The sequence below is a fragment of the Triticum aestivum genome, chromosome 7B (genome assembly GCF_018294505.1).
Source record: "Triticum aestivum cultivar Chinese Spring chromosome 7B, IWGSC CS RefSeq v2.1, whole genome shotgun sequence".
Lineage (NCBI taxonomy): Eukaryota > Viridiplantae > Streptophyta > Magnoliopsida > Poales > Poaceae > Triticum > Triticum aestivum.
In genome coordinates this window covers 557,866,272-557,938,360 of record NC_057813.1, presented here as the reverse complement: position 1 = coordinate 557,938,360, position 72,089 = coordinate 557,866,272, and the positions used below count along the sequence as shown (strand labels likewise).

Below are 72,089 nucleotides of genomic sequence, written 5' to 3'. Positions count from 1 at the left end.
GAAAGATGTGAGACCAGGAAAGCTGGCAAAGAAAATAAAGTGTGAGGAAGGTCAATGTTGGGACCGGAGGTTTTGTTTGTGGGACCTGCCATACTGGGCTGATCTGAAATTAAGGCATAATCTCGATGTAATGCACATTGAGAAAAACATATGCGAGAATCTGCTAGGGACGTTTCTGAACATTGAAGGGAAGACAAAGGACACGGTTAGTTCTAGGCTTGATTTGGAGGACATGGGCATAAGAGAAGATTTGCATCTACAGCACAATGAAGATGAAGATTCATTTGAAATTCCACGAGCATGGTATACAATGAATAAAGAACAAAAGCTTGCATTCTGTGAATTCCTAAGAGTGGTGAAATTTCTAGATGGTTATGCTGCTAACCTAGCAAAGTGTGTTACTTCTGATGGATTCAAGCTTTCAGTACTGAAAACCCATGATTGTCACATCCTCCTCCAAAGGATTTTACTGGCGGGCCTCCGAGGAATCATGCACAAGGATATATATGAAGCGGTTGCTGAGCTGGGAAATTTCTTTAGAGAACTGTGCTGCAAAACCCTCAAGTTAACTGTCTTGGAAAGACTTGAAAAAGAAATCCCAATTATTCTTTGCAAGCTCGAGAAGATTTTCCCTCCAGCTTTCTTCACCGTGATGGTCCATTTGGCGGTGCACTTACCCAAAGAGGCAATGCTTAGAGGCCCTGTGCAATACGGTTGGATGTACCCAATCGAAAGAAGGCTGCTTACTTGTAAGCGTTATGTGCGAAACACAGCAAGACCTGAAGGTTCTATTGCTGAAGCATATGTCGTTGACGAGTGCTTGACTTTTTGCTCTAGATACTTTGGTGATGTGGAAACAAGATGGAACCGGCCGGGCAGAAATAGAGAGCCTTCTGATTCGCAAAGTGGTGATGTCTCTGTTTTCAACCATGGTGTGAACTTTCTTGGAGCCTCACAATACTTGGAGGCTGGTGATGAGTATGACAAGATGGTTTGGTTTGTGCTCAGCAATTGCGCCGAGGTTCTACCATATATCGAGTACATTATATCTTGTGCACTCATTATATATATATATATTTTTTTTTTGCTTGGGTTGGCACCAGCCTAATGTTTTAATTCACATGTTTTGTTGGCATTGTAGGAAATGCAAGGAAGAGTTAAATTAGGAAGAAAGCAATATCAATGTTGATAAAAGGGTTGCCAAGGTGTTTGCTAATTGGTTTAAGAATCATGTGAGATCTTTAGCCACATGTTTTATGTTTTCTGTGTTATTCACCCATTGTTAAATACCATTGTTTGCTAAATGGTTTATTTGTGCAGATTGGAAAGTTGCATGAGGAGAAGAAGGTCAGTAATGATCTATTTGCTTTGGCATGCTTACCGGATAAGCGAGTGAGAGTGTATTCAGCATGCATTGCTGACGGTGTCCGGTACCACACCGTTGACCACGAGGAAAAAAGGAAGACACGGAATAGTGGAATCGTCACTGAGGGGTCACATGATGGTGAGATCATTGACTTCTATGGTCAGTTGAGAAGCATCGTAGAGTTGCAGTACAACTCTAGTGGAGGCATCCATCGCTCGGTTGTCTTATTTCGCTGTGACTGGTTTGAGCTTGGTAGCAAGAAGAGGAGAGACTCTTTTGTCAAATATGATGGCCACTTCAAAAGCATCAACACTGCAAGGTGCTGGTATAAGAGTGATCCCTTTATTCTAACAACACAAGCAACAATGGTGTTTTATCTGCCAGACACTCTTTTGCATGGAAAATGGCGAGTTGTGCAAAACTTTCAGCACAGACACTTGTGGAGTGTGACTGAAACTGAAGTGGAAAAGGGCCCCGGTGATGGTGGACTAACATACCAAGATGATAACTCTATGGAAGTTCCGTTGCAAGCTGATTATGACTCTATGGAAGTTCCGGTGCAAAGCAGAGTGCGAAGGGACCGGGAACGTGTGATCGTTGGTGCTACAACAGTTGAAGGCATCAAGAAAAGAAGAAAGGTGGTAGAGGATGGACATGAAAGCGAGGATGAGGAAAACCGGACTGATCATACTATGCTGCAATATTGTAGTGATGATGAGGAAAACAGGAGTGGGGCATAGAGTTCCTTGTTTTCGTATCGACGACGATGAGTAGCGAATGGACATGAAGGTAAATTTGGTCTCCTTGGTGATCCTTTTAACTCTCTGTAGTTTTCCTTCTTGTGCATATGCATGGTGATCCTGATGTACTGTAGTGGTGTGGTCTTATAAATTTGGTCTTTTATCTCCACGTAGCAAAATGCTTGAAGATCCTGATGGCTGCAGTGGTGTGATCCTGATGGCTGTAGTGGTGTGGTCTTATAGCATGGAGCTAATGGCAAAATGGGTCAAAATGTTGTCCGGTTTTTGTGATCATGTAGTTTTTGTGATGGCAAAGCTGATGGCTGTAGTTTTGAACTAAAGTGGATGATGTCTGGTTTTGCTTCAACTGAATTTTAACTGAATTTTGCGCTATTTTAACCCATTTCATTGTGAGCAAAAAGATATGCACTAGCGGAGAATCGAACCCACGACCATACGCTTGTTTCACTATGTTTCTACCACTGGGCTAGGAAGAGGTTGCTGGTTTTGTACGCTATGCCCAGCCTTTTCAATGTATCAAACAACTCGCTGACAATTGGGCCCGCTCCTCCTCCTATCCACTCTTTTCCCCACTCCCCCTCTCCACTCCTCCTATCCACTCGACCCGCTCCTCCTCTCCGCCACCACCGGCTTCTTCCTCTCCCACCGCCGCCGCATACTTCCTCTCTGTCGCCGACTCTCCGTCACCGTGGGTATGAATCCGCTTCCTCTTCCTCTTCCTATCTACTGTTATGATAGATTAGGGTTCTTGCTGCCGGATTAGGGTTTGATTAGGATGTTTTTTAGGGTGACGGCGACGCCTCCCCGGTGCCTCTGCTAGTCCGACGCCTCCCGCGCAGCTTGCCCTACGCCGCCGGCGACCACTTCTTCTCGGACTCCGCCGCGGTAAGCCATCCGCTTCATATCCTCTCTCCTTTCTCTTCTGCTCTAGGGTTTGAGAATCTAGTATTTGTTATGCATACTAGGCATCTATTGGTGGATTTAGGCATATTGTTCTTGGTGGATTTAGTATGCTCTGTTGGTGGATCTAGTATGAACTGCATTTGTACAGTAGTTAATTCTCTTAAGATAAGTTGTAATGCATGTTTGTTCTTGGGTGTATCTGGCATATTCTGAATATTAAGTGGAAAATAAGCTTGTCTTTGTACACATTGTTGTTTCTTTTGCCTAGAATCATGGGTTGTGGTCTCTGAATTTTTTTTGTGGAATTCTGTACGGTTTATTTTGACGATCAAGAGATGAATGCCAAAGCATGTTGGATGCTGCTAGTTTTATCTTGAGAAACTGGAGGCATCATAAAAATTCTGTATGGTTCTATTGATGATGCATGAAGTATTTCCTGCTATAATTTTCTTCAGTCACACTGTGGTTTTGCTGTGCTTGATAAACCTGAGACTTCTTTCTTGTGTAATATTGAAACTGTTGTTTTGCTGTACACTATTGGTCCATTGATAATAGATATGGTTCTGGTCAATTTATAGTAGATATGGTTCTGGTCAATTTATAGTAGATTTTAGTGTTGTTGCTGTTGGTGGTCACCTGATGATGTTGCTATTGCTGTTGATGTTGATGTGCTTGTTTTAGTGTTAGTTTACTATGCTATTGATGTTGATGTGCTTGTTTAATTTACAATGCTGCTTTTCAGATAAGTGAGATGGCTGGCTTGGAAGGTTTCGAGTTCTTCGAGATCATAATTGAGAAATCTTGCAGTAGGCAGGTATGTTTATCATCACTCATTTCTTTATCATCACTCTTCTGTCTAGTGCTTGATTGCCACAATTAACCACTGCTTGACCCTCGCTGCAGAGGCTGCCTGACAAGTTTGCGAAGATGCTTGCCGGCCGTGAGCCCCACAAAGTGAAGCTGCGGGAGGCCGGCAGCGGGCTTCACAGGCTGTGGGAAGTGTTGGTGGTGTTTGATGGTGAAGGCCACATGTACCTAGGGCCCGGCTGGGAGCATTTCGCCCGCGCCCATGAGCTACAGCTCGGGTACTTCCTTGTCTTCCGCTACAACGGCGACGCCATGTTCACGGTGAAGATGTTCGACAACACCATGTGCTGCATGTACTACCAGCACGACGACGATGCCAGTAAGCTCTCTGCCTCTCTTCTTCCTGTCCTTTTGGCTTCCTCTACCTGCACGACGACAACACCATGTTCACACTTTGTTGCATTTGGCCAGGCAATGGGAGCAGCAGCGGGGATGACGAGGAGCAGAGCGGGGATGACGACAAGGAGCAGAGCGGGGATGACGAGCAGAGCGGGGATGACGAGGAGCAGCCTATTCTGGCTGACGACGAACATGCTATGGTGGTGGCTGACGACGACCCTGCTATGGTGGTGGCGGATGACGACCTTGCTATGGTGGTGGCGGACGACGACCTTGCTATGGTGGTGGCGGACGACGAACTTGCTATGGTGGTGGCGGACGACGACCTCGCGATGGTGGCGGCGCCTGCAATCCCATAGCTTGGCGACAGGACCATGCCAATTGTGGTAGAGGAGTACATCCGCGTTGGGATTCGCCACTCTGAGCGCATCAGGTTGATGAAGGAGAAGGAGGAGTGAAGATGTTAAGAAGGTGTTCAGCATGTTAGGTTTAAGCTTGTTAGTGTAATATGAACATGTCAATGTTAAGTATGTCAGGTTTAATTTTGTGCATGCTCATGGATGTTGTATGACAGTGTCATCTAAACAAGTCATGTTTTTAACAATGAATATTCAGTTTGGTAATTGATGGGAATTGAAATTTTTTATGCATGCTCATGGATGAAAGATAAAATTATGGGTTTTGTGCATGCTCCTGTATGAAACAATATAAGTTTCATTTTTTGAATGCTAAAAGCATGACTTAAACCCTAGCCACGGACGACCGCCGTGACTAAATCCGCCGGTTTTTGAAAACACCGTAAAAATTCAAAAACCGTTTTTCATTTTTTGAATGCAAAAGACATGCGTTTTTCGTGAAGCGGCTACAAGGAGGGGCACCCCAAACGGCGCCATTCCATGTCTATCTCAAAGTAGACCCTATTTTACGGACGGTCGCCAAAAAGCATGCATTTCCGACCCTCGTAGCTACTCCCGGCAATTCGGACCACCTTCGGCCGATTCAGCTGGAACCGGCTGGAATTTGAACTGCGGGTCCTCCATAGCTTGCCCGTTATTTTCACTAAAAATGCTTTTTATCTTCACAGGTAGGCATTTCATCACAGAATCGACAACAGATTTGCACGGCTCAAACCCTAGCCACGGACGGCCGCCGCGACGAAATCGGCCGGTTTTTGAAAACACCGTAAAAAATTCAAAAGAATTCAAACAAATGGGAGACCTCCGCGTCACATCATCAAATGTGGCCTACCAACTAGCAAAAATACTAAACTTGCAATACCGGCGTTTTCTTGAAAAAGTGTTCTCAAAAACGACCTACCATGAACGAAGATTCATGCCTTTCAAGCCAAACTAGCAATGATATGGCCGCATCCGTTGAATAGTTTCTGATAATATGCCCAAATTGGGCGCATGCCTCCGTCTTGTGATGGCAAACAATGCTGCCAAAGCGAGGTTCCAACTTGTTTAACAAAAAAACCGTTTTTCATTTTTTGAATGCAAAAGACATGCGTTTTTCGTGAAGCGGCTACAAGGAGGGGCACCCCAAACGGCGCCATTCCATGTCTATCTCAAAGTAGACCCTATTTTATGGACGGTCGCCAAAAAGCATGCATTTCCGACCCTCGTAGCTACTCCCGGCAATTCGGACCACCTTCGGCCGATTCAGCTGGAACCGGCTGGAATTTGAACTGCGGGTCCTCCATAGCTTGCCCGTTATTTTCACTAAAAATGCTTTTTATCTTCACAGGTAGGCATTTCATCACAGAATCGACAACAGATTTGCACGGCTCAAACCCTAGCCACGGACGGCCGCCGCGACGAAATCGGCCGGTTTTTGAAAACACCGTAAAAAATTCAAAAAAATTCAAAAAAAAAATGGGAGACCTCCGTGTCACATCATCAAATGTGGCCTACCAACTAGCAAAAATACTAAACTTGCAATACCGGCATTTTCTTGAAAAAGTGTTCTCAAAAACGACCTACCATGAACGAAGATTCATGCCTTTCAAGCCAAACTAGCAATGATAGGGCCGTATCCGTTGAATAGTTTCTGATAATATGCCCAAATTGGGCGCATGCCTCCGTCTTGTGATGGCAAACAATGCTGCCAAAGCGAGGTTCCAACTTGTTTAACAAAAAAAACGTTTTTCATTTTTTGAATGCAAAAGACATGCGTTTTTCGTGAAGCGGCTACAAGGAGGGGCACCCCAAACGCCTCCATTCCATGTCTATCTCAAAGTAGACCCTATTTTACGGACGGTCGCCAAAAAGCATGCATTTCCGACCCTTGTAGCTACTCCCGGCAATTCGGACCACCTTCGGCTGATTCAGCTGGAACCGGCTGGAATTTGAACTGCGGCTCCTCCATAGCTTGCCCGTTATTTTCACTAAAAGTGCTTTTTATCTTCACAGGTAGGCATTTCATAACAGAATCGACAACAGATTTGCACGGCTCAAACCCTAGCCACGGACGGCCGCCGCGACGAAATCGGCCGGTTTTTGAAAACACCGTAAAAATCAAAAATTCAAAAAATGGGAGACCTCCGCGTCACATCATCAAATGTGGCCTACCAACTAGCAAAAATACTAAACTTGCAATACCGGCGTTTTCTTGAAAAAGTGTTCTAAAAAACGACCTACCATGAACGAAGATTCATGCCTTTCAAGCCAAACTAGCAATGATATGGCTGCATCCATTGAATAGTTTCTGATAATATGCCCAAATTGGGCGCATGCCTCCGTCTTGTGATGGCAAACAATGCTGCCAAAGCGAGGTTCCAACTTGTTTAACAAAAAAACCGTTTTTCATTTTCTGAATGCAAAAGACATGCGTTTTTCATGAAGCGGCTACAAGGAGGGGCACCCCAAACGGCGCCATTCCATGTCTATCTCAAAGTAGACCCTATTTTACGGACGGTCGCCAAAAAGCATGCATTTCCGACCCTCGTAGCTACTCCCGGCAATTCGGACCACCTTCAGCCGATTCAGCTGGAACCGGCTGGAATTTGAACTGCGGGTCCTCCATAGCTTGCCTGTTATTTTCACTAAAAATGCTTTTTATCTTCACAGGTAGGCATTTCATCATAGAATCGACAACAGATTTGCACGGCTCAAACCCTAGCCATGGACGGCCGTCGCGACGAAATCGGCCGGTTTTTGAAAACACCGTAAAAAATTCAAAAAAATTCAAAAAAATGGGAGACCTCCGCGTCACATCATCAAATGTGGCCTACCAACTAGCAAAAATACTAAACTTGCAATATCGGTGTTTTCTTGAGCTACTCAGTATGATTTTAACCATGATTTCTACAAAGTTTACAAAAAAACCCTATTTTTTTTCTACACCCAAACCCAAAAGGATTTCCCTCCACCAAAATTTCCCTCTCCCAAAATTCCCCTCCACTCCCTCCACTCCCACTCCCACTACCAGGCGGGACCCACCACTCCCTCTCCCACTAACACGCGGGATCCCCTCCCCTCCCCTCCCAAAATTTCCCCATTCCCCTCCCCTCTCCCCGAGCCGTCCCGCCGACGACCACTCCCTCCCCTGCTCCGTGCCGCCCCGCCACGCCGCACCGCGGTGCGCCGCCCACCCCGACGACGAATCCACCCTTCTCTCTCCCCTCGACGACGGTTGCTACATTGACGGCTACATCAACGACAGTGAGTACATCGGCGACGGTGGCTACATCATCCACATCATCAACGATCGACGACGGCGACAGGTACCCCTCTCCTCTCCCCTCTCCCCCTAGGGTTCGGTAGATCCCCCTCCTGGTCGACCTAGGGTTAGGATTCGGTCGATCTAGGGTTAGGATTCGGTCAATCTAGGGTTAGGATTCGGTTGATCTACGAGCTCCTGGTGGTTCTTGTTCATGTTCATTGGACAAGTTGTTCATGTTCATCGAGCTCCTGGTTCTTGTTCTTGTTCATGTCGATCTAGGGCTAGGATTCGTTTTCTTGTCGATCTAGGGTTAGGATTCGCGCGTCGGCTCCTCCCTCCCTGCTCGAACCCTACTGATCCAGAACGTGCTCGCCAGATTCACTCATGGTGCTTGGCTTGGGTCACAGTTGGTTATGTTGCATGCGTGTCCTTGTGCACTTGTAGTGTTTGATCCCCCTCATGGTTTAGGGTTCATGTTGATGGAGAGGAAGTGCATGATTTTAGGGGATGGGGATGGATGAGGAGGTGGATGAGGTTTGAGGAAGACCTCCCTCTGGTTCATGGTTCATGTTGCACTGATGTTCATGGTTCATGGATGAGGAGGTGGATGAGGTTTAGGGGATGAGGTGTATGATTTAATTACTTGGCTTGTATCAGTAGCACTTGGAGAAGGTGCCCCTCAGGGCCTCTCATGCTACCCATTCCTGTTGTTTTGAGGTTATGGGTGGGTTTGCTTGTATTGGTTTGGTTATATTGTGCTTGTGCGTTGGTTTGGTTCGTGGCGTGTTTACCGCTCTTGTGAGCGGGGCGCTGTGTCACTCATGTTTCTGAACCTGGTGTTTATGTCGTATCTCTCTGATGAGATGTATGGCCAAGTGAATGTTGTCATCATCACGATTCACCCCTATGAAACCAGTAGTTTATTTCCCTTTGATTTCATCGAAAATGATGCCTTGTGCTGGCCCAAGATGTTGTAATATCGTTCTATGGCTGCCCATGATCTATCCTTTTTTTGCGGGTATGGCATTCTTTCTGTACTCAAACACAAAAGCAATTTGTGTTAAGTAGAAGGTGTTGTGTTCAGTCACCAAGCTATAGTGGAATTACATGATTCAGATGAGCATTTCTTTATCAGCATAGAGGCCGTCCCGTGTGGCCCTCTCGCCTTTTTTTTGTTGTTGTTGTTGCAAAGACCGGGAACTTTATTGAGCAGTTGAGAGTATTTTTTTCATCTGCTTTTGTACTTCTGCAAGTACTGTTGTTTCATGCTTTACTAGTGGAAACATCTAGTTGTTTTGAACGTCCTCATGATATACTCGTCTAGCTTGCTGTCAGACTGTCTAAGCATGTGTACATGACACTAATTCACTAGTTCATGTTGCTTGCTTGCTAACATACATGTTGCTTGCAAGCATACATGCTTAATTAGGGTTTCCATTAGCAGTACTTGCTTGTATCAGTAGCACATGGAGAAGAAGCTACTTGCTTTCTTATTAATTAGGGTTTGTATCAATAGTATTTGCTTGCTTCTTTTCAATTTCCTTCAATGCTTGCTTGTTTCTATTAGTAGCACTTTGCTTGCTTGCTTGTTTAGTGTACATATATTTCCACTGTACATGCATGCTTGTTTAGTGCACTTACATGTTTGCTTAATTAATAACAGTACATCACTGTATGTGCATGATGGTCCAAATGCTTTCCTTTATTGATACAAGTGCATCATTTTACTTTATCCCTGTTGTATCTGATTGTTGTTTATTCTATTTTGCAACCACCACCTCAAGATCATCCATGGCAAGGAGGACAAGGTCAAGCATGAGGCCAACCGTTGGTATGCAACTTGCTCCTTGTGGTTATACTGTCAGTTTCATAAAATCTGTGTCTTAATATGCTAAGTGAAATGTATTGTTGCAATCTGAATAAGCTGGCTTAATTGTGCCTGTGTGATGTTAGTCTTCCTTACCTGAATAACTAGGATTAAATGATAATAAAATTTCATAAGATATGTTTGGCTGCCTGTCCATGCATTCCAAACATTCACCTAATAGTTATGTTTCCTTTATCATGCAAAGAAGAGCCTCTCACCGAGTACGAGAAGGTTAGGGCTAAAAATATCATGAGGAACAATCGGATGTTCCAGTCCCTTGGCATCGGTGCAATAGCGTCGATGATTAGGAAAACAAATGGTGTACAAGAAGGTAGAAGTGATGAGGTTCAAGAGGGTAGTGGAGTTATCAATGATGACCCAGAGTACAATCCTAAGGAGGATGAAGTTATTGATGGAGAGGAAGTGGATGATGTTGTAGTCAACAAGATTGTTAAGGTGGAAACTCTGTCTTGCTTGGAGGGTTGGGGTTCTGTTATTCTATGTTATTCCTTGTGCTCACATATTTCTCTTGTGATCTGATGCTTTTTTCCGTGCTGTTCATACGAGGCACTGAAGGAATCTAGGACGAAGAGGCCTGGTGTTAAGAAGACAGTCAGCAAGAAGAACAAGAGCTCAGAAACATCTGCTGCAATGCCTCCAGGAAGGGTGATGGCCCCAGCTCCAGGACAAAAAAAGAGGATCCTGGAACCTGATGAACCTGCCCTTGATAGAGTCACAAGGCAGAAAGCAAGGATGGCGACTGCGACGGACCATCAGGAAAGTATGCTGCGCATGGACTCTCAGACCTCGGTGCAAACGGGTGATGAGTTGCCGCCCATGGATGAAGGAACCACTCTCAGCATGGATGGAAGTGGCACTGTCTGCCTACATGAAGCAGGAACCATCTGCATTGATGAAGCAGGCACTGTCCACACAGACCTCAGCCCTGTTGCACCTTCTATTGACAGGAACGCTGTCATCAATGAAGAAGAACAGCAGCTTGTGCTTCAATCAGGCAAGTTGACCTTTGCAATGCTATCTTTTACTAGTGCATTTTCCAAATGGAATGATCATGTATGCTTTTGTCGATTCCTGCATTTGTCGATTTCTATTCTAATTTATGAGTTCAGATTCATTTTCAGATGCAATGAATCCCAAGACTAGACTTAGAAAGGGCAAAGGGCTAGAGAGGATCACCAAGTCGCTTGGTAGCAAGGTGCCTATCCAAATTGCCGAAGGGATGATTCGTCCAGAGAAGCCTCTGCAGGCAGCAAAGCTTGCTTCTGAGTGTGGACTCATTGCAAAAAGCCATCTTCCGGTTCTTCCTCACTTCAAGCTATACAAAAAAATGCTAGTCTATTGGAGAACTACGTTGGGAAAGTTGTTGTAAGCTACTTGTTTCATAGTTAATGTGCTATCTATTTTCTGTTACACCTATGCATGATCACTAATATTGTTCCTACCTTGTTTGCTATCTTGGTAGGCAAATTTTGAGATGAACACGGACTCGGAGACCATCAAGACCTCGTGCAAAGATATTCTGCAGAAATATTCAAAGAACAGACGCCATCAGATCAAGAAGAAGTATTTTGATACCTTAGCCGCAAATAAAGTCAGCATTAAGTCTCCGGTGCCTGATCTAACGGATGGTGAATGGCAAGCTCTGGTGGAGATGTGGTCTACCCCAAGACACAAGGTTTGTCTCAGCTTTGTTTGATGCTTCATGTTCTGCACATGATATGCTAGTGCTAGATCATGCTGACAGTGTGCTTTTTTGTAGGAAACCTGTGTGTCGAACAAGATGAATCGAGAAAAAGTCGTGTACAATCACAGAACTGGTTCCAGGCACTACACAGCACACATTTTTGCCACTGTGAGAACTCTTCTCTAGAGACCTTACCGTTTGATCCTCATTGAATACATTTCTGATTCTTGCTGAATAACATTTTGATTTTTGTTGAAAAACATTTCAGAAAGAAGAGTGTAAGGGTGAGGAGCTGTCTGCGATTGACTTGTTTAAGGACACCCACAACAGCAAGAAGCACGGGTTTTCGGAGCCAGTCAAGACTGCTATAGTAAGTCACTCCATGCTTTGCCCTGTTTGATTCACAGCCAGCTTTGATGCTTTGATGATTTGATGTTGTTTGATTCGGAGCCAGTCAAGAACACACACTATGTTCCATGCTTTGATGTTGTTTGATAGTTCAACAAATATATCAGAACTTGCTGTAGCTATTTGATGCATTTTTTATGATATGATGAAATTTGATCTGAATGTTAGTTTGATGATCGGCTCACTCGGGAAGCCATCTTATATAGAACCACCATTCTAGGCTTAATGAAGTGATCATATTGTTCCAATTGCATGTCTCCAGGTCACTAGTCATCATCTTCTTGTATAGATTTTGTGTGCTGGTTTGGTTATTTCAAATAATCCATTTGTGTGCTGGTTTGGTTTCTCTTGCTTGGTTTGGTTTGCAAAATGTGAAATAGATCTCCCACTAATGCCAATCATTTTCCTCCATATGCTAGCTTGAGATGGAAAAAATGAAGGACGCGCCGGTACCAGAAGGTGAAGAGCCAAAGTCTGCTGTTGAAATTGTCAAACTAGTCCTCAAGACCGAAGTCAAGCAAAGCACATTCCTCAGGAATGTTGGGCTCCAGTCATCTAGGAACAACTCCGGCAAAGTTGCTGCTCATGTTCGTGACCTTGAGCAGAAGCTAGAGAGGTCCGAGCTTCAAACTGAACTGGTGCAAGAAGAATTGGCAACAATCAAGATGAAGGCGGAAGAATCTGAAGCTGCACACGACAAGGAACTTGAGCTGCTACGCAAGAAGTCTCAAGAACAGGAAGAGAAGTTAGCCCACTTGATGGCTCTCTTTGGAGCTAAGGTAGTTTGATGGCTGTGCTATGAACCTCTTTGTCTTTGAGCTAAGGTAGTTGTTGCATTTTGAACCTGGGAGCTGAGAGCTGTTGCATTTTGTTGCATTTTGCTATTTAAACGGGTTATGTGATCACTTGTGAACCTGGGCCTTTCTGTGAAGTTATGTGATCTTGTGAACCTGGATCACTTGTGGATCATTTTGTTTATTTTCTGTGAAGTTATGTGGATCACTTGTGCACCTGGGCTTGTGGATCACTTGTGGATCACTTGTGCACCTGGGCCTTTCTGTCTATAGTTATGCAAAATGAGAACCTGGGCTCTAAAAAGGCCAAGGCCCAAACAAGAATTAGACCAAAAAGGCTTGGGCCTAAAAAAAGAAATGACTGTAAGAAAAAAATTATAAAAAGGCTGCATAACAGAAAATAAAAAGGCCAAGGCCCAAATTCGAACTAGACTAAAAAGGCTGTGGCCCAAAACAATAGTGGAATATAAAAGAAAATTCATCAGAAAAAGGCTCCATTCCCAGAAATTAAAAGGCCAAATTATTGGGCCAGGCCCATGCAGATAAGCAAAATAAAGGGGAAAAAAATTAATATTAAATGGGCTGAACTATTGGGCTTGGCCCATCAAGACGGCTGAAATGGACCGGGCTGATTCTATTTTACGACCTTTTCATTTGGTCGTAAGTCTGCCAAGTCAGCTTGCCGCGGTGGATCTGACGTGGTGTGGTCGGATTGCTAGTGACCAAAACAGTTGGTCGTTAAATCTATGACCTTTTTTTGGTCGTAAACGTTTGCGACCATTCTAGAAGAAAGGTCGCTATAGTCAGTTTATGACGGCCAGCTTTTGACCTTATGTTTTTGGTCACAAAAAGGTCACAAATGGAAATTTGTGACCATTCATTGACCAATAGTGGTGGTCACAAGTTGACATATTTCTTGTAGTGATGGATCCTGCCAGTTGTCGATAACTCTGTTAGAAAACATGATCATCTCATACAACAAAATTTAGCATCATGTCTTGACCATATCACATCACAGCATGCCCTGCAAAAACAAGTTAGACGTCCTCTACTTTGTTGTTGCAAGTTTTACGTGGCTACTACGGGCTGAGCAAGAACTGTTCTTACCTACGCATCAAAACCACAATGATATTTCGTCAAGTATGTGATGTTTTAACCTTCAGAAGGACCGGGCGTAGCCACACTCGATTCAACTAAAGTTGGAGAAACAGACACCTGACAGCCACCTGTGTGTGAAGAACGTCGGTAGAACCAGTCTCACGTCAGCGTACGCATAATGTCGGTCCGGGCCGCTTCATCCAACAATACCGCCGAATCAAAGTATGACATGCTGGTAAGCAGTATGACTTGTATCGCCCACAACTTACTTGTGTTCTACTCATGCATATAACATCTACGCATAAACCTGGCTCGGATGCCACTGTTGGGGAACGTAGTAATTTCAAAAAAATTCCTACGCACAAGCAAGATCATGGTGATGCATAGCAACGAGCGGGGAGAGTGTGTCCACGTACCATCGTAGACTGAAAGCGGAAGCGTTATATCAACGCGGTTGATGTAGTCATACGTCTTCACGATCCGACCGATCCTAGCACCGAACATACGGCACCTCCGTGTTCAGCACACGTTTAGCTCGATGACGTCCCTCGTACTCTTCATCCAGTTGAGGTCGAGGGAGAGTTTCATTAGCACGATGGTGTGATGACGGTGATGATGATGCTACTGATGTAGGGCTTCTCCTAAGCACCGCTACGATATGATCGAGGTGGATTATGGTGGAGGGGGGCACCGCACACGGCTAAAAGATCAATGATCAACCTTTGTGTTTCATGGGGTGCCCCCCTCCCCCGTATATAAAGGGGGGAGGAGGACAGGGCTGGCCAAGGAGGAGGCGCGCCCAAGGGGGGGCAATCCTACTCCAAGTAGGTTTGCCCCCCCCCCCTGTCGGGGGGATGGACCGTGGGAAGGCAACGGAACCTGGATCATCTGCAAAAACAACGGGGCTGGTACCGCCCCTCAAAACCGGCACGCGCTTGGCCGGGTCGCTCGACCCGGCCAAGCCCCGCAAGCCTGCCAGACTCGCCGACCCGACAAGACACGTCGACTCGGCCCCAACGACTAGCGCAAGACAGCCGAACCCGGCACGACCAAAGCTTCCTCGACAAGCCAGCGCCACCTGCGGCATGCTGCGCAATCCAGCTGCGAGTCAGCTCCCGTCCCATCCAGGTTGTACGATGGGGGTGAGTCTTCAATCAACAATGACCGAGGCAACAGTGCCCCGCCCATGCCCCTGGTCAGCAGGAATGTGGCAACAGTGCCCCTCACCTGCCCGCTGACCAGGGTCGGCGTGGCTACAATGCCCCCACCCTCACCGCTGACGACAGCAAGCGGCAACCTGACGGAGAGCACTGTACGCGACTTGACTCGGCCATGCCCTGACGCTCGACAAGATGGCACACAGTTCCCTAGGCCCGCAGGGCCCGCACCTAGGGGAACCCGGCGAACCACAAGCCCTCAGCGGGACCCAGCCCGGGTCCTCGGACACTGACAATACGGACCCACCGACTTGTAACATTACCATTGTACCCCTGGGGTGTTGGTCTATAAAACCCCCCAGGAGCCCACGATCAAAGAGGGAGGCAGGCAAGAATAAAATATGAGAGAAAAGCAAGTAACCATAGGACTAGCCACCAAACAGCAACACCGGAGAGAAGGAGCAGCCCAAGCCTTGGCCAGCTTCCTTCCTCCTCCATACAGCTCCAGGAGCAACATTGTACTATCGATCATCCAACTACACTCGGCAGGACTAGGGGTATTATCTCTCCGGAGAGCCCCAAACCTGGGTATGTCCAGCGTCCCGCGCCCGCTCATGCCAACCTCGCCTCTGGAGTCCACCTGGGCCCTCAAGCCTCCTCCTCTCTTTAGCCATCCCTCGGCATCTGTTGTGCGCCCACCATGATAGTTGGCGCCCACTGTGGGGCAGCTCGAGGAGCTGGTCGGGAGCATGCTTCAGATGGGGCCCTTCTCCTACACCGACGAGTCCATCGCGCTGGCGGACGATGTTGTCGGCGCGCTTGCCGCCTCCTTCGCCGCGCTGCGCATCTCCGATGCATTCGCGGCCGACGAGTACCCCAGCGAGGTGCTCAGCTACTCCGAACCCTCCCTCTCCCTTGGCGGCGGCGTTGCCACCGGGGCAATGTACGTCCATGTGGAGGTCTTCATCACCGGCGATGGTGCCTCCTCCTCGTCGAGCAAGACGAGGAAGGCTGCCGAAGCCAGGGCCGCAGCGGAACGGACCGAGCCGTTCGATCCGTTGCGCGCCGTGATGCAGAGCCTCCGCATCCCCATCGGCACCAACGTCGACGCCACCAACTTCGCTGAGGCCCGAACCCAGCTCGAGGAAAGGCGCCAGCAGATGCTGGACCTGTCTGAGACGCTCGCCGCCACTCAGCGTCGCCTGGACGCCGCTCAGTTGGAGCGCAATGCCGCCTACGGATTCACGCCCGCCGCGGCCGAGCCAAGCCGGGTCGCCAACGTGCGTGCCCGAGGAGGAGCGATTGGCCGGGCCCTCGGTGTCGTCCCAACCGTCTGCAAGACCCCAGCGAAGAACATGCACGCTACCCAGGCAGCCGCAGCCGGCCTGGACCAGCTCATGGGTGAGGAGCTGAAAGAGCGCATCGGGCGGATGCGCGAACTCCTCCACGCCGCCAACACCCAGCAAGACCGCCTCAACCAGCTCGCCAAGCCGGCGGGATCCGGCTCCGCTCGCCTTGGCGAGCTTGGCGAACTTGTGCACACCGCTTCCTCGCCACCCGGCGAGGCGCACTCCGGCCGAACCCGGACTCGGTGCGACCCGGCTGCTATAGCCGCCAGAGGATTGGGTGATGAGCCCATCCCAAAGATCCAGCGTGGACCCGGCTAGCATGGCCGGTGTCCGGCTCCAACCGACCCGGCCCCCCGTGGCCTGGCCGCAAGTCGACTCGGCCCCCGCGCCATCGACGACGCTGACGCTCGCCACCACCTCGATCAGCTCGCTCGCTCCCTGGAGGTGGAGAAGAGCGGTGCTATTGGGCCAGCGTGCTTCGGCCCGCGCATCCGGGAGGAGCCCTTCCCCAAAGGGTTCATGCTCCCCCGCGACACCCCCAAGTACAACGGGACGGTGAAGCAAGAAGAATGGCTCACCGACTACACCACGACCATTGGCATCCCCGGTGCCAATCGTCGTCTCACCGTGCGCTACGTGTCGCTCATGCTCCAAGGGTCGGCCCGCACATGGTTGAACAGCCTGCCGATGGGCAGCATCAACACGTGGGTGGACTTTGAGGAAGCCTTCATCCGCAACTTCACGGGGACCTACAAGCGACCTGGTCGCCCTAGCAAGCTCGCCATGTGCGTGCAAGGGCCTACGGAGACCGGTCGCGAGTACCTCGCACGCTGGACCGAGCTCCGGAACAGCTGCGAGGGCGTCCATGAAGTCCAGGCGATCCAGTACTTCGCCAGCGGGTGCCGAGACGGCACCCTCCTCAAGCACAAGCTCTTACGCTACCAGCTGGCCACCATGGCCGCGCTCATGGTGACGGCAGACAAGTACGCCAACGCCGACTCCGCCATGAAGATCCAGGTGGCGCTGGATGAAGCCGGCAAGGCGAAGCCGGTTCCCTCTCTGAAGCCGGCCGACGAAAGCAGCTGGCAGCAACATCACCAGAACAACAAGCAGAAGGCCGACCAGCCGGCGCGGCGTCACGACAACCGGCTCATCGCGGCTGTCGAGCCCGCGGCGGACCCGGCGGCTAAGCGCCGGCAAACCGGCAAGACGGCATGGCAACCCGCCATGAGCTTCGAGAAGATGCTCAATGCCCCCTGCAAGCACCACAGCGGCGCAAGACCCTCCACGCACACACTTTGATAGTGCGCCATCACCAAGCGCATCATGAGGGGCGATGTCCCACCTCCTCTGGCTCCGGCTCCAGGCGCGGGACAGCCGCCTCCGCCTCCGATGCCGCCTCCAGCTGGCGACGCGATGCGCGATGATGCCTACCCGGACCAGAATGCAGCCTACGTCGTCTTCACCAGCCTCGCCGATGACAAGCGCAGCGAGCGCCTCCTTCGGCAGGAGGTGAACACCGTCGTCCCGGCCAAGCCGGAGTTCATGCATTGGTCGGATCGCCCGATCACCTGGACTTGGGAGGATCACCCGGCAGTCATGGCGAGTCCGGGTGGTTACGTCCTCGTCCTCAACCCCACCATCGTCGCGTGGCACACGTGCAAGTTCTCTCGAGTCCTCATCGACGGCGGCAGCAGCATCAACATCCTCTAACGCGACACGATGACCAAGATCAGCCTCAAGGCCGACGACCTGGAGCCGACCCCGACGATCTTCCACGGCATCGTGCCCGGCCTCTCCTGCTCCCCTATTGGCCGGGTCCCGCTCGATGTCCTGTTCGGTGACAGCAGCCACTTCCGACGCGAACCGATCTGGTTCAAGGTGGTGGACCTGTCCAGCGCGTATCACGCGTTGCTGGGCCGGCCCGCGCTCACCAAGTTCATGGCGGTTCCCCACTACGCATATCTGAAGATGAAGATGCCAGGTCCCAAGGGCCTCATCACCATCACCGGCGACTACCGCAAGTCCGTGGAGTGCGCCCGAGACGGCGCCAAGTTGGCCGAGTCGCTGGTCATTGCCGAGGAGCAGGCGAGGCCTCCGCTGCGTCGATTCCGACCCCGGACCCGGCTGACGAGGCCGCCTTCAAGCCCTCCAAGGAGACCAAGAAAGTGAAGCTCAACCCGGAAGACCCCAGCTGCAGCAAGTATGTTGTCGTAGGCGCCCGCCTCGACAGCAAATAGGAAGGCGAGCTCGTCGACTTCCTCTGTGAGAAACGGAATATCTTCGCATGGACCTCCAAGGACATGTCGGTATCCCGAGGAAGTACGCCGAGCACAAACTTCACATCCGCAAGGACGCCAAGCCTGTCCGTCAGCCCCCACGACGATTTTTTGAAGAGAAGAGAAGAACCATTGGTGAAGAGGTCGCCAAGCTTTTGGTGGCCGGCTTCATAATGGAAGTGTTTCACCCCGAGTGGCTGGCCAATCCAGTCCTCGTCCTAAAGAAGAACAAGACCTGGCGCATGTGTATCGACTAACCAGCCTCAACAAGGCATGTCCAAAGGATCCGTTCGCTCTCCCACGGATCGACCAAGTCATCGACTCGACCGCCGGGTGTGAGCTCCTGTCCTTCATGGACGCTTACTTCGGCTACCACCAGATCAAGCTGGACCCGGCCGACGCCCTGAAGACGTCCTTCATCACGCCCTTTGGGGCGTATTGCTACATCACCATGTCATTCGGCTTGAAGAACGCCGGCGCCACCTTCCAATGCTGCATGCAGAAATGCCTGCTGCCGCAACTCGGTCGCAATATCAACGTGTACGTGGACGACATCATGGTGAAGACCAAGCAACACCTCATGCTCCTCGACGATTTGAAGGAAACATTCGCCAACCTCTGTGAATACAAGGTCAAGCTTAACCCGGAAAAATGCGTCTTCGGCGTCCCGGCCGGAAAGCTACTCGGCTTCCTCGTCTCGGAACACGGCATTGAGGCGAACCCGGAGAAGATCAAGGCCATCGAGCGCATGCGCAAGCCGGCTCGGTTGCGCGATGTCCAGAAGTTCACCGGATGCTTGGCCTTGGCCAGCCGGTTTCTAAGCCGGCTGGGCGAGAGGGCACTACCCCTGTACCAGCTGATGAAGCAGACAAGCCCGTTTGAATGGAACGACAAGGCAGACGAGGCCTTCCAAGACCTCAAGCGCATGCTCTCCAGCACACCAGTCCTAGCGGCGCCGACCGACAAGGAGCCGCTGTTGCTCTACATAGCCGCGACCTCGCGGGTGGTCAGCATGATGCTGGTGGTCGAGCGACCAGAGAAGGGCAAGATCCAAGCCGTCCAGCGCTCAGTCTACTACCTGAGCGTGGTGCTCTCCATCTCCAAGCAGAACAACCCGCACTACCAGAAGATGTGTTACGGCGTGTACTTCACCGCCAAGAAGCTGAAGCAGTATTTCCAAGAGCATGTTGTCACCGTGGTCAACACGGTGCCTATCGGAGAAATCATCGGGTGCCGGGATGCCTCTGGCCGGGTTGCCAAGTGGGCGATCCAGCTAGCCAGCCACACCATCCTCTACGAGCCCCGCACCGCGATCAAGTCTCAGGCCCTGGCCGACTTCCTCGTCGACTGGACCGAGACCCAGTACTTGCCGCCGCGCCCCGACTCGACGCATTGGCGCATGCACTTCGATGGGTCCAAGATGCGACTCGACTTGGGGGCCGGCATCGTACTGTCATCCCCGAAGGGCGACCGGCTCCATTACGCGCTCCAGATCCACTTCGCCGTCTCCAACAACGTCGCCGAGTACGAAGCCCTCGTGCACGGCCTCCGGCTTGCCAAGGAACTCGGCATCCGGCGCATCATGTGCTACGTCGACTCGGACCTGGTGGTGCAGCAGTGCTCCGGCGAATGGGACGCCCGCGACTCCAACATGGCAAGCTACCGCTTCCTCGTCCAGAAGCTGTCTGGATCCTTCGAGGGCTGCGAGTTCCTCCATGTCCCGCGTGCGGAGAACGAAGCAGCCGACACGCTAGCCAAGTTCGCCTCGTCACGACAAGCCATCCCGTCCGGCGTCTCCATCGAGCACTTGCGTAAGACGTCCGTCAAGCCATCGCCGGACTCCGAGTCCATCCACGTTCCAGACGACCCGGCCGCACCTAAAGCCGGCCCAGGGGCTGCTGAACCCGGCCCGGGGGCTGCTCAGCTCGACTCGGCCACCATCGTCCAAGACCCGGCCATTGCCATCCCCGGCCCGGGAGCTGCTCAACCCGGCTCGAGGGCTGCCAACTCGGAACCCACCCTGGTGGTCGTCTTCGCTGTGGTTACGGCTCCATCTTGGGCCCTCCCAATATCAGAATCTCTGGAGAACAGGGTTCTCCCCATGGACGAGACCGAAGCTCGGCAAGTGCAGCGATGGGCGTCCGCCTACAACATCATCAACAACGAGCTCGTCAAGCGCAGCTCCACCGGCCTATTCCAGCGCTGCGTCGAGCAGGAACAGGGCATCAACATCCTCCTCGACATACATCAGGGCAAATGCGGGCACCACGCCTCATCGCGATCCCTGGTGGCCAAGGCGTTCCACCATGGTTTCTACTGGCGCACGGCCCGCCAAGATGCCGAGTCGCTCGTCCTCAAGTGTGAGGGATGCCAGTGCTTCAGCAAACGCTGCCACCAGCCGACGTCAGCACTCCGCACCATACCGATCGCCTGGCCCTTTGCGGTCTGGGGACTCGACATGGTGGGACGCTTAAAAACCGCTCGAGGCGGCATGATGCACCTGCTGGTGGCAGTGGACAAATTCACCAAGTGGATCGAGGCAAGACCAATCAAGAAATTGGACGGACCAATAGTCGTCCGGTTCATCAAGGACAGAGCAGTGCGCTACGGCATGCCTAACAGCATCATCACCGACAACGGCACCAACTTCGCCAAGGGCGCGCTCGAGCAATACTGCTCCGTCTCCGGCATCTGCCTCAACCTGGCCCATTGCACATCCGCATTCCAACGGGCAGGTCGAGCGGGCCAACAGACTCATCTTGTCTGGCGTCAAGCCGTGACTTGTCGAGCCACTCATCCGCTCACCCGGCAGCTGGCTTGACGAGTTGCCGACCGTTCTCTGGAGTCTACGCACCATGCCGAATCGGTCGACCGGGTTCACCCCGTTCTTCCTCATTTATGGAGCCAAAGCCGTCATCCCGACCGACGTCGAGTTTGACTCGCCGCGTGTCGCGATGTACACCGAAGCCGAAGCCAGAGAAGCCCGCGAAGATGGCGTCGACCTGCTTGAAGAAGCACGCCTCCTGGTGCTCAGTCGTTCGGCCATCTACCAGCAAGGCCTAAGGCACTACCACAGCAAGAAGATCAAGCCCCTCGCGTTCCGCGAGGGTGACCTCGTCCTCCGACTCGTTCAAGAGCAGGCAGGCCAGCACAAGCTGTCCCCTCCATGGAAGGGCCCATTCATCATGAGCAGGGCCTTGCGCGACCACAACGCCTACTACCTCATCGACGCATGCAAGTCAAAGAAGCGCAAGAAGGACACCACCGGTGAAGAAACGACCCGGCCGTGGAACGCGGAACTCCTCCACCCGTTTTACAGTTAGCCGCATGAGTGTATGTATCATCGCCTTTTGTAAACGCATGAAACTATGGGGTCCCCGAACGAGACTTGGGGGCTGCCTTTTGTCGACCAATTTATTTGCGTTCCTATTTTCCTGCATCACTATAACATTGAACCCGGCCACCGGTCCGACTCGCTCGACCCGGGGGCTCAGGGGTTGGCCTGCTCGGTCGCCACTCCGCCGCCTTACTTGGTGATTCCTGATAAAGTTAGGATACCGCGGTCCCCCACTTCGCCCTAAAGCCACAGATCCATCTTTGGCTGTCGGCTGGCAAGCACAACGGGCCAAAGCTCCTTTACACTTCATACGCTAAGTCAAAGGCTGCCGAGTCAATCAACTCGGCCCGCCGCTTATCAAATAAGCAGCCGCACGACCGGCTGCTCGCCAACCGGCCTAATGGGTGTTTCGCTCGCGCTCAATGTTTCGAAGGACCCAAGTCATGCGCGCTCCTCTCGAAGAATAGAACTCCTTGTCACGGACCTGAGCCTCGGCCATCTGACTCGCGGGGGGGGGGGAGGTTTTGAGAAAGGAAAAGCGCATGAAATCGGTCCAAAAAACGAAAGGCAAAGCAAAAGGCACTCACAACATTTACACAAATATTTAAAAGGCCCACGACCCGAGTTCATTACACCCTAAAAAAAACCCCAGTGGGTGGATGGACCTGCTACTTAATAGATTTTACATAAAGTGTCTCAAGCATATCTAGAGCCGCGTCACGACATCGACGACTCTCCCCTGACGGCCTCCGGGTCCAGCAGGCGCTGGTGTCCTCCTCGGCACCCGCGTCGTGGTAGACGCCCGTCTCCTCCGAGCTCCCCTCCGGATCGTGGAGGAGCAAGCCATAGTCGTCGCCTTCCATGGCCCTGCCGTCTTCCGTTCGCTCCGGATGGAACTCGTCATGGAAGGCGAACTCAGCGATGTAGCTGGCTCGGGAGGCGATCTGGCCGGCTTGCTCCTGCAAGAGCTCCTCCGAGCCAGCCCGCTGGCCCATCAACGCGTCCAGCTGCAGGTCCGGATGCCAAGACAGCGCGAACCGGAGCACCATCTCAGCACCGGCACGAGCGGCGGAGACGCGCCACTCGCCAAGCTGGTCCGGCCCCATCTCCAACCAACGCGCTTGGCGCGAGAAGCTGCTCGGTTGGACGGAGTCTGGCCATAGGGCCACCGTCATCGCGGTGCCGGCCTGGGACAGCCGCTCCATCTGCGTTCCCAAGACCCGCAGGTGGGCCTCAGCGGCGGCGATGATCTCCTGGAAGGTCCAGGCCGTCCGCAGAACTGTCCCAGACCCAACAACGCCGGTCGGGGCGCGCTGATAGCAGACGGCTTCCTCCGCCAGCCGCTGCGTCTCCGGGAAGGCCCCTGTCACAAAGGAAGAAGCGAGTTAGAAGAAGAACAACAAGGAAGAAAGGACGGATCCCGACCCCGCAAACTACAAGAAAAAGCACTTACTGGAGAAGGACTCTTCCAGGTGCTGCGCCTCAAGCAACGTACCATGCCGCTCCCGTTTGATGGCACGGTCGCGTGTTGGGGAACGTTGCAGAAAATTAAAAATTTTCCTACGGTTTCACCAAGATCCATCTATAAGTTCATCTAAGCAACGAGTCATGGAAGAGAGATTGAATCTACATACCACTTGTAGATCGTGTGCGGAAGCATTCAAGGGAACGGGGATGATGGAGTCGTACTCGCCGTGATCCAAATCACCGATGACCAAGTGCTGAACGGACAGCACCTCCGCGTTCAACACACGTACGGAGCGGACGACGTCTCCTCCTTCTTGATCCAGCAAGGGGGAAGGAGAGGTTGAGGAAGAAGGCTCCAGCAGCAGCACGACGGCGTGATGATGGTGGAGAGGCAGTACTCTGACAGGGCTTCACCAAGCACTCAATGGAGGAGGAGAGGTGTTGGGGAGGGGAGGGGCTGCGCCTTGGATCAGGTGTTCAGCCCTCCCCTCGCCCCTCTATTTATAGGGGAAGGGGGAAGGGGGCCGACCCCCTCTAGATGAGATCTAGAGGGGGGCGGCGGCCAGGGAGGGGGGCTTGCCCCCCCCCAAGCAAGGGGGCGCCCCCACTAGGGTCCCCCGCCCAACCCTAGGCGCATGGGCCCAAGGGGGGGCGCCTAGCCCTCCAGGGGCTGGTTCCCTGCCCCTTGTGGCCCATGAGGCCCTCCGAGAGGGGTGGCCCCTCCCGGTGGACCCCCGAAACCCCTTCGGTGGCCCCGGTACAATACCGATATGCCCCCGCAACTTTCCGGTGCCCGTATGACAACTTCCCATATATAAATCTTCACCTCCGGACCATTCTGTAACTCCTCGTGACGTCCGGGATCTCATCCGGGACTCCGAACAACATTCGGTAATCACATACAAGTCTTCCTAATAACCCTAGCATCACCGAACCTTAAGTGTGTAGACCCTACGGGTTCGGGAGACATGCAGACATGACCAAGATGGCTCTCCGGTCAATAACCAACAGCGGGATCTGGATACCCATGTTGGCTCCCACATGCTCCTCGATGATCTCATCGGATGAACCACGATGTCGAGGATTCAATCAACCCCATATACAATTCCCTTTGTCAATCGGTACGTTACATGCCCGAGACTCGATCGTCGGTATCCCAATACCTCGTTTAGTCTCGTTACCGGCAAGTCACTTTACTCGTACCGTAATGCATGATCCCGTGACCAAACACTTGGTCACTTTGAGCTCATTATGATGATGCATTACCGAGTGGGCCCAGAGATACCTCTCCGTCATACGGAGTGACAAATCCCAGTCTCGATCCGTGTCAACCCAACAGACACTTTCGGAGATACCTGTAGTGCACCTTTATTGTCACCCAGTTACGTTGTGACGTTTGGTACACCCAAAGCACTCCTACGGTATCCGGGAGTTACACGATCTCATGGTCTAAGGAAGAGATACTTGACATTGGAAAAGCTCTAGCAAAACGAACTACACAATCTTGTGCTATGCTTAGGATTGGGTCTTGTCCATCACATCATTCTCCTAATGATGTGATCCCGTTGTCAATGACATCTAATGTCCATAGTCAGGAAACCATGACTATCTGTTGACCAACAAGCTAGTCAACTAGAGGCTTACTAGGGACGTATTTGGTTTAAGTATTCACACGTGTATTACGATTTCTGGATAATACAATTATAGCATGAATAAAAGACAATTATCATGAACAAGGAAATATAATAATAATCCTTTTATTATTGCCTCTAGGGCATATTTCCAACAGTCTCCCACTTGCACTAGAGTCAATAATCTAGTTACATTGTGATGAATCGAACACCCATAGAGTTCTGGTGTTGATCATGTTTTGCTCGCGAAAGAGGTTTAGTCAATGGATCTGCGATATTCAGATCCGTATGTACTTTGCAAATATCTATGTCTCCATCTTGAACATTTTCATGGATGGAGTTGAAACGACGCTTGATGTGCCTGGTCTTCTTGTGAAACCTGGGCTCCTTGGCAAGGGCAATAGCTCCAGTGTTGTCACAGAAGAGTTTGATCGGCCCCGACGCATTCGGTATGACTCCTAGGTCGGTGATGAACTCCTTCACCCAAATTACTTCATGCGCTGCCTCCGAGGCTGCCATGTACTCCGCTTCACATGTAGATCCCGCCACGACGGTCTGCTTGCAGCTGCACCAGCTTACTGCTCCACCATTCAACATATACACGTATCCGGTTTGTGACTTAGAGTCATCCAGATCTGTGTCGAAGCTAGCGTCGACGTAACCCTTTACGACGAGCTCTTCGTCACCTCCATAAACGAGAAACATGTCCTTTGTCCTTTTCAGGTACTTTAGGATATTCTTGACCGCTGTCCAGTGTTCCTTGCCGGGATTACTTTGGTACCTTCCTACCAAACTTACGGCAAGGTTTACATCTGGTCTGGTACACAGCATGGCATACATAATAGATCCTATGGCAGAGGCATAGGGGATGACGCTCATCTCTTCTTTATCTTTTGCTGTGGTCGGGCATTGAGCCGAGCTCAATCTCACACCTTGTAGTACAGGCAAGAACCCTTTCTTGGACTGACCCTTCTTCAAAATCTTATCAAGGTATGTGCTTTGTGAAAGACCTATGAGGCATCGTGATCTATCCCTATAGATCTTGATGCCTAATATGTAAGCAGCTTCTCCAAGGTCCTTCATTGAAAAACACTTATTCAAGTAGGCCTTAATGTTGTCCAAGAATTCTATATCATTTCCCATCAAAAGTATGTCATCTACATATAATATGAGAAATGCTACATAGCTCCCACTCACTTTCTTGTAAATGCAGGCTTCTCCATAAGTCTGCATAAACCCAAACGCTTTGATCATCTCATCAAAGCGAATGTTCCAACTCCGAGATGCTTGCACCAGCCCATAGATGGATCGCTGGAGCTTGCATACTTTGTTAGCATTCTTAGGATCGACAAAACCTTCCTGCTGCATCATATACAGCTCTTCCTTAAGATAACCGTTAAGGAATGCCGTTTTGACGTCCATCTGCCATATCTCATAATCATAGTATGCGGCAATTGCTAACATGATTCAGACGGACTTAAGCTTCGCTACGGGAGAGAAAGTCTCATCGTAGTCAATCCCTTGAACTTGCCGATAACCCTTAGCGACAAGTCAAGCTTTATAGATGGTGACATTACCATCCACGTCCGTCTTCTTCTTAAAGATCCATTTGTTTTCTATCGCTTGCTGATCATCGGGAAAGTCTGTCAAAGTCCATACTTTGTTTTCATACATGGATTCTATCTCGGATTGCATGGCTTCAAGCCATTTGTTGGAATCTGGGCCCGCCATCACTTCTTCATAGTTCGAAGGTTCACCGTTGTCTAACAACATGATTTCCAGGACAGGGTTGCCATACCACTCTGGTGTGGAACGTGTCCTTGTGGACCTACGAAGTTTAGTAGCAACTTGATCCGAAGTACCTTGATCATCATCATTAATTTCCTCTCCAGTCGGTGTAGGCACCACAGGAACATTTTCCTGAGCTGCACTACTTTCCGGTTCAAGAGGTAGTACTTCATCGAGTTCTACTTTCCTCCCACTTACTCCTTTCGAGAGAAACTCTTTTTCCAGAAAGGATCCGTTCTTGGCAACAAAGATGTTGCCCTCGGATCTTAAGTAGAAGGTGTACCCAATGGTTTCCTTAGGGTATCCTATGAAGACACATTTTTTCGACTTGGGTTCGAGCTTTTCAGGTTGTAGCTTCTTGACATAAGCATCGCATCCCTAAACTTTTAGAAATGATAGCTTAGGTTTCTTCCCAAACCATAATTCATATGGTGTCGTCTCAACGGATTTAGACGGTGCCCTATTTAAAGTGAATGTAGCTGTCTCTAGAGCGTATCCCCAAAATGATAGCGGTAAATCGGTAAGAGACATCATAGATCGCACCATATCCAATAGAATGCGATTACGACGTTCAGACACACCGTTACGCTGAGGTGTTCCAGGCGGCGTGAGTTGTGAAACGATTCCACATTTCCTTAAGTGTGTACCAAATTCGTGACTTAAATATTCTCCTCCATGATCTGATCGTAGGAACTTTATCTTTCGGTCACGTTGATTCTCTACCTCATTCTGAAATTCCTTGAACTTTTCAAAGGTCTCATACTTGTGTTTCATCAAGTAGACATACCCATATTTACTCAAGTCGTCAGTGAGAGTGAGAACATAACGATATCCTCCGCGAGCCTCAACGCTCATTGGACCGCACACATAGGTATGTATGATTTCCAATAAGTTGGTTGCTCGCTCCATTGTTCCAGAGAATGGAGTCTTGGTCATTTTACCCATGAGGCATGGTTCGCACGTGTCAAATGATTCATAATCGAGAGACTCTGAAAGTCCATCAGTATGGAGCTTCTTCATGCGCTTGACACCTATGTGACCAAGGTGGCAGTGCCACAAGTATGTGGGACTATCGTTATCAAGTTTACATCTTTTGGTATTCACACTTCGAATATGTGTAACATTACGTTCGATATTCATTAAGAATAAACCATTGACCATCGGGGCATGACCATAAAACATATCTCTCATATAAATAGAACAACCATTATTCTCGGATTTAAATGAGTAGCCATCTCGCATCAAATGAGATCCAGATACAATGTTCATGCTCAAACTTGGCACTAAATAACAATTATTGAGGTTTAAAACTAATCCCGTAGGTAGATGTAGAGGTAGCATGCCGACGGCGATCACATCGACCTTGGAACCATTCCCGACGCACATCGTCACCTCGTCCTTCGCCAGTCTCCGCTTATTCCATAGCTCCTGCTGTGAGTTAGAAATATGAGCAACGGCACCGGTATCAAATACCCAGGAGTTACTACGAGTACTGGTAAGGTACACATCAATTACATGTATATCAAATATACCTTTAGTGTTGCCGGCCTTCTTGTCCGCTAAGTATTTGGGGCAGTTCCGCTTCGAGTGACCCTTCCCTTTGCAATAAAAGCACTCAGTCTCAGGCTTGGGTCCATTCTTTGACTTCTTCTCGGCAACTGGCTTATCGGGCGCGGCAACATCTTTGCCATCCTTCTTGAAGTTCTTCTTACCCTTGCCCTTCTTGAACTTAGTGGTCTTATTGACCATCAACACTTGATTTTCTTTCTTGATTTCAACCTCTGCTGACTTCAGCATTGAAAATACTTCAGGAATGGTCTTCACCATCCCCTGCATATTGTATTTCAACACAAAGCTCTTGTAGCTCGGTGGGAGTGACTGAAGGATTCTGTCAATGACCGCCTCGTCCGGGAGGTTGATCTCCAGCTGGGACAGGCGGTTGTGCAACCCAGACATTTTGAGTATGTGCTCATTGACAGAACTGTTTTCCTCCATCTTACAACTATAGAACTTGTCGGAGACTTCATATCTCTCGACCCGGGCATGAGCTTGAAACCCATTTTCAGCTCCTCGAACATCTCATATGCTCCGTGTCGCTCAAAACGCTTTTGGAGCCCCGGTTCTAAGCTGTAAAGCATGCCGCACTGAACGAGGGAGTAATCATCAGCACGTGATTGCCAGGTGTTCATAACGTCTTGGTTCTCTGGGATGGGTGCTTCACCTAGCGGTGCATCTCGGACATAATCTTTCTTGGCTGCTATGAGGATGATCCTCAGGTTTCGGACCCAGTCCGAATAGTTGCTGCCATCATCTTTCAGCTTGGTTTTCTCTAGGAACGCGTTGAAGTTCATGTTGAGATGAGCGTTGGCCATTTGATCTACAAGACATATTTTGCAAAGGTTTTAGACTAAGTTCATGATAATTAAGTTCATCTAATCAAATTATTTAATGAACTCCCACTCAGATTAACATCCCTCTAGTCATCTAAGTGTTACACGATCCGAGTCGACTAGGCCGTGTCCGATCATCACGTGAGACGGACTAGTCATCATCGGTGAACATCTCCATGTTGATCGTATCTTCCATACGACTCATGTTCGACCTTTCGGTCTCTTGTGTTCCGAGGCCATGTCTGTACATGCTAGGCTCATCAAGTTAACCCTAAGTGTTTCTGCATGTGTAAAACTGTCTTACACCCATTGTATGTGAACGTAAGGATCTATCACACCCGATCATCACGTGGTGCTTCGAAATGACGAACTTTAGCAACGGCGCACAGTTAGGGGGAACACTTTCTTGAAATTATTATAAGGGGTCATCTTATTTACTACCGTCGTTCTAAGTAAACAAGATGTATAAACATAATAAACATCACATGCAATTATATAAAGTAGTGACATGATATGGCCAATATCATATAGCTCCTTCGATCTCCATCTTCGGGGCTCCATGATCATCTTCGTCACCGGCATGACACCATGATCTCCATCATCGTGTCTTCATGAAGTTGTCACGCCAACGACTACTTCTACTTCTATGGCTAACGCGTTTAGCAATAAAGTAAAGTAATTTACATGGCGTTCTTCAATGACACGCAGGTCATACAAAAATAAAGACAACTCCTATGGCTCCTACCGGTTGTCATACTCATCGACATGCAAGTCGTGATTCCTATTACAAGAACATGATCTCATACATCACAATATATCATTCATCATTCATCACAACTTCTGGCCATATCACATCACATGACAATTGCTGCAAAAACAAGTTAGACGTCCTCTAATTGTTGTTGCATCTTTTACGTGCCTGCAATTGGGTTCTAGCAAGAACGTTTTCTTACCTACGAATAACCACAACGTGATTTTTTGTCAACTTCTATTTACCCTTCATAAGGACCCTTTTCATCGAATCCGCTCCAACTAAAGTAGGAGAGACAGACACCCGCTAGCCACCTTATGCAACTAGTGCATGTCAGTCGGTGGAACCTGTCTCACGTAAGCGTACGTGTAAGGTCGGTCCGGGCCGCTTCATCCCACAATACCGCTGAAGGCCGCTTCATCCCACAATACCGCTGAAGCAAGAAAAGACTAGTAGCGGCAAGCAAGTTGACAAGATCTACACCCACAATAAAATTGTGTTCTACTCGTGCAATAGAGAACTACGCATAGACCTAGCTCATGATGCCACTGTTGGGGAACGTTGCAGAAAATTAAAATTTTTCCTATGGTTTCACCAAGATCCATCTATGAGTTCATCTAAGCAACGAGTCATGGGAGAGAGATTGCATCTACATACCACTTGTAGATCGCGTGCGGAAGCGTTCAAGGGAACGGGGATGATGGAGTCGTACTCGCCGTGATCCAAATCACCGATGACCAAGTGCTGAACGGACAGCACCTCCGCGTTCAACCCACGTACGGAGCGGACGACGTCTCCTCCTTCTTGATCCAGCAAGGGGGAAGGAGAGGTTGAGGAAGAAGGCTCCAGAAGCAGCACGACGGCGTGATGATGGTGGAGAGGCAGTACTCCGACAGGGCTTCGCCAAGCACTCAACGGAGGAGGAGAGGTGTTGGGGAGGGGAGGGGCTGCGCCTTGGATCAGGTGTTCGGCCCTCCCCTTGCCCCACTATTTATAGGGGAAGGGGGAAGGGGGCCGGCCCCCTCTAGATGAGATCTAGAGGGGGGCGGCGGCCAGGGAGGGGGGCTTACCCCCCCCCCCCCCAAGCAAGGGGGCGCCCCCACTAGGGTTCCCCCCCAACCCTAGGCGCATGGGCCCAAGGGGGGGCTCCCAGCCCTCCAAGGGCTGGTTCCCTGCCCCTTGCGGCCCATGAGGCCCTCCGAGAGGGGTGGCCCCTCCCGGTAGACCCCCGGAACCCCTCCGGTGGCCCCGGTACAATACCGATATGCCCCCGAAACTTTCCGGTGTCCGTATGACAACTTCCCATATATAAATCTTCACCTCCGGACCATTCCGGAACTCCTCGTGACGTCCGGGATCTCATCCGGGACTCCGAACAACATTCGGTAATCACATACAAGTCTTCCTAATAACCCTAGCGTCACCGAACCTTAAGTGTGTAGACCCTACGGGTTCGGGAGACATGCAGACATGACCGAGATGGCTCTCCGAACAATAACCAACAACGGGATCTGGATACCCATGTTGGCTCCCACATGCTCCTTGATGATCTCATCGGATGAACCACGATGTCGAGGATTCAATCAACCCCGTATACAATTCCCTTTGTCAATCGGTACGTTACATGCCCGAGACTCGATCGTCGGTATCCCAATACCTCGTTCAGTCTCGTTACCGGCAAGTCACTTTACTCGTACCGTAATGCATGATCCCGTGACCAAACACTTGGTCACTTTGAGCTCATTATGATGATGCATTACCGAGTGGGCCCAGAGATACCTCTCCGTCATACGGAGTGACAAATCCTAGTCTCGATCCGTGTCAACCCAACACACTTTCGGAGATACCTGTAGTGCACCTTTATAGTCACCCATTTACGTTGTGACGTTTGGTACACCCAAAGCACTCCTACGGTATCCGGAAGTTACACAATCTCATGGTCTAAGGAAGAGATACTTGACATTGGAAAAGCTCTAGCAAAACGAACTACACGATCTTGTGCTATGCTTAGGATTGGGTCTTGTCCATCACATCATTCTCCTAATGATGTGATCCCGTTGTCAACGACATCTAATGTCCATAGTCAGGAAACCATGACTATCTATTGACCAACGAGCTAGTCAACTAGAGGCTTACTAGGGACGTATTTGGTCTAAGTATTCACACGTGTATTACAATTTCTGGATAATACAATTATAGCATGAATAAAAGACAATTATCATGAACAAGGAAATATAATAATAATCCTTTTATTATTACCTCTAGGGCATATTTCCAACATCGTGCTCCTCGAGCGCCTTCTCCAGATTGGCCGCCTTGGCAAGGGCCGCCTTCAGCTCGGCGTCCTTGTCTTCGGCCACCTTCTCAGCCGCCTCGCGGCGACGGGCCTCGTCCTGACGGGCCCCCTCAGCCGTGGTGACCTGCCCTCGCAGGAGATCCACCTCGGCCTGGAGCCGGCCCTTGTCGTCAGCTAGCTGGCCGCGCTGTTGGTCCGCCTCCACCAGGGCCTGCTGCGCCTCCGACGCCTTGGCGGCATCCACCTTAAGGAGCTCCACCTCGGCCTCGAGGCGGCTCTTGCAACCCACCAGCTGCTCTTGCAGCCGGTTGGCCTCGTCGAGAGACCGCCGGGCCACGGCCACCTCCGCCCTCGCCTGCGCCGCCTCGATGCCAAGACGGCCGGTGTCGGCAACGAGCCGGTCATAGTGATGACCGGCCCGGAGCAGACGAGTCCGCCAGGACAACACCTAGGCTGCGAAAAAGAAGGATTCGGCAGAAGAAAAAAATCAAGACTTAAGATTTAGCCCAACTGTTACATAGTTGGCCCGAATGTCGGGGGCTACACCCAGTGGGTGCGCTAGCGTGCCCCCACTAGGAAAGAGCACAAGAATACCTACCGCGACGCGGAGCTCCTCCTCCTTGGAGGCGAGCTGCTCCATGAGCTCTCGGCACTTGCCCAGGAGATGGTTGTAGGCGGCGTCCCGGAAGACGTCGAGATGCTGAAGAAAGCAGAAGTCAGAACAAGGCAAACACTCTAAAGATTCGACCCAACTACTACGTAGTTGGCCCGAACCTTGGGGGCTACACCCACTGGGTGCGGTGGTGCACCCCCACGAAGAAGAAATTACAAGAAAAAGAAGACTTACCAGAACAGCGCGCTCCAGGTCGCGCGTCCGCTCCACCTTGGCCTGGGCGAAGGCCTCGAGCCGTTCCGTCCGGCCTCGCAGGCGGCGACTGACGGCATCCAGTGCCGCCTTCTCCTGGGTCTAAGGCCCGAGGACAACGGTGCCCCCGCTCCGCACCGGCTGTGGCACGGCAGCTCGGCGCGCTCCTTGCCGGGGCTCGAAGGAGTGCCTCCCGCTGGCCGCTCGCGACATGGCCAGCACCTCCTCCGACGCCCCTTCTGGCGCCGATGACAACCCAGACACCGGGACGCCCTGCGTCGCCGCCTCCGGTCCGGACGCCGAGACAGCCTACTGCGCCACCACTGCCCAGCTGCCGGGGTGGCCTCCGGCATCACCGCCCGCAGTGCCTCCTTCAAAACCGGCGGTGCCTCCGGCACCGCCGCCCGCAGCACCTCTTCCAAGACGACGCTGCCTCTGCCACCATTAGTGCCCGCTCGCTCGCCATGTCGGCCCGCGGCGGGGTGTCATCCGCCACCTCCACGACCTCCCGGACGAGGATCACCACCTCAGTCCGGCCTCCACGGCCGCGCTCCCTCACCGACAACGGCTCAAAGACCGTCTCCGCCACCACCGTTCCCTCCGGCATCTCGCGCCAGGCCGGCTCCATGCCGGCTTGCGCCCATGCCGCCACCGCGTCGGTCCAAGCACAGACCGACGCCGCCTCCAGCTCCGCCTCGGCCTGGTTCCTGTCCCGCCAGGCCAAGGCTTCGGCATCGTTCTGGTCCAGGCCAAGGTTTGAGTCGGCCCGTCCCTCCACCTCGGCCTGGTCGGTGAGGTCGGACCGGCTCCTGTGGAACGCGGTCCCTTCGGCGGCCGCGGCTTCCACCGCCGCCCTCGCCAGCGCAATTGGTGACCTGAAGAAGAAGACAGAATGAGCAAAAAAGAAACAAGACTGGCTCAAAAAATCCTGGCGCAAACGAGAGACGAAGCTTACCCCGACAAGACCGGGACCGGGGTTGGCCTCCCGTGCCCGTCGCCGCGCTTCCTCTTGGCCGGCCTCCCGGCCCTGGCCGGGTCCGCTGTGCGCTTCGGGGCCCGGGATCACGGCGCGACGCTGTCTTTCCCATGCGGGCGGCTCGGCACCACCCCATGCGAGGACCCGGCTCCGCCCGCGTCGCCGCCTCCCCCGCCCAACGCCACTACACCAACAACCCGTGTCAGCATCGCCCGCACCGTGCCATGATACGAGACACATAAAGAAAGATACGAGACTTACCCGTGCGACGCCCGGCGCCGGCGTCGGACTTGGCCACCTCCTCCCCGCCATGGGCCGTGGTCTCCTCTGGCACCACCGGCGCCACCTGCGATGGAGCCCGGGCGTAAGGATGCTGAATCGCGTTCAGAAGTACCTCCCGCGTCGCGTCAGGACGGATGAGAAGGTGCGCAGCAGCAATGTAAGAAGACCAGACACTCACCTGCGGTGCCGGGTTCGACTCGCTGTATGGCGCCTTGCCGAACCGCCAGTCCTCTCCAAGGTTGGCCTTGGAGATGTCATTCACGCCGCACGCGATCTGCTCCGCAGACAGCCGCGTTGACCCCATGTGGTTGGGGTCTTGAAGGCCGACCATTTCGCCGATGCGGCAGGAGCGCCCCTGAAGTGGAAGAACCCAGCGCATGATGAACGCGGCGAGGAGGTCGGTGCCGGTGAGCCCCTCCTGTGTCCTCATCACCGTCACCCGCTCGCAGAGATTGACGATCTCCTGCGATGGGCGTCGGGGCGAGTAGCCCCAGTTCGTCTTCGCCCGCGGGGGCGCGATGGCAAAGGCCGGAAGGTTGATGCGATCCGCACCAAGGTTGCGGACATAGAAGAAGGAGTTCTGCCACTTTTTGGCAGAATCCTCCAACGGGATCTTGGGGAAATCTGCACCCGACCGCTTCGAGATGACGGCGGCACCGCAGTCGGCGAACTCCCCAGCTGACGGGCCCTGCTGCTTCAAGGAGAAGAAGCGCGCCCATAGGTCGATCGAGGGCTCGACCCCCAGGTACCCCTCGCAGAGGGTGACGAAGCCGAAGAGCTGGATGATGGCACCAGCGCCAAGATGATGCGGCTGGAGCCCGAAGAACTCCAGGAACGCGCGGAAGAAGGTGCTCGCCGGCAGCCCAAACCCGCGCTCGAAGTGCGTGAGGAAGACCACGCGCTCCTGCCCCTCGGGCCGAGGCCTCTGCTCACTGCGCGGCAGGCGGATGCCACGTCCGTCTCCCACGGTAGGCACCGGTCGCCCGGAGTTGGGTGATGTCCTTGGTGGTGACATTCGAACCCATCCAGGAGCCCGATGGCAGCGCCATGATCAAAGGAAGGAGAAAGAAGATGGACGACGAAGGAGTTCTACTCGGAGCAGTGGGCGCCGCAATGCGTGAGTTGTAAAGAGCGGAGCGAGAGCAAAGGGACAGGAGGGCGCGAGCGAGAATAATGTCCGCCGCCCCCTGCCCCTCGATTTATAACCCTCAGTTTAAACGTGGGGAAGTGGGGAAGTGGGATCGTCTGCTGATAATCCCCAAGTGCAGGGAATCATCGTAGCAATTCCCAAAGGTGGAAGTGATAAGTATGGAGTGTCGAACCCACAAGGAGCTAAAGGTAAGATCAATATTTTCTCAAGCCCTATCTGCCACTGATACGACTCTACGTGCACCGAACGTTTGCTTCCAACTAGCTACAAGAAATAAAACGATGTTGTGGGTATGTAGAGGATAACTTTGTATGATATCGGAGAGCTAAAATATAAAAGTAGGTGATGTTATCATAAAGTTAGAATATATTACTAAATATTACAAATAGCAAGTGTGGAATAATGGTGAATCGGTGTGCGGAATTGTCCTAGGAAATTGTTAACAAGATCGATAATCACTATTGCACTTTCATATGAGGGAGACGCATAAGCTAACATACTTTCTCAACTTGGATCATATGCACTTACGATTGGAACTCTAGCAAGCGTCCGCAGCTACTAAAGATCATTAAGGTAAAACCCAACCATAGCATTAAAGCATCAAGTCCTCTTTATTCCCATACACAACAACCTACTTACTCGGGTTTGTGTTTCAGTCACTCACGCAACCCACTATAAGCGAATCATGAACATATTGCAACACCCTACAGCGGGAATCCCTCACGCTTGCGCGACACGGAAGGCACCATAGGTCAGCATCAAAGTAACACATACAACTCATACCAATCTAAATCATCAATCAACCCAAAGACAAAAGATATCTACTCAAAATATCATAGGATGGCAACACATCATTGGATCATAATATGTGGCATAAAGCACCATGTTCAAGTAGGGATTACAGCGGGGTGCGGGAGAGTGGACCGCGTAAAAGAGATGAGGATGGTCATGATGATGGGGATGTTGATGAAGACGATCACCGCGGCGATGATTCCCCTCCTGATGGCACTCCGGTGCCACCAAGAGAGAGGAGGAGAGGTTCTCCCCCTTGTGCTTCCTCCTCCATGGCTTTCCCCCTCTGGTCCTTGTCCTTCATGGCGATGATAGCCCCTCTAAGATCCTCCTCCATGGCCTCCGATGATGATGGCCCCCTCCGGCAGGGTGCCGGAGAGGGCCTAGATTGATTTCTCGTGGCTACAGAGGCTTGCGGCGGTGGAACTTCCGATATAGGTTAATTCCCGAAGGTTTCTGTATTTATAGGAATATTTGTCGTTGGTTTCACGTCAGGGGGGTCTCCGGGCTGTCCACAAGATAGGGGGTGCGCCCTAGGGGGGCGCCCCCCACTCTCGTGGGCAGCCCGGGACTCTTCTGGCCCAACTCCGATGCTCCATGGTCTTCTTTTGGTCCATAAAAAATCCTCAAAAATTGGCACGTCAATTGGACTCAGTTTGGTATCCCTTTTCTGTCAAACACAAAAACAAGGAAAAAACAGAAACTGGCACTGGGCTCTAGGTTAATAGGTTAGTCCCAAAAATCATATAAAATGACATATAAATGCATATAAAACATCATAGATGGATAATATAATAGCATGAATACTTCATAAATTATAGATACATTGGAGACGTATCAGCATCCCCAAGCTTAATTCCTGCTCGTCCTCGAGTAGGTAAATGATAAAAGAAATAATTTATGAAGTGTGAATGCTAGCAGGAGCACAAGTTTGATCAATGATAATTTCAATCACCTTTTCTAGCATCAATATGTGTCATAATAGTAGCTTATCTCATAAAACTTTTCATGATCAAGTAACAATCTATTCACAATGTCAAGTATGGTTCACAAACTTCATTGAGAACTAACAAACTATAATCTCAGTCATTGAAGCAATTGCAATTTATCATAACATCAGAAAGAGTCAAGAATAGAGCTTTTCAGCAAGTCGACATACTCAACTATCATATAGTCTTCTACAATTGCTAACACTCACGCAATACTTGTGGTTATGGAGTTTCAGCCGGACACTGAGAAAGATAGGGGCTTATTGTGTTGCCTCCCAACGTATTCACCTTTAGGTGATGTCAACAATAATAGCCCATGCTAACTTACATCCAATTGGATATATATATATCATGATCTTTCAAACACGAGGAGCTTGCCAAAGGATAAAATGAAAAAGGGAAAGGTGAGGATCACCTTGACTCAAGCATAAAGTAAAAACATAAAGTAAAAGATAGGCCCTTCGCAGAGGGAAGCAGAGGTTGTCATGCGCTTTTAGGGTTGGATACAAAAATCTTAATGCGAAAGAACGTCACTTTATATTGCCCCTTTATGTGGACCTTTATTATGCAGTCTGTCACTTTTATTACTTCCACAACAAGATCGTACAAAGCTTATTTTCTCCACACTAATAAGTTATGCATATTTAAAGAGCAATTTTTATTGCTTGCACCGATGACAACTTACTTGAAGGATCTTACTCAATCCATAGATAGGTATGGTGGACTCTCATGGCAAAACTGGGTTTAAGGATATTTGGAAGCACAAGTAGTATCTCTACTTGGTGCAAGGAATTTGGCTAGCATGAGGGGGAAAGGCAAGCTCAACATATTTGGAAGGTCAATGACAATATACTTTAACTGAGATGTGAGAAAACACAAATCATTACGTTGTCTTCCTTGTCCAACGTCAACTCTTTTAGCATGTCATACTTAATGAGTGCTCCCAATCATAAAAGATGTCCAAGATAATATATTTGTATGCGAACCTCTCTTTCCTTGTTACTTTCTATTAATTGCAACGATGACCAAAACTACGTTTGCCAACTCTCAACAACTTTTATGCCTCATACTCTTTATATGTGAAGTCATTACTATCCATGTTATAATCATATGAAACATATAAAAATTCAGATGTATGACATTCAATTCATTCCCCCATTTACTCATAGGATATACATGAAGCACATGAGTAAATGACAAACTACTCCAAAAGATATGAGTGAAGGACATTGAGTAGTCAAATAATTAACTAGCCATGGGAGGGTCCCTTTTTCTATTCAATATTTCAGATCCAATGATTTTATTCAAACAGCAAGTAAAATCGAAAACACACTCCAAGCAAAACACATATCATGTGACGAAAATATAGCTCCGAGTAAGATGTACCGATAGTTTTGAAGACGAAAGAGGGGATGCCTTCCGGGGCATCCCCAAGCTTAGGCGCTTGAGTCTTCCTTGAATATTACCTTGGGGTGGCTTGGGCATCCCCAAGCTTAGGGTCTTTACACTCCTTATTCTCCTCATATCGATATCTCGCCCAAAACTTGAAAACTTCAATCACACATAACTTAATGGAATTTCATGAGATAGGTTAGTATGATAAAGAGTAAACCATGCACTTTCGTACTGTAAAAGACAAGGTTCATAATTGTTTTCACATAATTCCTACTGTAACATATCATTTCTACGATTTATATTGAGAAATATAAGCCATAGAAACTAGAAAACAAGCAAACTATGCAGTGAAAACAGAATCTGTCAGAAACAGAACAGTCTGTAATGATCTGAACAATAACCATACTTCTGCTACTCCAAAAATTATGAAATAAATTGGTGGACGTGAGGAATTTGTCTATTAATCTTCTTCAAAATGAATCAACTCAAAATCACTCTTCTGTAAAAAATGACAGCTAATCTCGTGAGCGCAAAGTTTCTGTTTTTTACAGCAAGATCACATTAACTTTCACCCAAGTCTTCCCAAAGGTCTTACTTGGCACTTTATTGAAACAAAAGCTATAAAACATGATTAATACAGTAGCTTAATCATGTATACACACAAAAACATTAAGGATAAATATTGGGTTGTCTCCCAACAAGCGCTTTTCTTTAATGCCTTTTAGCTAGGCATGATGATTTCAATGATGCTCGCATAAAAGAAAAGAGTTGAAACACAAAGAGAGCATCATGAAGAATATGACTAGCACATTTAAATCTAACTCACTTCCTATGCCTAGGGATTTTGTGAGCACACAATTTATAGGAACAAAAGTCAACTAGCATAGGAAGGCGAAACAAGTATAACTTCAAAACTTTAAGCACATAGAGAGGAAACTTGATATTATTGCAACTCCTACAAGCACATATTCCTCCCTCAATAGCAACTTTGTTCTCATACTCAATTGGAACCTGTTCCGAAATAGTGGAATACTAACTAAAGTTGACACTCTTCCAAATCCACTTTCATAAATATCGTACGAAGATTCAACACCCTCCAAGATAGTGGGATCACTAATTCCTAAAGTTGACACTCTTCCAAACCCACTTTAAATTATAGTATTATTCATACTCCAAAAGATATAAGTGAAGTTCTTGGAGCATTCTACAATTAATATAGACTAACCAACATCCAAGCTCGAGATATATAAGTGAAGGGTACGAAGCATCCTATAAAACCATACTCAAACGATTTAAGTTAAGCAGAAAGAGCAATTCTATAAGATCATACTTAAAAGATATAAGTGAAGCACATGAAGTATTATATAAATCAATGAAGAGATATCTCATAATATCATAATTCTTAAAGAAAAATAAAAACACAAAGGACACGAATCATGTGAACAAATCAAAAAACGAGGTATACCGATATTTGTTGAAGAAGAAAGATGGGATGCCAACCGGGGCATCCCCAAGCTTAAATGCTTGAGTATCCTTTAAAATATTTACTTGGGGTGCCTTGGAAATCCCCAAGCTTGAACTCTTGTCTCTCTTTATTCTTCTCACATCGGTAACTCCTCGTTCTTCAAACACTTCATTCACAAAAACTTAAACAAAAACTTGTGAGATCCGTTAGTGTAATAAAGCAAACTACCACTTTAAGGTACTGTAATTAACTCATTATTTATTTGTATTGGTGTTAAACCTACTGTATTCAAACTTCTCTATGGTTCATACCCTTACATACTAGCCATAGATGCATCAAAATAAGCAAACAACACACGAAAAACAGAATCTGTCAAGAACAGGATAGTCTATAGTAATCTGGAAGTTTAGTAAACTTCTGTAACTCCAAAAATTATGAAATAAATTTGACAATTTGAACAATTTGTACATAAGTAATGTACAAAAATTTTCAGACCCATTTGACTTTCCAGAAAAAAATGTAAATTCATGCACTACAGCCAAAGTTTCTATTTTTGTTCTGCACATAGTAAGCAAGCAATCTTATCACACTAAAACCAAAGCTTGGCACATTATTTTTATAATACAATGGATATATACAAGGGGATAATTATTTACAGATAAACTTCCATGAAAAATTCTACATTGCTTCCGTGAGCATGAACACAAGTGCTCAAGTCGACCCTCACTTCTTCAATGCATAACTTTCCAATCACTTCTCTTTTTGAAAAACTTTTTTAGGCATGAGAGGCAAGTAATTATTTTTTCGGTATTTTCATTCTTTTGAATTTTTTTGTATGTTTCACCCACAACTAAACAGAAACAAAAAGTAAAAACAAAATCTACTTAGTGAAGAAAGCAAACAAGCACACACGAGAATATCAACCCCACGCTATTGCTCCCCGGCAACGGCGCCAGAAAAGAGCTTGATAATCCCCAAGTGCAGGGAATCATCGTAGCAATTCCCAAAGGTGGAAGTGATAAGTATGGAGTGTCGAACCCACAAGGAGCTAAAGGTAAGATCAATATTCTCTCAAGCCTTATCTGCCACTAATACGACTCTACGTGCACCGAACGTTTGCTTCCAACTAGCTACAAGAAATAAAACTATGTTGTGGGTATGTAGAGGATAACTTTGTATGATATCGGAGAGCTAAAACATAAAAGTAGGTGCTGTTATCATAAAGTTAGAATATATTACTAAATAGTATAAATAGCGAGTGTGGAATAATGGTGAATCGGTGTGCGGAATTGTCCTAGGAAATTGTTAACAAGACTGATAATCACTATTGCAGTTTCATATGAGGGAGAGGCATAAGCTAACATACTTTCTCAACTTGGATCATATGCACTTATGATTGGAACTCTAGCAAGCGTCCGCAACTACTAAAGATCATTAAGGTAAAACCCAACCATAGCATTAAAGCATGAAGTCCTCTTTATTCCCATACGAAACAACCTACTTACTCGGGTTTGTGTTTCAGTCACTCACGCAACCCACTATAAGCGAATCATGAACGTATTGCAACACCCTACAGTGGGAATCCCTCATGCTTGCGCGACACGGAGGGCACCATAGGACAGCATCAAAGTAAAACATACAACTCATACCAATCTAAATCATCAATCAATCCGAAGACAAAAGATATCTACTCAAAACATCATAGGATGGCAACACATCATTGGATCATAATATGTGGCATAAAGTACCATGTTCAAGTAGGGATTACAGCAGGGTGCGGGAGAGTGGACCGCGTAAAAGAGATGAGGATGGTGATGATGATGGTGATGTTGATGAAGACAATCACTGCGGCGATGATTCCCCTCCCGATGGCACTCCGGTGCCACCAAGAGAGAGGAGGAGAGGTTCTCCCCCTTGTGCTTCCTCCTCCATGGCTTTCCCCCTCTGGTCCTTGGCCATGGCGATGATGGCCCCTCCGAGATCCTCCTCCATGGCCTCCGATGATGATGCCCCCCTCCGGCAGGGTGCCGGAGAGGGCCTAGATTGATTTCTCGTGGCTACAGAGGCTTGCGGCGGCGGAACTTCCGATCTAGATTAATTCCCGATGGTTTCTGTATTTATAGGAATATTTGGCGTTGGTTTCACGTCAGGGGGGTCTCCGGGCTATCCACGAGATAGGGTGGGGGGGCGCCCCCACTCTCGTGGGCAGCCCGTGACTCTTCTGGCCCAACTCCGATGCTCCGTGGTCTTCTTTTGGTCCATAAAAAATCCTCAAAAATTGGCACGTCAATTGGACTCCGTTTGGTATCCCTTTTCTGTAAAACACAAGAACAAGGAAAAAATAGAAACTGGCACTGGGCTCTAGGTTAATAGGTTAGTCCCAAAAATCATATAAAATGACATATAAATGCATATAAAACATCATAGATGGATAATATAATAGCATGAATACTTCATAAATTATAGATACGTTGGAGACGTATCATCTGCAGGCGCCCGTTCCACTACCCCACAATAAGTGTGCACGTACACGCGCAGTTACTGCCCGGGGAAGTGCAACCGGCCCCTAGATGCCGCAATAAATCCGCGCGCATGGACCGAGGGCGCACGGTGGTGGGCCCCGGCCCGTCGCCTAGTCCCGTCATGTGCGTGGCCTGTTAGGCCCCTCCGACTTCTGGGCACCACGTGGCGCCCGCGTGAAGCCCGAGGGATTGCCCCAAGATTCGACGGACTCCTCGGTTCCCACCACGACCGGGATGTCGCGATCCGGTTTTCGAGAAAACCGGTACACAGTGGGTGTTGTCGGACCCGGCGCTTGCAGAATCCGCCTTGCTTAAGGGGGAAACTGCGAAGGCCACTCATCCGAAGACGGCAGACCTTCACAGCTTTGGGGACTACTGTCAGGGGGATGGACCCCGGGCAGGCAACGGAACCCGGATCCTCTTCAAAAATAACAGGGTTGGCACCGCCCCTTAAAACCGGCACGCGCTTGGCCGGGTCGCTCGACCCGGCCAAGCCCCGCAAGCCGGCCAGACTCACTGACCCGGCAAGACACGCCGACTCGGCCCCAACGACTAGCGCAAGACAGCCGAACCCGGCACGACCAAAGCTTCCTCGACAAGCGAGCGCCACCCGCGGCGTGCTGCACAATCCAGCCGCGAGTCAGCTCCTGTCCCATCCAGGCTGTACGATGGGGACGAGTCTGCAATCAACAATGACCGAGGCAATAGTGCCCCGCCCATGCCCCTGGTCAGCAGGAACGTGGCAACAGTGCCCCTCACCTGCCCGCTGACCAGGGCTGGCGTGGCTACAGTGCCCCCGCCCTCATCGCTAACGACAGCAAGCGGCAACCTGACGAAGAGCACTGTAGTGACTCGACTCGGCCACACCCTGACGCTCGACAAGACGGCGCATAGTCCCCCTAGGCCCACGGGGCCCGCACCTAGGGGAACCCGGCAAACCACAAGCCCTCAGCGGGACCCAGCCTGGGTCCCCGGACACCGACAATACGGACCCACCGACTTGTAACATTACCATTGTACCCCTGGGGGGTTGGTCTATAACCCCCCCCCCCAAGGAGCCCACGATCAGAGAGGGAGGCGGGCAAGAAACTGATACGAGAGAAAAGCAAGTAAGCATATGACTAGCCACCAAACAATAACACCGGAGAGAAGGAGCAGCCCAAGCCTTGGCCAGCTTCCTTCCTCCTCCATACAGCTCCAGGAGCAACATTGTACTATCGATCATCCAACTACACTCGGCAGGACTAGGGGTATTATCTCTCCGGAGAGCCCCGAACCTGGGTATGTCCGGCGTACCGCGCCCGCTCATGCCAACCTCGCCTCGGGAGTCCACCAGTGCCCTCGAGCCTCCTCCTCTCTTTAGCCATCCCTTGGCATCTGTCGTGCGCCCACCACGACACCCCCCTTTCCTATTCCAAGAAGGAGAAGGGGGAAGGAGGATGTGGAGAGAAGGAAGGAGAGGGGGAGCGTCGCCCCTTCCCCTTGTCCAATTCGTACTGGGGAAAGGGGGGTCACGTGCCACCTCTTGGCTGCCCTCTCTCTTCTCCACTAAGGCCCATGAGGCCCAATAGCTTCCCGGGGGGTTCCGGTAACCCTCGGTACTCCGGTTATATCCGAAACTTCTCCGAAACACTTACGATGTCTGAATATAGTCGTCCAATATATCAATCTTTATGTCTCGACCATTTCGAGACTCCTCGTCATGTCCGTGATCACATCCGGGACTTCGAACTACCTTCGGTACATCAAAACACATAAACTCATATTATCGATCGTCACCGAACGTTAAGCGTGCGGACCCTACGGGTTCGAGAACTATGTAGACATGACCGAGACACGTCTCCGGTCAATAACCAATAGCGGAACCTGGATGCTCATATTGGCTCCCACATATTCTATGAAGATCTTTATCGGTCAAACCGCATAACAACATACGTTGTTCCCTTTATCATCGGTATGTTACTTGCCCGAGATTCGATCATCAGTATCTCAATACCTAGTTCAATCTCGTTACCGGCAAGTCTCTTTACTCATTCTGTAATGCGTCATCCTACAACTAACTCATTAGTCACATTGCTTGCAAGGCTTATAGTGATGTGCATTATCGAGAGGGCCCAGAGATACCTCTCCGACAATCAGAGTGACAAATCCTAATCTTGACCTATGCCAACACAACAAGTACCATCGGAGACACCTGTAGAGCACCTTTATAATCACCCAATTACGTTGTGACGTTTGGTAGCACACAAAGTGTTCCTCCGGTATTCGGGAGTTGCATAATCTCATAGTCATAGGAACATGTATCAGTCATGAAGAAAGCAATAGCAATATACTAAATGATCAAATGCTAAGCTAACGGAATGGGTCAAGTCAATCACATCATTCTCTAATGATGTGATCCCGTTAATCAAATGACAACTCATGTCAATGCTAGGAAACTTAACCATCTTTGATTCAACGAGCTAGTCAAGTAGAGGCATACTAGTGACACTTTGTTTGTCTATGTATTCATACATGTACTAAGTTTCCGATTAATACAATTCTAGCATGAATAATAAACATTTATCATGATATAAGGAAATATAAATAACAAATTTATTATTGCCTCTAGAGCATATTTCCTTCAAATATGTAGGAGCCAATATGAGCATCCAGGTTCCGCTATTGGTTATTGACCAAAGACGTGTCTCAGTCATGTCTACATAGTTCTCAAACCCGTATGGTCCACATGCTTAACGTTCGGTGACGATCGGTAATATGAGTTTATGTGTTTTGATGTACCAAAGGTAGTTCGGAGTCCCGAATATGATCACAGACATGACGAGGAGTCTCGAAATGGTCGAAACGTAAAGATCGATATATTGGATGACTATGTTTGGACATCTGAAGGGTTCCGAGTAAGTTTGGACAAATACCGGAGTACCAGGGGGTTAACGGAACCCCCCGGGGAGTGTAATGGGCCTCATCGGCCTTGGTGGAGAGAGGAAGGGGCGGCCAGGGCAGGCCACGCGCCCCTCCCCTCTGGTCCGAATTGGACTAGGAGGGGGGCGGCGCCCCCCCCCCCCTTTCCTTCCCCCTCCCTCCTCCTTCCTTCCCTCCTACTCCTACTCTTGGCAGGGGTGGAATCCTACTTCCGGTGGGAGTAGGACTCCCCTTGGGGCGCCTAGGAGGCCGGCCCCTTCCCCCTCCTCCACTCCTTTATATACGGAGGAGGGGGGCACCCCATAGACACACAAGTTGATTATTGATCTTTTAGCCGTGTGCGGTGCCCCCTCCACCATATTCCACCTCGGTTATATCGTAGCGGTGCTTAGGCAAAGCCCTGCGTCGGTAGCTTCATCATCAATGTCATCACACCGTCGTGCTGACGGAACTCTCCCTTGAAGCTCTACTGGATCGTGAGTTCGTGGGACGTCACCGAGCTGAACGTGTGCAGATCGCGGAGGTGTCGTATGTTCGTTACTAGGATCGGTCGATTGTGAAGGCTTATGACTACATCAACCGCGTTGTCATAACACTTCCGCTTACAGTCTACGAGGATACGTGGACAATATTCTCCCCTCTCATTGCTATGCATCACCATGATCTTGCATGTGCGTAGAATTTTTTTTTTTGAAATTACTACGTTCCCCAACAACATGTGTAGGAGAATCCCTTATAAAGGAATCTCAACTCTTATCCACTCATGAGGTGGTACTAAACTCTTCACCATCATGTCATTACACTTCACATGGGCCTTTGAAAGTTTAAGGAATTATTATTTATATGGGCCTAAACCTCATCTATAGTTGAGCAGAAATTACAGGGGTGCAGTTGGAAGTTTATAAGACGGCTGAGAGAAATCAGGGTAAATATCCAAGGACCAAGACGAAATCATCCTCAGATCCAATGGTCAGCACCGCAGTCGCACAGAATCTTCATTGCCGAGAGTCACTGAGCTCTACCAGGCCTCAGTTTTTTGAAAGTCTTTACTTGTGGGATGGTATACTACTGATAACTCCAGAGAGCTTATTACCGTCTGCATATTTCTGAAACAGATACTGCATCAAGGCAAGCTAGAACGGCGACCGGTTTGAGCATTGCAACTAATCTTTATCTTTATCTTTACCTACTACTCCCTCCGTTTCTAAATATTTGTCTTTTTAGATATTTTAAATGGACTATCACACGAATATATATATAGATATATTTTACAGTGTAGATTCACTCATTTTGCTTTGTATGTAGTCACTTGTTGAAATCTCTAAAAAGACAAATATTTAGGAATAGAGGAAGTAATAAAATGGCTACCGCGTCTGTGTGCTTACCCGTGGCGGTCTTTTTACAAATAGGCCCTCCTGTTTTCTAGGAATTACACCCGCAGTCTCTCCTTAAGTGTATTCTGAAAAATCGTTTCGGGTTTACTAATTTACCCCTCAGTTTGTTAGAATTCAACCCGCGATCTGAAGAACGGCGGCGGCCGCTCCAGCTTGCAGCGGACGGATCTATGTGCGGCAGGGGCTGGGGAGGATCCGAGACGGGCGGCGACGACGTGGGTCGCCGATGACAACGAGGAAAGCCAGAGCGCGACTTCCCGGGCGGACCCATGGCATCCGGGGCTCCTGTCAGAAAGGAGACAGGGAGATGGGGGGAGGAGAAAAGGGGGGAAAGGAGGGGAGGTGCGGCGACAGGAGGTCGGACGAGGCGGCGGCTTCCTGCAGTAGACGGCAACGCGGTGCAGGGTGCTGTCCACGGGTGTCATGGGGCCGTCCTCCTCACCTCAGCTTCCTGGACCTCACACGCCTGCTCCCTTGCCAAGTACGTACGTCCAAGCGGCCACCATACTCACCACCTCCGCCGACTTCCCCTATGGTGCCAATCTCAAGAGCCCCGACAGCTCGATTCCGTGCATCCCGGCTCGATTACTTCAAGGAGGAGGAGGATGAACGCGTGGCGGAGGTCCTGGACACGGCCGACTGTCCCAGGAAGGTCTGCAGCAACGGCGGCCTCTGGTGCACGCGGAGGTCTCCGTCTCCGTGGAGGTGGAAATTTAATTCGACCTCACCTGGGGCTGCCGGCGGACTCCTCCCGAAGCTCCTGCACGCCGCCACGATGAGCACGCCCAGGCTCGTGATGGCCTCGAATACAAATACGGTCTGCGGCCACAGGCGGAGACCAGCGCCCTCTGGATCGCCAAGCTCTGTTCAAACCAAAAGACAAGCGTAGGTCAGTGCATATCATTGATCAGTATATGTTTGTCATTGCCAACTAGATATACTGCTGTAGATTGCCGAAGATAAAGCCATTTCTCAAAGGTTTTTGCTGCTACTGGTTGTTGGATTCATCAGACAGATAGCCTTTTAGAGTTGGCAATGGATTTGGGATTATTGATAGCCTAGCCACTGAACAGCGAACAACGGAGTCAGATGTGGCTCGGAGGGCAAATACTTCACCGGCATTAATAAAACTCATACGTGCACATAGAGCAGTCCTGAATGGTTCACCACAAAACTTCAGAAGTATCCAGACTTGCTAAACTTTTATTCATTAACAGTGAGAGTAAGATGTCTTGACAATTAGTCCGCTGGAAAATCTTATGTGCTATTTGTTTCATGTAGGTTTTCGAATTGCTTGAAGTTATACAGTTGAGATGTCTAGACATTTCAATGAAATACCCTCAGTTGCTTTGAAATCTGAGAGCTGAATCGTAGGTGTGCATTTGAACCTGTGAAATTATTATTTTGTTTTTTGTTATCTCATCAATTTTGCCCTGCCATACAGAAATGTCCATTTGGTTTCTGTCTGCTGTCCTGCAGACGGACTCAATAGTGGCTCTGTTATCTTGCTGTTGATTGAGTTGATTCCTATTTTTCCTCTGGCAGAAATTGAAAACAGATAAGTGCAGATAATAAGCGCGAACAGGTCCATCAATTTCGCGAACCCCATATATCCATGATCTGATAAGCTGGACCTGAGATCAAATATCACACTGATTATTGATTGCAGAAAGCTAAGTATCAACTATGCCCGAATAATGAGCGGATGCTTTGCAGATTTTGTCTTCTGTAGACTGAATACTGCCAGTGACTATATTATCCAGCAGAGCACTTATATGCCTTCACTAAGAACAAAAGGTGGGTACTTGCAACCACTTATTCTTCCTTGTAACTGCAAAAAGAATATCCTCAGGAGATGAGTGGCCAATATAAGCAGGCAACAGAATTTGCTTGCTTGATATGAGATGCCCAGCATTATTATGTCTGTGTTACGCAGAGGTCTCCGTGGAGGTGGAAATTTAATTCGGCCTCACCTGGGGCTGCCGGCCTCCCTGAGCTCCTGCTGCCGGCGGCCTCCTCCCGAAGCTCCTGCCGGCCTCCTCCCAGAGCACCAAGCACGAACAAGGTACCGTGCTGCACACCTGAAGGTCACCCATCTACTCTCCGCAAGCCAAATCCTCTTTTGAAATTGAGCAGTTGATCAAATTAACTAGGAAACCTTGACACACACTTGCGTCCAGTAGCTCGATCTGCTGGTGCTAGGAGGGGATTACCCTTAGAGTTGCAGCCGGTGCTGAGCACTCATAGTTTCAGGTATTATTTCTTAGTTAATTTGTTCAAGATGGATGTGGCTGATTCGATATTTCGATTGGAAAAAATTCTTGAAGTCTGTAACCCAGTTTATGTCTCAATGAGCCAAAACAGTGGGAAGTTTCTGTTTCGTGGAAGAACTATGAGTGCAAGCGAACCAAGAAGCACACAAAACAGTGAGCTAACTATAGTCCCGTTGAGCTCCTAGCTACAGCGTACTCAGCAGAGCACTGCTTGCGATGGAGGCTCATTGACATCTGCCAGATATAGTAAGGATAAAAATTATGTTTGCTGAACAACGGTTGTATTTATTTTCGCACAATGCGTTTTTACACATGCTTCTCAAAAATAATTACATTGTGTTTGCTGATCTGATGTTTAATCTCCATACACACAAATTATGTATTTATTTACGCTGCGAAACTGATATGCCCAATAGCATTGTGTCTTCCTTGAACACTAAGTTCACGCTTTAAAAAAGGTAATTTAAAATTGTGAAGTCCAGCTAAGAGAAAAATACATATCCATTTCTTTATTACCCCAGAGGGGCCCACCCTGGTGGGACCGAGAGAAAGGAAGTTATATATATATATATATATATATATATATATATATATATATATATATATATATATATATATATATATATATATATGCGAGAAAGCTAATTTCCTGCTGGCAGGAATTTAGCTAGAGATCCGCACGGTCCCGATTTTGTTGGATTTGAATCCAACGATCGCCGCACGACCTGGAACTCGCAACAGATCTGAAAGGTTCTCCCAGCGCACGATCCGGATACCGCGGCGCGCCGCGCGACAACTTTCCCCCGACTTCAATGCACGTACGATTGGTTTCGCTGATTCCGGAACGCTAGTCTCCACAGTTTTTTACCTCCGCGTGAAAATAGGATCGCATGCTTTTGGACACGATCACATGCATTGGGTGGGTCCAGGAAAAGGAAACAACGTGAGGATGTGAGAAAAATTACTTACGTCAATGCTTCACCAGAGATTAGAACCTGGAAATCCATATGCATGGCGTAGCCCAATAACCAACTAACCTCGGCACATCTTTTGTTTTGATAGACTAGTAAACATGCACATGCAATGCACGTCTGAAATTTTGATCAAATGTGATAGACGTCAATATAAAAAAGGCAATCCCATATATATATGAATCAAATAATGCACATCTCAAGTGTTGACCAAATGTGCTACATTTTATTTTAATATAAAAGAAAACAATCCCAAGTATATGAATTAAATAGATACACAATGTATGCGGTGTTGCTCAAGTTGTATTTTCAAAAGTGGGATGCCATTGTCGTCATGTTGCTGCATAGAGACGGTAATATGGGAGTGTTCGGTGTCCCTCCGCTCCCAGACTCAGCTCGCGGAGCCGGCGGAGTTGTAGGCTGAAAGTAGGTGCTCCGCAAATCCTCTAATTCCACGGATCTGGTGGATATCCGAACAGGGCATATATATGTTACAAAAAAGTGGGATGCCATTTATTAAGTCTTTCATATGCTAGTACTGCATCATGCTTAATTACATTCTAGTTGTTTTACAAACCGAAGCAACTGGAGTACACTTGTATGTTGTTCTCTCTAACGGCCAAAAAAACAAATAGGAATGCATTTCTTGCTAACAAATCTGAAAGCAAAGTATCAACCTAAATACCGTCAAACAGTCAAATCATGTGAGGCTAGATAACTGCAAGAGCATCAAACTCCACAAAAAAATGGTCTCAACATTTAGAAAAGTCAATAATGGGCTCATAGATGACATATGCAGACAAACAATATGCCAACAAATAATTACCAGTACCTAAATATCATTGAACTACATATTGTGATGCTTTGTTTATTCAGTCAATGAGCCAAGAGCAAGAAAAGTTTTCCTTTGAGGGTGATATTTGGAAATATTTCAGATGCGGAGTAGGAAAAGATTTACCTTGGCCTCTCACCCACACCATATTTTGCATGTTGTGGTAGCAAAACCAGTAATATTCTGCCGAGATATAAAACCATACAGGAAAGATATTTATTTTCACATACATGAATTCTTGCCCAAATACAAAAAAAAAACAAGAATTGTGTATCCAACGCAACTTTACCTAGAGCATATATAGAATGCCATGTTCTCTTAATAAAGTTTTAAATGCTTGATGATACATGGTAGTAAAAACATGTTTACAACAGAACAGAGGTTACCACAATGCCGTGTCAAGAGTTTTTTCCTCGGATGGCATCTGTCAAGAGAAAAAGACAGTATTTGAAAACACTTCATGGATAGAAGAGTAAGAAATATGGTTGAATGTAGGGCTGCTTACTTGCACCTAAGCTCTTGAAAACAAATAATGAACCCCTTTTTTCCATAGGTCAAAGACATATTCTAGCATATAAAAATCATGCCTAGAAACTTAACATTTTGCCCCCAGAGTGCTATAAATATTCTGTCGATTTTCTTGGCATAAGCAAAAAGCTATGCAAAATTAATTTTGAAGTTACTAATACAATATTTTATATAGGTTGTGAACAAAGCATCATGATTGTACAGTCAAGTTGTACAAAGTACGGACCAAAATGATGTGGCATCAATGAATTCAAGATATAATTCCTCTCCTCTACCAAGCTGATAATTATTTATCTGCACATGTATGATGCAGACCCATATAATGGATATGCAAATGTAAAAAGTAGCTGCTAACTCCACTATTTAGGGATAGAGCAATTGCCATCTCTAGAGTAAAATCAAACTGTAGGATCCTCATAAGCGTCTTTCTGAACAGCAACCTTTTTCTTCACTTCCTCCTCTCTTACCAGTACATTCTAAATATATGTAAGGGTAGAAGGAGATATAAGTCATCCCTGTTTAGGCTGCTTCTAAAGGCATCTCTTCTTGTGTCATACATTTTTCTCCTCCCTATCTTCTCTTCTTAATTGGCTGGACCATTAGGAGAACGATAAGAAATTTTAATCAGAATGAAGAGAAGATCAAACAAATCAATTTGAAAGATTGGGAGGAGCAGAAGGAGGGATTTCACAATTTCACTAAATCACTGTCGAATTCATGAACAACATCTTGCGCTTCCGGGTAGCTATCATCCCGTCCTTCATGCGAGAAAGAAGGCCATTAACCTAAAGATAAGAAAAAGGATTGGTGGTGAAAGGAGAAGGTTATATTTGTCCTTAGAGCAAGATCAGGAAGCACACCTGGGATGTATTTGTTTCAGCAGTTCATGACTGAATATAGATCTGATTTCTTGATAGTCATGAAAACAATCATCCTGGGAATAAATGATGCAAAATCCAGGAGAGAAAAACTTCTACAAAAATAAACATAGCACCTGCAAGACATCTTAAAGCAAACATGCCATGAAGTTGTAAGATGGATAAGTAATATCTAAATGAAGATGAAAATTTGCTAAGTTGAATAACAAATAGAGATATTGTACGATAGACTTTGATGATCTTGAAATCACTATCACCAACCATAGTGACCCTGGAATGGGGTTCAGAGCTATCCAGCCTAACAATACTGTTAATCTATCTGGAGAGGACTCATTTCTCGATTCTGTGTCTCTCCGTGTCCTCCTAATCTGGAGAGGACACACAGAGAGTTCCTATCAATTTATTTCTCGTTTCTTTATCGAAAATATCAATTTATTTCTCCTGTCATGTCTACCATGTAACTCGATGCTAATAAACACTGAGTGTACCTTAAAAACAGTAGCATATACCCCCAGAATGACCAGCCAATTAGTCCGTGCACAACATGCAATTGCCATCTTCTGTGTTCCAGATTTCTTTGCACAAATAAATCTAGTGGCAACATCAGCAATCCAACTGAAGCCCCCATGGAAGGTAAGCGGGCAATCCCATCAAAAAATCTTCTAGTTTCCCGTTTGCAACATACACAGAATGACAGGATACACCAGCAGTCTACTGAAAACACAGGCATTAGAAAAGCAGGCAGTCAATTACCTGTGATGCGACAGTATGGGACCGCGTGGGGAAGAACTTCAGAACCTTCACCTACAGAAACTAAACAAAGACATCAGGCAAGATGCTTCATTCCATCGTGTTAGTGGCAGAGAAGGTGCAGAACTGTGTATGTGAGAGAGGAAAAGTAGATTAGAGAAAGAAAGAGATGTACCTGCAGGTTTCATTCATCAACTACAAAAGGGTGTGGAGCTAGGGTCCCTCACCATTGGATGCAGGCACACCCCTTCAGAGAGGAGACACGCGGTCGGCATCTGCCTCCCCGCCGCGCACAACAGGGCCACCTCCCTCGCCCATGTCCTCACCGATGCCTACGCGGCGCTCGCCGACTGCGCCGTCCCTGGAGGGACTTCCCCTTCGCGGGGCACCTCTTACTCGTCGGAGGCGGCAGTGCGTGGAGGAGGGATGGTGGCGACGGCGGACCGGGCGGCGCGCCAGCGGCCCCGACGGCTCGGCTGGGCGCGGCGGCCCTGATGGCTCGGCTCTCGTCTGGGCGCGGCGCGTTGTGGATGGGGCGGGAAGGGGCCGGACCGGGCGGCGCGTGGACGGGGCGGCCGAGCAGCTGGAGAGTGGGCGTGGTGTTCCGGTGGCGTGCAAACGGAGGCGGCGGTGGCTGGCGGGGAGTATGTGGGGGGAAGAAGTCGGGCAAGGGCCAAACTGCCCGAGGGCGTGCTCGCGGGAGTGGCAGCAGAGGAAGGCCGGCGGGATGCTCACGCTCTCCCACCTTGTTGGGGCAGCAGAGGAGGACCGGCGGGCGGCTGCTCACGTTCGCGGCGGAGGAGAAGAGGATGGGCGGGAGGAGGGCGGCGGCGGCAGAGGCTGGCGGGCGGCGGGAGGAGGGCGAGGATGAGCGGGAGGCGGGAGAGGATGGGCGGGCGGCTACTGACGGTCGCGGCGGTTCCGGATGTCCCGCGGCGAAGGTCTCCGGCAGAGCCCCCGGCGCGCACGGGCGGCGGCCTCCGGCTGTCCGAGGGCGAAGGGCGCGACGGTCGGCCGCGACCTGTGGCGACTCCCGCAGCGAAGGACGGCGGCGCCCGCGGCGGCGGCGCCGACTGTCCCGCGGCGAAAGGCGCAACGGTGGGCGGCTCCCGCAGCGAAGGAGCGACGGGCGGCGGACGGCGCGGGGAGGAGCAAGAGGGGGCAAGAGGTCGTGCGGAGGGGGGCGAGAGATCGTGCGTACAGTTGTTTCTCCTTTTTTTTAAGGGCGTGGCTGGTTAGTAATCGATTAAGTGTGTGGTTAGCGATCGATTAAGGGCGTGGTTGGTAGCGTTAAACACAGAAAAATTAATGACCATTAGATATTGCTAATGGATGGGTGTGATTGTTTGGATCTGCTCCTCTCTTTCTTTTATAGGTGTAGTAGAAGGAAATCAACATTTTTTATCTTCGTTTACAATTGCATTAGTATAGAGATATTTTCTAAGTTTTTTCAGCCTTGTCTAGTAATACATCATTTTGCGCTATAACTCAAGTGCAGAAAATAAGACTGATATATCTTGGGTCCAGGTTGGTGGCACCAACCGGGACCAATAGGCATCCACGCGTCAGCATCTCAGGTGCTGGGTTTTTTTTTTGAAGGGGGTGGGGTTGGGGGTTTTTGGGGGGTTAATTTAGGTGTTTTATATATTGTGTTAGCTAGCTAATTAATAGAGAGAAGTGTCCTCTCTTATCTCCGTGCTTGGTCGACGCTACGTACTATACGTATAGAGAAGACTAGACATGCTAGCTAGTTAAGCAAATGAAGGAGACAGAAGATCGTCATGAACAGATGCATACAAAGAGAAGTGATATCGACCACCTCTCCTTCTCTGAGAGATTGGTCGAACAACAAATTCTCGTATATCTATCTGACGCTACTAGCTACATATATACAATATAAGTATCTTTTACAATATAATCTCCTAATTAAAATTGAACACATCCGGGTCCACATGGTATTTTTCGTCTTTAGCGATCACGTGGTTAAGAAAGAATGCCGCCAATTCCTCTTGAATTCCTTGCAAACGATCTGGTGGTAGGAGTTCATCCCGCATCCGAAATATCTAATTTAAAGAAGGGGGTCAATACAGATATATGAATAAATGAAACTGAACACAAATGATGGTAATAAAATAAAATTGTGAATATAATTATTTACGCACTTCATATTGTTTGTCGGAGTGGCCCCGCTCATATGTCGTGTGGCGAATAGACTCGCAAATGTAGTATCCACAGTAATTATTCCCTTCTTCCCGCCACAACCACTTTACAAGAAATAAAGATCAATCAAACTGATAATTATCAAGCATGCTAAATGGTATTGATGAAACCAGCGCTTGAATCACTAGGAGATGCGTGGAACATATATGCTACTATAGTACTTACTTTCGGGTGTCTAAATTGCAGCCTCTTCGGCAGTCCCGGAGTTTTTTAGGTGAATTTATTCCAAACTCTGCCAGACAAAGAAAACAATTACTTGATATCAGGAAATGAACAAATTGAAGTTGTCGATATGGTGCGATAATGATCGATTTAACTTACTTCTCTAGAATTGCAGTCATGTCCGCGTACTTCTTGGGATCTTTTCATCTCGAGTCTAAGACGATTACTAGTCCTTGCTCAAGCTTAATCTCTAGAAGAATATAGTGGAAGCTGCGCACGCATACATAACTCATCAATTATATTACTATAGCCTCGACTAATAAGGGAAACCGAATATGCACAAGACAGTAACACTCACTCGAATTCGTAAGGGAAGAGTATTATAGTTTTGTTTTGATTTAATATAAACGATTGTAGCAGCTTGGCCTCGGTATCTTTGGCCTGAAATTTAACCATATATGCATCTATGAGATTTGTGTTAATGAACCCAATATCACCGATTTGTCTTTTTCTTCAATTAGGCGATCTTTAATCTGCATAATATAGTGAGAATAATTAAAAATACATGTAATGAAAGAGCTGACCTATATATAGAGACTTAATGACAAAAGTAGTACTACTTACAGGCAGTAGCAAATGATCATTAACTTATCGAGGGCCTTTAGATTGAAAAACTCGAAGAACTCCTCAAATGAAACATTCAACAGTTCAATTCCAACCAGGTCATGCTCCTCTTTAACTCTGAGCGTCAAAATATTCCTCCCCTCAGACTCTTTGCAGGTTTTTATATACCAATCATGGAATCTTCGCATCATCGTTGTTAGAGATTTTTCATCTTTGACGAGAGGCTTCCCGTACACGTATCTGTGTTCGTCCACCTCCAAGAAATCAAAATGTGGATCGTCGGGCAGGTATCTCCAAGATCGTTATAACCGGGCACCATCCCGCCCGGATGATTCGCGATGACGCTAGACACCTGGAGCGGGGGCAACGATTGGTTCGCTTGTTCACCGAGCTGGGCAACTTTTTTCCGAGCTCGTCGTTCTGCTAACCTTTGACCACTGACAGTACTTCCCGACCGCTCCGCTTCGATAAATGACTTTGTAAGAATGCGCTCATAGTTGTCTTTCACCGGAGACTTTGGTGGTTTCATCAGGGCAGCCAGAGTATGCTTCGCTTTTACCGGATCTATCTTCTCCTCTGGAGGTGGATTTTTCTTTGCTTTGACCCCTTCAAAGAAGTTGGTCACTTCGGCTTGCACGATCTTCGCGTTTTCCTCCTGGCTCCTCTCATATGGTAACTTCTCTGGAGTCTTCAGAGAAGGACTTATCTGTATTGCCTGCCTTTGGCTATACTGCTAGACGCCGGAGCAGACGGAGCGGCTACGGATGTCTTTCCTTTCTTATGAGGCGGAGGAGAAGGACGACGCGCCGGAGCAGCCGGAGTGGCGGCGGGTCTCTTCCGCCCTTGTTGACGAGGCGGAGAAGGAGGAGGCAGCTGGCTGCTCGGGCGCACCAGCGCAGGCGGAGAAGGAGGCGGAGTGCCGCCACGCGCCGGAGAAGAAGGCTGAGTGCCCTGATCACTCGCCGGAGGAGGCGGAGGAGGAGGCGGAGTGCCCTGACTCGCTGGAGGAGGAGGAGGAGGCGGAGGTGTCCAATTCGGAAGGTTGATGAGCTCCTTCTGCCATAGGCATGGAGTCTTCAGAGAAGAACCCAGCCGAATCTCCCCTTCACCCGTAGGGTGGTCAAGCTAAAGGTCCTCAAATCCGTCTGTTATTTGATCCACCATCACCCTAGCATATCCTTCTGGAATCGGCTGGCCGTGGTAGGTTGAGCCAGGTTCATTAGGTATAACAGAGCCAACAGGCGCCTTCACTTTCAATGTCATCCATCGCGTCATAAGGTGGCAATGTTGAGACTCTGTGATAGCATCCACGGGGTAGCTAGCAGGAGCCGTGAAGACATGTTCCAGGTGCTGAGTCTGCTCGGTGGAAGCCACGCTGCTTCTCCGCTGAGATGGCGGGGTAGCTCCAGGGGAAGCTTCGGCAGGTTGTTTGCTGCGATCTGCTTCTCGTTCCTCTAGCCCTTGTACCCTTTCATGCAGCACCTGCAGTTGGCTATGCTCCACTTTCTTCCTCCTCTCCTGCGTTTTATAACCCCTGCGTCCGGAAACCCAGCCTTCCACGGAAGGGAGCCTGGTGTGCCTTGTGTCCGTCCAGGGTGCTCAGGATTCCCGGGGGCCATTGTGAGCTCGTCGTTCTCTCTGTCTGGAATGAACGTCCCTTGCTGCGCTTTCTTGGTATACTCCTGAAGTCTCCTAACGGGTATTCGCAGTTGCTCTTTCGTCCAAACGCACTTCCCTTATACAGGGTCCAAGGTTCCGCCAACCCCTAAGAACCAAGTCCAGCAACGGTCTGGCCAGTTCAATATCTCTGGTTCGACCCCTTTAGCAATCAGGTCATTCTCAGCCTTGTCCCATAAAGGTCGGGCTTTGAGGTAACCACCTGACCCCGTGCGATGGTGATGCTTCTTCTTCGCAGCATTAATCTTGTTTGTCGCTGACATCTTCTTACTCTTTTCCGATGTCTTGTGGGCCACAAATGCGGGCCATTGATCTCTGATCTTCTCATACTTTCCGATGAATTCTGGTGTCTTTTCTTTGTCAACAAACATTTTCAGCTCATTCTTCCACCTCCTGAATAGTTCTGCCATCTTCTTAAGAGCATGAGACTTGATCAATTGCTCTTTAACTGGCTTCTCTGGATCCTCCTCTGGCGGTAGGGTGAAATTTGCCTTAAGCGTTGTCCAAAGATCTTCTTTCTGCATATCAGAGACATAAGACACCTTAGGGTCTTCCTTCTTAGGCTTCAACCATTGTTGGATACTGATCGGGATCTTGTCCCTAACAAGAACCCCGCACTGAGCACGAAATGCATCCCTTGTCCGAATGGGTTCAATCGACTTGCCATCGCGCATGATTGTTGTGATCTCAAACCATTCATCCGAGCGCAACTTTTTCTTCGGGCCTCGTTTCTTTACCGAAGTTGATCTCGATCCGGAGGGCTAGAGAAAAGAAGAAAGACGAGAGTTAATTAATATGTGTACATATGAAAACAATGAATGCGTCAATTAACTAGTCAGCATGGGCTTAACTAATATATATATATACCTGGCCGGACTCGGTTCGGTCACTGGAGCCGTCATCACGGTCTCCTTCTTGTACCTCCATTGGGTCACCGGAGCCATCATGAACATAGCCCTCTTCTTGTACCGGCATTAATGGGTCACCGGAGCCATCATAATCATAGCCTTCTTCACTACCCCGTCCTTCCTGACCATCGGTGTCGTTGAGAAACGACGCAACGACATCACTTCCTTGTGCGATTATGTCCCCCAACATCGCTTTTGTTGCTTCGTCTCGGGGGTGCTCCATAGTTTCTGCAAATATTTACAACATGTCAATTATTATTCAAACATGATAGATGGATATATATTAGTGGCAAACTTAGAACTAGCTAGCTAATCACAATAAGGAATCATATTAGTGGACTTGACGCTGCTTCTCTAGGGTTTGGGGTGGCCTAGACAACGCTTCAAGGGTTTGGGGTGGCCTTGAGACAACGCTTCAAGGGTTTGGCGTGGCCTCGACGACAACGCTCTTTTAACTTGGTAAATTTGGGTGGCCTCGAGAGAGTTTGTCGGGTAGGGACGCGGTGGGAGGGGGTAGGAGACCAACATCGTTTTTTCTCTAGGGTTTGGGTGTCCTCGAGAGTTTTGGTCGAGCGAGGGGAGCGAGGGGGCCGGGGGGGTGCTCCTGTGGTATAAGTTATCACGGTCGAGAGGGGGTATATATATCGACCACCCCTCATGTCGAAGTTATCTGGGAGGGGGTTATATCGACAAAGACGCGACATACATACATGGAAAAAAATGTTATCGAGGAGGGGGTATATCGACCCCCCCTCATGTTGAAGTTCTCGGGAGGGGGTATATCGACAACGACATACCCGATAAAAAATAAGAAGACAAAAGAAGAAATAAAAAGAGGAGAAGAAGAAAGGAATAGAAGAGAAGCAATCGAAGAAAAAAGAAGAAAAAAAAGGAGAAGAAGAAAGGAATAGAGGAGAAAGAAGAAAAAATAGAAATTTTTATTTTTTTCTTCTTTCTCCTCTATTCCTTTATTCTTCTCCTCTTCTTTTTCTTCTTTTTTCCTCTTCTTATTTATTTCTCCTCTTATTCCTCTCCTCTTCTTCTTTCTTCCTCTTCTTTTATTTTCTTTTTTCCTATCCCGTGGTCTAAAATCGGTATATATATGAACAAAAATTACATCTATGATCCCTCGACGTCCCCGCCTCTCTCATGAACAAAAAAACTATGAATAAAAAAACATCATGTTCTATGAACAAAAAAATATCATATATTTCATCCACATCCATGCATACATCATATATATATATGTGTGATCATCTATGAAAAAAAACATCATATTCCATAAAAAATCATCATATATATATGAACAAAAACAATTATGATAACAAGCATATATATCATCATATATCATATATATGAAAAAACAAGCATATACATATGAAAAAAATAAGCATATATATAAATGAAAAAAAATGATGCGCCGGCCGGACCAAGTGAGGAGGACGGCGACGGCGACGGCGACGGCGGGGGCGACGACGGGGGCGGGGTAGGGGGCGACGGCGATGGAGACGACGGGGGCGGGTCAGGGCGGCGTGCGTCGGGGCAGGGGAGCGGGCGATGGCGACGGCGGGGGCGACAACGACGACAGGGGCGGGGTAGGGGGCGACGGCGACGGAGACGACGGTGGCGGGCCGGGGCGGCGCGCGTCGGGGCGACACGCGTCGAGGCGGCGCGCGTCGGGACGGCGGGCATCGGGGCAGGGGAGCGGGCGAGGGCGAGGGCGTGGGCAACGGCGAGGGCACGGGCGACGGCAACGGTGACGGCGGCAGCGGGGGCGGCGGGCGGCGTCGGGGCAGCCTGGCAGCGTCGATGTCGTCGGCGTCGTCGGGGGCGGCAACTGCGAGATGAGAGTGGAAAATTCCTAAGTTTGAACTTATATAGCGAGGCCTTTAGTCCCGGTTGGTGCCACGAACCGGGACTAAAGGGTGCATTAGTCCCGGTTGGTGCCACCAACCGGGACCAAAGGCCTCTTTTCAGCAGCCCAAAGGGCGGGAAGCAGGGGCCTTTCGTCCCGGTTGGTGGCACCAACCGGGACTAAAGAGGGTGCATTGGTACCGGTTCGTGGCACAAACCGGTACCAATGCACCCCCTCTAGTCCTGGTTGGTGCCACCAACCGGGACCAAAGGCCCCTGTGCTGCCCGCGTCGTGTCCAAAGTTTAGTCTCACCTCGCTAGTTGAGAGGGGCGCGCAGTGGTTTATAAGCCCCACTGCCGCACCCCTCTCGAGCTCCTCTTCATTCCAGGCTTACGGGCCTACTTGCTACTGCTATGCCTGATGGGCCTGAATCCTGGCCCATGGATGGGTTTCTAGTCGTATTCAGGCCGTGGTGGCCCAGTTGGTGGCAAATTTTTTATTTTTTCCTAGTTTTTTTTGTTTTCTTTTTTGCTTTATTTATTTTGTTTTGTTTCTACTTACAACAAAATACTTATTTATTTTATTTTATTTTGTTTATAATTACTTATTAATTTTATTTTATGATAATTCTTTTTGCTATTAAAGTTTCTAACAAAAAAAGTTCTTTATGAAAATTCTTTTTGCTTTTAATGATTTTGAACAGAAAATACTTTGATATCATCATTTGAAATGAACTCTGAAAAGGTTCCAAGTTTGCATGGTATCATCATTTCACCCACATAGCATGTGCGAGAAAGTAGAGAGGGTTACGGCAAAAACTGGATGCACTTCGTGTACAAAACGGACAATCTCTTTCGAAGTATCAGGGTTCCATACGGAAACTCGTCTTTTACAAAGGGATTTCATTTTTTGAACTTATTTGAACTCCATTGTTTTTCTGTGTACAAAATGTACCATTCAAAGCCACATAATCAATTTACAACCCTTTCTGACTACATTTGTTATTTTTCATGCATTTACTGATTATTTTGAGCTATAAGACCATGAAGTTGAAAAGCATTTGAAATAAACTCTGAAAAGGCTCCAAGTTTGCATGGTATCATCATTTCACCCACATAGCATGTGCGAGAAAGTAGAGAGGGTTACGGCAAAAACTAGATGCACTTCGTGTACAAAACGGACAATCTCTTTCGAAGTATCAGTGTTTCATACGGAAACTCGTCTGTTACAAAGGGATTTCATTTTTTTGAACTTATTTGAACTTCATTGTTTTTATGTGTTCAAAATGCACCATTCAAAGCCACATAATCAATTTACAACCCTTTCTGACTACATTTGTTATTTTTCATGCATTTACTGATTATTTTGAGCTATAAGACCATGAAGTTGAAAAGCATTTGAAATGAACTCTGAAAAGGTTCCAAGTCTGCATGGTATCATCATTTCACCCACATAGCATGTGCGAGAAAGTAGAGAGGGTTAAGGCAAAAACTGGATGCACTTCATTTACAAAACGGACAATCTCTTTCGAAGTATCAGGGTTTCATACGGAAACTCGTCTATTACAAAGGGATCTCTTTTTTTTTGAACTTATTTGAACTCCATTGTTTTTCTGTATTCAAAATGCACCATTCAAAGCCACATCATCAATTTACAACCCTTTCTGACTACATTTGTTATTTTTCATGCATTTACTGATTATTTTGAGCTATAAGACCATGAAGTTGAAAAGTATTTGAAATGAACTCTGAAACCAAAGTACATACATAGTTCTCTAGTGCATTAAAACCAAAGTACATACATAGTTCTCATTGAACAACATATAGCTCTCCAGACCATCTAATTAAACCATACATTGAAATTATGTAAAACATTTCAATGCAAAAACAAATGCGATCATAACCGCAATCAAGGTAACAACTGATCCAACTGCATAATGATACCAAGCCTCGGTATGAATGGCATATTTCCTAATCTTTTTAATCTTCAACCGCATTGCATCCATCTTGATCTTGTGATCATCGACGACATCCGCAACATGCAACTCCAATATCATCTTCTCCTCCTCAATTTTTCTTATTTTTTCCTTCAAGTAATTGTTTTCTTCTTCAACTAAATTTAACCTCTCAACAATAGGGTCGGTTGGAATTTCTGGTTTAACAACCTCCTAGATAAATAAAATCTATGTCACATTGGTCGGCATGATTGTCATAAACAATAAATGAACCAAATAGTTATGAAAAGATAATATATACCATATCTGAATCATAGTCAGGACGAGCCGACGGGGGTGGATACCAAAACCATCGCACTATATAATAACAAGGAATAATAAAAGTAAGAAAATTAGACAAGTATCTATCTGAAGTCAAAAAATTTTCTTTCAGAAAGAAGATAAGAACAAGAGGCTCACCACGGTGGTGCCGGCGACGAGATCGGCGCGGGCGATCGACGGCGGTGAAGACGTGGCGGGGACGGGGCGTGACGGACCGCTAAATCTATACAAATATCGTTGAAAATGGAGCTCGGAGGTCGAGTTTCGAGAGGAGAAAGCTTAACTAGTGTGGCTCGGGCATTTCATCGAACACCTCATGTGCATAGGAGGTGAACTAGAGCACCCAAATGCCCTCCCCTTGCCGGCTTGACAAAACAGAGCACTCTGGAGTGCTCTGCGGCGGCAGTGGGTATATATAGGCAAGTTATTTGTCCCGGTTCGTGGCATGAACCGGGACTAAAGCCCCCCCCCCCTTCAGTCCCGGTTCAAGCCACGAACCAGGACCAATGGTTGTGGGCCAGGAGCGAGGACCATTGGTCCCGGTTTGTGGCTAAACCGGGACAAATGGTTCCACACGAACCGGGACCAATGCCCACGAGGCCCCGGCCGGCCCCCTGGGCTCACGAACCGGGTCTAATACACGAACCAGGACTAATGGGCTGGCCAGGCCCGAACATTAGCCATGTTTTCTACTAGTGATTGGACACCGGGTCAAGGAGGAGCCGACGTTCCCGCCATGCAGCCAGTCCCGCCGCATGCATGCGCCACCGTCATCGTCGCGTTGCCACTGTCTCGCCATCGAGGAGTTGCCGTCTGCGATCAAGAAGGCGCGGGGCCACTCCCTCCACTACCTTAGAGGAGGCAGAGGGGGGTGATGAAATATACTCCTGGTAACTTTTTTGTGCATAGCATGGTAACTTACACATCACAGACCTGATAACTTGTGTACCCTGGTCCTGATTACTTTGGCGCGGGGGGGGGGGGGTGATGAAATATCCCCAGGTAACTTTTGCGTGAATAGGATGATAACTCACACATCGCAGACCTGATAACCTATGTGCCTCGGTGCTGATAAGTTTGGCGAGGGGGTGATAAAATGTAGCCACAACAACTTTAATGTTAATAGCATGGTAACTCACTCATCGCAAACCTGATAACTTATGTACCCCTGTCCTGGTAACTTTTCCACCGGTGGGGGGGGCAGGGGTGGTTGATGAAATGTCCCATGGTAACGCAACTTTTATGCGAATAGCATGGTAACTCACACAAAGCGGACCTAATAACTTATGTGCCACGGTGCTGATAACTTTGGGGAGGGGGTGATGAAATATCCCCCCGATAACTATTATGTGAATAGCATGGTAACTTACACATCGCATACCTGAAAACTTATGTGCCTTAGTCCTGATAACTTGTGCGATGGGGTTGTTTAAAAACATACCCCGATAACATTTGTGTAAATAGTTTGGTAATATAGGCATTGTATACGTGATAACTCCCACACAAACATTGCGGTAACTTTAACCTGAGATGATAAGGAGGTTAGAGAAACTAGGTTTATGCCCCGGTAATATCCGTGTAAGCAACATGGTAACATATGTAGCACATGCATGATAAATTACTTAGCCCATTAGTGGTAACTTTTGATCGGAAAAAAGTCGTCGTAACATACCAACATGGGATCTAGTTTTGAGGCTCTAGTCATGATGGATTTTTTATGTGAAAATGGTTTTTCGATCGGACTGGCTATTTGAAGTCAAAACATTTTGAAGTTTTAAAATAGAGGAAATTCTAAGATGACATCCGCTTTTTTGTCCTCTAATTCATTTGCACACGGGGAGAAGGTAGAAGGATCATTTTTATGCCCCATTAATTTCAACATAAACAAGATGTAACTTAGTTATCCACATACTCCCTCCGTCCCATAATATAAGAGCATTTTTGACACTACACTAGTGTCAAAAATGCTCTTATATTCTGGGACGGAGGGAGTACATGATAACTTACTTAGTCTAGGCCCGGTAACTTTTGATCTAGAAAATAGTCGTCGAAACATATCAATAAGGGATCTAGTTTTGAAGGTCTTGTCGCAACAAATATTTTATGTGAAAACAGATTTTTAATATGACCGACGGTTTGAGCTACAAAACATTTTGAAGTATTAAAATAGGGGGAATCTAGGATGACATCAACTATTTATTTCCTCTGGTTCATTTGCACCTTGGAAGAAGGTTGGTTGACCATTTTTATACCCCAGTAATATCTATATAAACAGGATGGTAACTTATGAACAAGAGACGTGATTTTTTCGAGGGTACGCCAATGGCGTACCTTAGCTTTATAGAAGAGAGAAATATATGTACAAGAGATTACAATTGTGCTAGTTAGGAGTCACAAGCCGACCCTAACCGAGCCTCCACCCCACTCCCACACTCTACTCGACTACTCGGATACTAGTTGTCCTCCAAACGCTCCTGCCATGGCCCAAGTCCTCAAATCATCGAAGATCGAGTCCACCGTATCGCCCTCATTCTTGGTCTGGCCTGATCCAAAGACCCTCGCGTTCCTTTGTTTCCAAAGTGTCCAGCATATTAGCATCACGAACGTGTCGAACCCTTTCCAGTTTGCTTGTGAATTTGTTTCCTAGCTTCCGTCCACCATTGCACCAGCCTAGAGTCATTTGCAGGGCAAAGCTCGATCCTCAAACCCATTCTGGCAATGCAACGAAACCACACTTCCCGCGAGAGCACGCACTGCTGCAAAATGTGGTCCATCGTGTCCTCCTCATGGTCGCATAAGTAGCATCTAGATGTTTGGTCTTGCAACCCATGTCTCGTCCTTCTATCTGACGTCCACAGTCGGTATTGTACTGCCAACCACATGAAGATCTTACACGCAAGTGGAGCCCAACATTTCCAGATGGCTCCGAATGAGTGAAATCTCACTCCTGCCTCACAAAGCATCTTGTATGCTGATGATGCCGTGTAGACTCCTGATTTGTTCCAAGCCCAAATGGGTCGGTCCTCCAACTGTTCATCCAATTGAACCTCATAGATGATTTCCCAAAGCCCGATGAACTGGGTCAAACCTTCCATGCATAGGTTACCTACTACGTCATTCATCCAAGCATGCATGCCCAGCGCATCACATACCAACCTCCTATTGGCCACTTGCGTGCGAACCGTTGCCAGAACCAAGGGGGCAATCTCTGAGATTGTCGCACCCTGCAGCCACCAATCTTTCCAAAACAAGATTTTGTCTCCCGCGCTAACCTTCCATTTGACTAGACTCCCAAAGGCTTGGGCTACCTTTTTGTCCGCCGCCAAATTAAGCCCCTGCCAAGGCCTGGACGCGTCTGTCCGTCGGAGCCATTCCCATCTTAATCTTAAAGCTAGGCCATGTTTATATAGGTCAATGACTCCCAATCCTTCCATGTGGTTTCGCCTACACACCTTGGCCCAGGACACCACACATTTGCCACCGCTCACTTCCTCTGTCCCGGCCCAAAAGAATGCCCGACAGCCTTTATCCACTCTTTCAAGAGCTCATTTTGGTGCCTCCGCAATCATGAGATGATGAGTGGCTCGTGCCCTCATGACTTGATTGACGAGGATCAGCCTCCTAGGTCTCATCACCAATCCCCTTTGCCATCCCGGCAAGATGTGTAGGGCCGCATCGACCACCGGCTGCCACTCGGATCTTTTAAGTTGTCTTATGCTAAGCTGGATCCCAAGGTATTTGCACGGGAAGGTGGCGATCTTCCATGGTAGAGCCGCCTTTACAAGCTCCTCGTCCTCGGTCTCTGCCTGATCATAATTGCCGCAGATTTGGCAAAGTTCACTTTAAGACCAGATGCCACTCCGAAGATGGTAAGGGTTTCCTTAATGAACAGAAGATCTGGCGAAGTTGGTTTGATGAAGAGCACCACATCATCCGTGTATAAGGACAGACGCTGCATCGGGCTACACCCATTGATGGTACTCAGTACACGATCCTCGTGCCCCTTCACAACGATAGCCGTGAGAATGTCCATGGCAATTACGAAAAGCAAAGGGGAGATCGAGTCCCCTTGCCTCAGGCCTTTAGCGTGCATGAACTTGATAACTTACTTAGTCCGAGCCTGATAACTTTTGACCCGAAAAAAAAACATCGTCGAAACATATTAATACGGGATCTTGTTTCAAAGATCTTCTCGCAATGAATCTTTTATATGAAAACGGTTTTTCAATCGGATCGACGGTTTAAGCTACAAAATATTTTGAATTTTCGCATTGGGAAGAATCTTTGATGACTGCTAGTAGAATCTTTTATGGATTTACATGATTAGTAGCTGCGAATTAACTGCTAGTAGATAGTGGACCCAAAAAAAGAAATAAGATGAATCTAATGCATGCATGCAAATTAGGAAAGGAGAAAATTGTGCAGATCTGTTGCTTAACTTCCGACTGGATGGAAGTTAGCAAAGTCCATATATACATATATACATATACATACATACATATATATATATATATGTGTGTGTGTGTGTGTGTGTGTGTGTGTGTGTGTGTCGAGTTGGACTTGAATAATGACACCTTTCCCGCCATCTTCATCGAGAATCCTTTTTCCCGTGCCCACTACTATCGCTCGCATGGCGTGGCGTGGCACCGAAACGTCGAGAACAAGTGCCAACGACATCTGTTATGTGTTGGGGAACGTAGTAATTTCAAAAAGAAAATCCTACGCACACGCAAAATCATGGTGATGCATAGCAACGAGCGGGGAGAGTGAGTCCACGTACCCTCGTAGACCGAAAGCGGAAGCATTAGCACAACGCGGTTGATGTAGTCGTACGTCTTCACGATCCGCCCGATCCAAGTACCGAACGTATGGCACCTCCGAGTTCAGCACACGTTCAGCTCGATGACGTCCCACAAACTCCGATCCAGCAGAGCTTTGCAGGAGAGTTCCGTCAGCACGACAACGTGATGACAGTGTCGATGATGCTACCGATGCAGGGCTTCGCCTAAGCACTGCTACGATATTACCGAGGTGGAATATGATGGAGGGGGGCACCGCACACGGCTAAGAGATCAATGATCAATTGTTGTGTCTAGAGGTGCCCCCCTACCCCCATATATAAAGGAGCAAGGGGGAGGCCGGCCAGCCTTGGGGCGCACCAAGGAGGGCACGAGTCCTCCTCCTAGTAGGAGTAGGACTCCCCTCTTTCCTAGTCCAACTAGGAAAAGGAAGGGGGAAGGAAGGAGAGGGAAAGGGGAAGGAAAGGGGGGGCGCACCCCCCTCCATAGTCCAATTCGGACCCCCTATAGGGAGGGGGCGCAGCTGCCCCTTGTGGGCTGCCTTCCCTCCCTATGACCCATATAGGCCCAATAGTCCCCCGGGGTTTCCGATAACCCCCCAACACTTTGATAAATATCCGAATCACTTGGAACCTTTCCGATGTCCGAATATAGTCGTCCAATAAATCAATCTTTACGTCTCGACCATTTGGAGACTCCTCGGCATGTCCCCGATCTCATCCGGGACTCCGAACTACCTTCGGTACATCAAAACACATAAACTCATAATATAACCATCATCAAACTTTAAGCGTGCGGACCCTACGGGTTCGAGAACTATGTAGACATGACCGAGACACGTCTCCGGTCAATAACCAATAGCGGAACCTGGATGCTCATATTGGCTCCCACATATTCTACGAAGATCTTTGTCGGTCAAACCACATAACAACATACATTGTTCCCTTTGTCATCGGTATGTTACTTGCCCGAGATTCGATCGTCGGTATCTCAATACCTAGTTCAATCTCGTTACCGGCAAGTCTCTTTACTCGTTATATAATGCATCATTCCGCAACTAACTCATTAGTCACATTGCTTGCAAGGCTTATAGTGATGTGCATTACCGAGAGGGCCCAGAGATACCTCTCCGACAATCGGAGTGACAAATCCTAATCTTGAAATACGCCAACTCAACATGTACCTTCGGAGACACCTGTAGAGCTCCTCTATAATCACCCAGTTACATTGTGACGTTTGGTAGCACACAAAGTGTTCCTCCGGTAAACGGGAGTTGCATAATCTCATAGTCATAGTAACATGTATAAGTCATGAAGAAAGCAATAGCAACATACTAAACGATCAAGTGCTAAGCTAACAGAATGGGTCAAGTCAATCACATCATTCTCTAATGATGTGATCCCGTTAATCAAATGACAACTCATGTCTATGGTTAGGAAACGTAACCATCTTTGATTAACGAGCTAGTCAAGTGGAGGCATACTAGTGACACTATGTTTGTCTATGTATTCACACATGTACTAAGTTTCCGGTTAATACAATTCTAGCATGAATAATAAACATTTATCATGAAATAAGGAAATAAATAATAACTTTATTATTGCCTCTAGGGCGTATTTCCTTCAGTCTCCCACTTGCACTAGAGTCAATAATCTAGTTCACATCACCATGTGATTTAGCACCAATATTCACATATGTATGTGATTAACACCCATAGTTCACATCGTCATGTAACCAACACCCGAAGGGTTTACTAGAGTCAATAATCTAGTTCACATTGCTATGTGATTAACACCCAAAGAGTACTAAGGTATGATCATGTTTTGCTCGTGAGAGAAGTTTAGTCAACGGGTCTGTCGCATTCAGAGCCGTGTGTATTTTGCAAATATTCTATGTCTACAATGCTTTGCACGGAGCTACTCTAGCTAATTGCCCCCACTTTCAATATGTATCCAGATTGAGACTTAGAGTCATCTGGATCAGTGTAAAAGCTTGTACTCATGTAACTCTTTACAACGAACTCTTTTATCACCTCCATAATCGAGAAATATTTCCTTAGTCCCTACTAAGGATATTCTTGACCGTTGTCCAGTGATCTACTCCTAGATCAAAATTGTACTCCCTTGCCAAACTCACAGCAAGGTATACAATAGGTCTGGTACACAGCATAGCATACTTTATAGAACCTATGACTGAGGCATAGGGAATGACTTTCATTTATATCTTCTGCCGTGGTCGGGCTTTGAGTCTTACTCAATTTCACACCTTGTAACACAGGCAAGAACTCTTTCTTTGACTGTTCTATTTTGAACTACTTCAAAATTTTGTCAAGGTATGTATTCATTGAAAAAAAACTTAGCAAGCATCTTGATCTATCTATATAGATCTTGATGCTCAATATGTAAGCAGCTTCACCGAGGTTTTTCATTGAAAAACTTTTATTCAAGCATCCTTTTATGCTATCCAGAAATTCTATATCATTTCCAATCAACAATATGTCGTCCACATATAATATCAGAAATGCTACAGAGCTCCCACTCACTTTCTTGTAAATACAGGCTTCTCCAAAAGTCTGTATAAAACCATATGCTTTGATCACACTATCAAAGTGTTTATTCCAACTCCGAGAGGCTTGCACCAGTCCATAAATGGATCGCTGGAGCTTGCACACTTTGTTAGCACCTTTCGGATCGACAAAACCTTCTGGTTGCATCATATACAACTCTTCTTTCAGAAATCCATTCGGGAATGCAGTTTTGACATCCATTTGCCAAATTTCATAAAATGTGGCAATTGCTAACATGATTTGGACAGACTTAAGCATCAATACGAGTGAGAAAATCTCATCGTATTCAACACCTTGAACTTGTCGAAAAACTTTTGCGACAAGTCGAGCTTTGTAGATAGTAACACTACTATCAGTGTCTGTCTTCCTCTTGTAGATCCATTTTTTTTCTATGGCTTGCCGATCATCGAGCAAGTCCACCAAAGTCCACACTTTGTTCTCATACATGGATCTCATCTCAGATTTCATGGCCTTCAAGCCATTTTGCGGAATCTGGGCTCATCATCGCTTCCTCATAGTTCGTAGGTTCGCCATGGTCAAGTAACATGACCTCCAAAATAGTATTACCATACCACTCTGGTGCGGATCTTACTCTGTTAACCTACGAGGTTCGGTAGTAACTTGATATGAAGTTTCGTGATCAATATCATTAGCTTCCTCACTAATTGGTGTAGGCGTCACAGGAACCGGTTTCTATGATGAACTACTTTCCAATAAGGGAGCAGGTACAGTTACCTTATCAAGTTTTACTTTCCTCCCACTCACTTCTTTCGAGAGAAACTCCTTCTCTAGAAAGGATCCATTTTTAGCAATGAATGTCTTGCCTTCGGATCTGTGATAGAAGGTGTACCCAACAGTTTCCTTTGGGTATACTATGAAAATGCACTTCTCCGATTTGGGTTCGAGCTTATCAGGTTGAAAACTTTTTCACATAAGCATCGCAGCCCCAAACTTTAAGAAACGACAACTTTGGTTTCTTGACAAACCACAGTTCATAAGGCGTCGTTTCAACAGATTTTGATGGTGCCCTATTTAATGTAAATGCAGCTGTCTCTAATGCATAACCCCAAAACGATAGTGGTAAATTGGTAAGATACATCATAGATCACACCATATCCAATAAAGTGCGGTTACGACGCTCGGACACACCATTACGTTGTGGTGTTCCATGTGGCGTGAGCTGTGAAATTATTCCACATTGTTTTTAAATGAAGGCCAAACTCGTAACTCAAATATTCTCCTCTACGATCAAATTGTAGAAACTTTATTTTCTTGTTACGATGATTCTCCACTTCACTCTGAAATTCTTTGAACTTTTCAAATGTTTCATACTTGTGCTTCATTAAATAGATATACCCATATCTTCTCAAATCATCTGTGAAGGTTAGAAAATAACGATACTTGCCATGAGCATCAACAATCATTGGATCGTATACATCGATATGTATTATTTCCAATAAATCAGTAGCTCGTTCCATTTTCCCGAAGAACGGAGTTTTAGTCATCTTGCCCAAAAGGCACGGTTCGCAAGCATCAAATGATTCATAATCAAGTGATTCCAAAAACCCATCTGCATGGAGTTTCTTCATGCGCTTTACACTGATATGACCCAAATGGCAGTGCCACAAATAAGTTGCACTATCATTATCAACTTTGCATCTTTTGGCATCAATATTATGAATATGTGTATCACTATGATCGAGATCCAATAAACTATTTTCATTGGGTGTATGACCATCGAAGGCTTTATTCATGTAAACAGAATAACAATTATTCTCTGACTTTAAATGAATAACTGTATTG

General features: G+C 48.0%; 2 long non-coding RNA genes across 2 annotated transcripts; one reads left to right on the top strand and one right to left on the bottom strand.

The window, feature by feature from the left end:
* The first annotated feature begins 47,082 nt into the window (after window positions 1-47,082).
* LOC123162713 (uncharacterized) lies at window positions 47,083-49,575 on the top strand. Its single transcript, XR_006481438.1, has 3 exons — window positions 47,083-47,857; window positions 48,250-48,342; window positions 48,514-49,575. It is a non-coding gene; the product is annotated as an uncharacterized lncRNA (long non-coding RNA).
* An 862-nt stretch (window positions 49,576-50,437) lies between these two features.
* LOC123162712 (uncharacterized) lies at window positions 50,438-51,585 on the bottom strand. Its single transcript, XR_006481437.1, has 3 exons — window positions 51,431-51,585; window positions 51,171-51,227; window positions 50,438-50,672 (listed from the first exon to the last, which is right to left on the bottom strand). It is a non-coding gene; the product is annotated as an uncharacterized lncRNA (long non-coding RNA).
* Window positions 51,586-72,089: the final 20,504 nt, after the last annotated feature.